At 38.2% G+C, this 72,089-nt stretch overlaps 1 pseudogene; it reads left to right on the top strand.

Moving 5' to 3' along the window:
• Positions 1–14,341: 14,341 nt before the first annotated feature.
• On the top strand, positions 14,342–58,989 carry LOC143671924 (protein FAM3C pseudogene; annotated as a pseudogene).
• Positions 58,990–72,089: the final 13,100 nt, after the last annotated feature.

Below are 72,089 nucleotides of genomic sequence, written 5' to 3'. Positions count from 1 at the left end.
TTGCCAAGGATGTGGTGCAATTGGGACAATAATGCACTGCTAGTGGGAATGTATGATGGTTCAGTAGCTATGGTAGACTATTTGATGGTTCCTTAGGAAACTAAATATCGAGTTGCTCTATGACCCGGCAATACCACTACTCAGTATTTACCCAGAAGAGCTGAAAGTAATGACCCAAACAGACATTTGCATACTGATGTTCATAGCAGCATTACTCACAATTGCCAAAAGATGGAAACAATCCAAATGACCATCAACAGATGAGTGGATTAACAAAATGTAGTATATATATACGATGGAATATTAAGCAGCAGTAAGATGAAATGCCATCCTGAAGCACATGACAAGAAGGATGAGTCTTGAGGACATAATGCTGAGTGATATAAGCCAAACACAATAGGATAGATACTGTATGACTCCACTTCTATGGCCATGGTAAAGGTAAAATTGTAGGTTTATAATACAGAATATAGGGGACCTAGGGATACAGAGAAGCTAGTGATGGGTGAACGGTTAACTAACGAAGTTGAACTCAAATGTAGGAGAACAGATAGAAGTGCAGACTGTTCACCAATGGTTCTATAAGTAATATTACCTTATTGAAGGTGAACATTATTGAAAGGGGTTGTATAGAACCATGTGTCCCACCAATTAACACTAAAAATATATATAAGTTCTTGCATGAATTACTTCAAATATATTAATCTTGTAGAGAAGGTATATAAGTTTGGGGCATGGGGGAATACTGTTATTACATACTATGGCCTGTTTAACAGGAAAACATCAACAGTACCACAACATCACCAGGGGTAAATAATTGTGGGAGGGACCAGACTTAAAGGGAGGTCTAGATTTTCTATATGGTGAAGGTGTGTTTATTGGCTATCTTTCTCTTGGGAACAATGAAGTGATTTAAAATTGAGAGTGTTGATGGGCTATTGATTTTGGACATTATACATGATGCCTAATGAATGGAGGTGGCTGAAGAATGCACTGACTGAGAAGTAGATTGGCAAACAATGGTGTATACATATGATGAAATATTGTGCTGCTACAAAATGGAATGAAGTTGTGAGTCATGCAACATTGTGAATAAACCTGAGGAACATTTGATGAGGCAAATAAGCTAGAAACAAAAGAGCAATTATTGTATCATCTCATTTAGAAAATGCTTATAAGAAAACAGGGGCCTAGGACTTCCTGGAAGATGGCGGCTTAGTAAGACGCGCGGATCTTAGTTTCTTCTCCAGGACACCTACTAGGGGAGTAGAAACGATACAGAAAGCGCCCAAAGCCACAACAGAGATAAAAAAGACAGCGTACCCCATCCTGGAACGGCTGGCTGGCTGAGAGAAGCAGCTCGGGTGAGATCACCGAGGCGCGCGGGCCTTACTGGGTGGGGTGGCAAACGGCCGGAGTTACTCCCTTCCCCCTTCCTGGGCCGGCTGGGAGAATTGGAGAGGCGGTCCCCTGAAACAAAGACGGCTGGCGCCCACACCACGCGCAGCCCCCGGACCAACTGAGAGAATTGGATCGGAAACCCCCAGGCCGCGAAGAACGGTGATGGGTGGGGGAGGCCCCTTCCAAACCCGTGACTCCCGGGGAACGTGCACTCTCTCGGGCAGGCTGCTGCCGCTGGCGCCCTCCCGCCACGCTTGTTGCCCAGGGCCGACTAGGAAATTCGGACGGGCTCTTTCCCTGGCTGCGGCGACCAGCAACCCTCCCTGCGTTCGGACCCCGGGCCGGCTCAAGCCGTTTCGGCTAGCGAACCCCCAGGACGGCGAGAGTTTTCCAAAGTTTAAGGTCCCACAGCACCTTTTACTGGTGGGACCCGCAGACAAACGTGTGCCACGAGCGCCACCTACTGGGCAGGATAAGAAAAACAGAACCCAGAGATTTCACAGAAAAATATTACAACCTTGCTGGGTCCAACACCAAGAGAAATCTGAATAAATGCCCAGACGCCAGCAGCAGAAGATAACTGTCCACGCTCAAAAGATTGAGAATATGGCTCAGTCAAAGGAACAAACCAATAGCTCAAATGAGACACAAGAGCTGAGACAACTAATGCTGAATATACGAACAGAAATGGAAAACCTCTTCAAAAATGAAATCGATAAATTGAGGGAGGACATGAAGAGGACATGGGCTGAACATAAAGAAGAAATAGAAAAACTGAAAAAACAAATCGCAGAACTTATGGAAGTGAAGGATAAAGTAGCAAACATAGAAAAAATAATGGATAGCTACAATGATAGATTTAAAGAGACAGAAGATAGAATTAGTGATTTGGAGGATGGAACATCTGAATTCCAAAAAGAAACAGAAACTATAGGGAAAAGAATGGAAAAATTTGAACAGGGTATCAGGGAACTCAAGGACAATATGAACCGCACAAATATACGTGTTGTGGGTGTCCCAGAAGGAGAAGAGAAGGGAAAAGGAGGAGAAAAACTAATGGAAGAAATTATCACTGAAAATTTTCCAACTCTTATGAAAGACCTAAAATTACAGATCCAAGAAGTGCAGCGCACCCCAAAGAGATTAGACCCAAATAGGCGTTCTCCAAGACACTTCCTAGTTAGAATGTCAGAGGTCAAAGAGAAAGAGAAGATCTTGAAAGCAGCAAGAGAAAAACAATCCATTACATACAAGGGAAACCCAATAAGATTTTGTGTAGATTTCTCAGCAGAAACCATGGAAGCTAGAAGACAGTGGGATGATATATTTAAAATACTAAAAGAGAAAAACTGCCAACCAAGACTCCTATATCCAGCAAAATTATCCTTCAAAAATGAGGGAGAAATTAAAACATTCTCAGACAAAAAGTCACTGAAAGAATTTGTGACCAAGAGACCAGCTCTGCAAGAAATACTAAAGGGAGCACTAGAGTCAGATACAAAAAGACAGAAGAGAGAGATATGGAAAAGAGTGTAGAAAGAAGGAAAATCAGATATGATATATATAATACAAAAGGCAAAATGTTAGAGGAAAATATTATCCAAACAGTAATAACACTAAATGTCAATGGACTGAATTCCCCAATCAAAAGACATAGATTGGCAGAATGGATTAAAAAACAGGATCCTTCGATATGCTGTCTACAGGAAACACATCTTAGACCCAAAGATAAACATAGGTTGAAAGTGAAAGGTTGGGAAAAGATATTTCATGCAAATAACAACCAGAAAAGAGCAGGAGTGGCTATACTAATATCCAACAAATTAGACTTCAAATGTAAAACAGTTAAAAGAGACAAAGAAGGACACTATATACTAATAAAAGGAACAATTAAACAAGAAGACATAACAATCATAAATATTTACGCACCGAATCAGAATGCCCCAAAATACGTGAGGAATATACTGCAAACATTGAAAAGGGAAATAGACTCATATACCATAATAGTTGGAGACTTCAACTCACCACTCTCATCAAGGGACAGAACATCTAGACAGAGGATCAACAAAGAAATAGAGAATCTGAATATTACTATAAATGAACTAGACTTAATAGACATTTATAGGACATTACATCCCACAACAGCAGGATACACCTTTTTCTCAAGTGCTCATGGATCATTCTCAAGATAGACCATATGCTGGGTCACAAAGCAAGTCTTAACAAATTTAAAAAGATTGAAATCTTACACAACACTTTCTCGGACCATAAAGGAATGATGTTGGAAATCAATAATAGGCAGAGTGCCAGAAAATTCACAAATACGTGGAGGCTCAACAACACACTCCTAAACAACGACTGGGTCAAAGAAGAAATTGCAAGGGAAATTAGCAAATACCTCGAGGCGAATGAAAATGAAAACACAACATATCAAAACTTATGGGACGCAGCAAAGGCAGTGCTAAGAGGGAAATTTATTGCTCTAAATGCCTATATCAGAAAAGAAGAAAAGGCAAAAATTCAGGAATTAACTATCCATTTGGAAGAACTGGAGAAAGAACAGCAAGCTAACCCCAAAGCAAGCAAAAGGAAAGAAATAACAAAGATTAGAGCACAAGTAAATGAAATTGAAAACATGAAAACAATAGAGAATATCAATAAGGCCAGAAGTTGGTTCTATGAGAAAATCAATAAGATTGATGGGCCCTTAGCAAGATTGACAAAAAGAAGAAGAGAGAGGATGCAAATAAATAAGATCAGAAATGGAAGAGGAGACATAACTACTGACCTCACAGAAATAAAGGAGGTAATAACAGGATACTATGAACAACTTTACGCTAATAAATACAACAATTTAGAGGAAATGGACGGGTTCCTGGAAAGACATGAACAACCAACTTTGACTCAAGAAGACATAGATGACCTCAACAAACCAATCACAAGTAAAGAAATTGAATTAGTCATTCAAAAGCTTCCTAAAAAGAAAAGTCCAGGACCAGATGGCTTCACATGTGAATTCTACCAAACGTTCCAGAAAGAATTAGTACCAATTCTCTTCAAACTCTTCAAAAAAATCGAAGTGGAGGGAAAACTACCTAATTCATTCTATGAAGCCAACATCACCCTCATACCAAAACCAGGCAAAGATATTACAAAAAAAGAAAACTACAGACCAATCTCTCTAATGAATACAGATGCAAAAATCCTCAATAAAATTCTAGCAAATCGTATCCAACAGCACATTAAAAGAATTATACATCATGACCAAGTAGGATTCATCCCAGGTATGCAAGGATGGTTCAACATAAGAAAATCAATTAATGTAATACACCATATCAACAAATCAAAGCAGAAAAATCACATGATCATCTCAATGGATGCAGAGAAGGCATTCGACAAGATTCAACATCCTTTCCTGTTGAAAACACTTCAAAAGATAGGAATACAAGGGAACTTCCTTAAAATGATAGAGGGAATATATGAAAAACCCACAGCTAATATCATCCTCAATGGGGAAAAATTGAAAACTTTCCCCCTAAGATCAGGAACAAGACAAGGATGTCCACTATCACCACTATTATTCAACATTGTGTTGGAGGTTCTAGCCAGAGCAATTAGACAAGAAAAAGAAATACAAGGCATCAAAATTGGAAAGGAAGAAGTAAAACTATCACTGTTTGCAGACGATATGATACTATACGTCGAAAACCCGGAAAAATCCACAACAAAACTACTAGAGCTAATAAATGAGTACAGCAAAGTAGCAGGTTACAAGATCAACATTCAAAATCTGTAGCATTTCTATACACTAGTAATGAACAAGCTGAGGGGGAAATCAAGAAACGAATCCCATTTACAATTGCAACTAAAAGAATAAAATACCTAGGAATAAATTTAACTAAAGAGACAAAAAACCTATATAAAGAAAACTACAAAAAACTGCTAAAAGAAATCACAGAAGACCTAAATAGATGGAAGGGCATACCGTGTTCATGGATTGGAAGACTAAATATAGTTAAGATGTCAATCCTACCTAAATTGATTTACAGATTCAATGCAATACCAATCAAAATCCCAACAACTTATTTTTCAGAAATAGAAAAACCAATAAGCAAATTTATCTGGAAGGGCAGGGTGCCCCGAATTGCTAAAAACCTCTTGAGGAAAAAAAACGAAGCTGGAGGTCTCGCGCTGCCTGACTTTAAGGCATATTATGTAGCCACAGTGGTCAAAACAGCATGGTATTGGCATAAAGATAGATATATCGACCAATGGAATCGAATAGAGTGCTCAGATATAGACCCTCTCATCTATGGACATTTGATCTTTGATAAGGCAGTCAAGCCAACTCACCTGGGACAGAGCAGTCTCTTCAATAAATGGTGCCTAGAGAACTGGATATCCATATGCAAAAGAATGAAAGAAGACCCATCTCTCACACCCTATACAAAAGTTAACTCAAAATGGATCAAAGATCTAAACATTAGGTCTAAGACCATAAAACAGTTAGAGGAAAATGTTGGGAGATATCTTATGGATCTTACAACTGGAGGCGGTTTTATGGACCTTAAACCTAAAGCAAGAGCACTGAAGAAGGAAATAAATAAATGGGAACTCCTCAAAATTAAACACTTTTGTGCATCAAAGAACTTCATCAAGAAAGTAGAAAGACAGCCTTCACAATGGGAGACAATATTTGGAAATGATATATCAGATAAAGGTCTAGTATCCAGAATTTATAAAGAGATTGTTCATCTCAACAACAAAAAGACAGCCAACCCAATTACAAAATGGGAAAAAGACTTGAACAGACACCTCTCAGAAGAGGAAATACGGATGGCCAAGAGGCACATGAAGAGATGCTCAATGTCCCTGGCCATTAGAGAAATGCAAATCAAAACCACAATGAGATATCATCTCACACCCACCAGAATGGCCATTATCAACAAAACAGAAAATGACAAGTGCTGGAGAGGATGCGGAGAAAGAGGCACACTTATCCACTGTTGGTGGGAATGTCAAAGGGTGCAACCACTGTGGAAGGCAGTTTGGCGGTTCCTCAAAAAGCTGAATATAGAACTGCCATACGACCCAGCAATACCATTGCTAGGTATCTACTCAAAGGACTTAAGGGCAAAGACACAAACGGACATTTGCACACCAATGTTTATAGCAGCATTATTTACAATTGCAAAGAGATGGAAACAGCCAAAATCTCCATCAACAGAAGAGTGGCTAAACAAACTGTGGTATATACATACGATGGAATATTATGCAGCTTTAAGACAAGATAAACTTATGAACCATGTAATAACATGGATGGACCTAGAGAATATTATGCTGAGTGAATCCAGCCAAAAACTAAAGGACAAATACTGTATGGTCCCACTGATGTGAACGGACATTCGAGAATAAACTTGAAATATGTCATTGGTAACAGAGTTCAGCAGGAGTTAGAAACAGGGTAAGACAATGGGTAATTGAAGCTGAAGGGATACAGACTGTGCAACAGGACTAGATACAAAAACTCAAAAATGGACAGCACAATAATGCCTAATTGTAAAGTAATCATGTTAAAACACTGAATGAAGCTGCATCTGAGCTATAGGTTTTTGTTTTGTTTTGTGTTGTTTTGTTTTGATTTTACTATTATTACTTTTATTTTTTTCTCTATATTAACATTCTATATCTTTTTCCGTTATGTTGCTAGTTCTTCTAAACCAATGCAAATGTACTAAGAAATGATGATCATGCATCTATGTGATGATGTTAAGAATTAATGATTGCATGTGTAGAATGGTATGATCTCTAAATGTTGGGTTAATTTCTTTTTTTCCGTTAATTAAAAAAAAAAAAAAAAGAGAAGGGATAATTGGAGATGAAGGGATACAGACTGTACAACGGGACTGGATATAAAAACTCAGAAATGGACAGCACAATACTACCCAATTGTAATGCAATTATGTTAAAACACTGAATGAAGCTGCATGTGAGGTATAGGTTTTTTGTTTTTGTTTTTTTTTGTTTTTTTTTCTTTCTATTATTGTTTTAATTCTTATTCTGTTGTCTTTTTATTTCTTTTTCTAAATCGATGCAAATGTACTAAGAAATGATGAATATGCAACTATGTGATGTTATTAAGAATTACTGATTGTACATGTAGATTGGAATGATTTCTAATTGTTTTGTTAATTCTTTTTTTAATTAATAATAAAAAAAAAAAAAGAAAACAGGGGCCTAGATTGTAAGCTCTTATAGCAGTCATTTAGTCCAGAGTGGTAATTATTATTTCTGGATTTTGTGAGGCTGTTTTATATGTGTATAACATGTATTTAGAGATAAAATGAAGCTCATCAGGTCAAGATTTAGGTAATTCAAAATATAAGGGTAAGGAAGACATTGTCTATTTTTAGAACCACACCTTTACTTTGAGACCAAAGGAAGAAAGGTTTATTTGCTCCAGAATCTAATTTTCTGTAGCACAAAATCTAACTCAACCCATCTTAAGAGATCATTTAAACAACCCAAAGGCAGAGAGCCCAAAATTACAGTGAGGGTCTTTAACCCTATATAGTTTGAAGTAATGCCTGGATACATCCCAGAGTATATGCAACAGATAATCAAAAAGTATTGACAAAGTCCCTTGAGGGATGAGATAAAATCTATGAAACATTAAACTTCACCACGGGTGAAACTCTAGATACTGTGTCAAATATTAGGGACACCCAAGTCAATAGTCAAAGCCTTTGATCTTGAGACTTGCTTTTCTTAAGCTTACGTATATAGTGGAGAAGCTTAGCCTACCTGTAGGTATGCCTAAGAGTTACTTCTGGAGGTCCTCTTTTGTTGCTCAAATGTGGCCTATGTCTGTCTAATCTGAACTCTAAAAGGGAAATCATTGCCACCTATGTGGGATATGACACCCATGGGTAAAAGTCTCAATTTCAGATTTTTCCTTCAAGTTACTTCAAAACCGGAGAGACTAGAAGAAATATTTCATTCTTTTTTTGTGAAAAATAACATATATACCAAAAAAGCCATAAATTTCAAAACACATTGCAATATTTAGTGGTATAACAGATTTCAGAATTTGGTATGGGTTACATATCAATGTATATATGTACACCTATGTGGGAAATGACACCCATGGGTGAAAGTCTTCCTGGCGGCATGTGAGATGACTCCCAGGGATGAGTCTGGTCCTGGTAGCATGGTATATCAGCAGTGCCATCCTGACAAAAAGGGGGAAAGAAGTGTAACACATAAGGTATCATTGGCTGAGAGTTCAAATAGAGTTGTGAGGCTACTTTTGAAGTCACTCTTATGCAAGTTTCAGTTAGCTATTGCTACCTACCATAAGTCACCAAGCCCCAACCCAAACCATTCCTGCCAATCCTAAAGAACACCTAGGGTGTTATATAAGATTCTACAAATGTTCCATGTACTAGGGTAACTTTCCAGAAATCTACAACCTATAGATGTGTCTCTGGACCAGATAAGTCCTGAAACCTAGAGGGACCAGCCTCTGCAGAACATAAACTAGTTCCTTCCTTATCCCTTATTATCAACAGCCCCTTCCAACATGAAAAATTCAGAATGGTCATAGTCCAAATATCCCGAAAGTGTTGGAGAAAGATCAAAGTGATTGTGGAGTTATACAGAGAAGGCAAGGTTTAAAGAACAAGTGTGATGGCTGAATCATATTGATATTTCTTATATCTCCAGTGTCTTAGAGAAGCTATGAGTAACAACCTAAAATTGTGGAATTGTAATGCATAGCCAACTCTGAAATCTGTTCTACAACTAATTGCTGCAATACGCTTTGAAATTTGCTTTTTTTTTGTTTATATGTTATTTTTCACAAAAGAAATAAATTTATTCTAGCCTCCAGTGCTTTGGAGCAATTAGTAGGAAAAATCTGAAATTGAGGACGTTCAACCCATAACGGACTCCGAAATCTGTTCTGTAACTACTTGTTGAAGTGTACTTTGAAAGTCATTGCTTTTTCTTTCCTTTCTTTTTAAATGTTATATTTAACAATAAAAAAAGCATTTTAAGATGTGACAATTCACTAAGAGGAAATAGCAATCAAATGTTTATGCACTGTGTGCCAGTTTTAAGTGATTATGTACCACAAAAATCATGTTCTTTAATCTTTATTCAATGTTGCTGGTGGGATCTTTTTACGGTTTCCATGGAGATGTGACCCACCTAATTGTGGGTGGTAACTTTTGATTCAATGGTGTGCTAGTTTGGAAATATTATGTACCTCAGAAAAGCCATGTTTTCGTCCTGATTCATCTTGTGGAGGCAGCCATTTCTTTTAACCCTAATTCAATAACATAGCTTGGAATTTTTTTATCAGATTATCTCCAAACTAAGACTCCATAAAAGTTTTATGTGTTAATTTTATTTTTTTCAGAAACTTAAAATGTCCAGATTGTTCCTATGCCAGATAAGCCCTGAAAACCAGAGGAACAAGTCTCTCCAGATATATTAACCAGGTGCATTATTTTTCCCCATAATGTCAACACCCATTTTCAGCATGAAGAAGTTAGAATGGTCATTGTCCAAATATCTCTGAGGATTGAGATAGCAAAATAGAAGGATAAGTTTTAACAAAAAAAAATAGGATTTAAGAAATGATTATCACTACTGAATCATTCAGCATATTTCTTTTTAGTTTTTAGTGTATTAGAACAACCAGAAGGGAATACCTAAAATTGTTGAACTGCAACCCAGTATTCTTGTTCTTTGATAATGATTGTACAATTATGTAGCTGTTATCTTGCGATCATGTGACTGTAAATACCTTGTGACTTATACCCCTCTTATCCAGTGTATAGTTAGATGAGCAATAAAATAAAGACATACATCAATAAAAACATAGACTATAGGGTACCTAGAGGTAAACAGGAGTTAGAGAAAGGACAGTGGCTACCTAATATGTGCAGAATTGTTAACGAGTTTGGACTTAAATATTTGGGAATGGATAGAGCTGATAGTAGCTCATTCTTAATATTTCAGGAAATATTAATCTACTGCAGGTGAATTTGATTGAAGTGACTGTTTAAAGTATAGATTTATATGAGTCTTTGCATGAACCACAAAAACTGGAAGAAAAACTAATAGAGGGATATATAGGAAAAACATAGCTATTGCAACCTATGGCATCTAGTTAACAGTAATATTTTAATATTCATCCATTAATATAACAAGTATACCATACCAACACTATGGGTCAGCAACACGGGGCATAAGCTGCATGGGAGCATTTGAGTTTTGGTTTTAATTTGTATTTTTCTGTTCTGGAATAATGGAAATATTCTGAAATGATCATGATGATCACTATGTGATACTGTGATCCAGTGATTGTATACGTCTGATGGTTTGTGTAGTGTGTGAATATATCTCAATGAAACTGAAAAAAAAATACATGGGACGGTCATGGGAGGGGAGAGAAAGAGATCCTAAAGGGAGGAATGCTAGACTTCCCACTAGCAGGGTAGTTGGTACTTGAGTAATTAATTGCAAAATTATGAAGATATGACCATATATGTATCAACTATTTTTGAGGGGGTTCATGGTCTGGGAATTGAACCCGAGTCTTCCACATGGAAGGCAAGCATTCTAACACTGAATCACATGCACCCCTAATATGTATCAACTTTTGAGGCAACACATTTAAAATTCTAGAAGTGGACGATTTAATAGTAATATATAAAATTACCAAAATTGAACCAAGAAGTGGAAAATATTAATAGAATGACTATCTTGAAAAGGCTGTAAAGGTAATGTAAAATCCACTATTTAAATATAAATAAGTAAATGGCATCAGGAGCAAATGATTTTACAGCTGAATTCAAGTTAATCACTAAAAGAAAATAATTTCAATATTACAATACACTAAATCATAGAAAAAATGGAGTGTTTTAATTTCCTGGCTGTACTTCACGCTCAGTATCAAATATGCTTTTGTTTCCTAGCTGCTCTAACGAATACCATAGAATCAGTTCATGCCCACAGGAATGGATCAAATTTTAGAAAATGTTTTTCTGGGGTACATAGCTCCAAATGACCACACTCAACCCTCTAGACTTCAAAAAGACATGCTCTTCCTACATACAAACTATATTCCTTACATCACAACATCCCAAATGTCATAAGCCATTTTAGGGCAATGCTAAGTCTAAAGTCTCATCAAAATCACTTATGAGGGCAAGTGATGGTGGTGCAGTGGGAGAGTTCTTGCCTGCCATGTCAGGAACCCAGGTTTGTTTCCCCGTTCCTGCCCATGCAAAAAATAAAAGTAAATAAAAATTTTTAAAACATAAAATAAAACACTTATGAGAATTATGCATCTTGGGGGAAAATTATTTTGTCTGTGGACATGTAAACGTTGACAAAAAGGTTTTACTCCTTATTCAAAATGTTCCACCTCCAACTTGCAGTTTGTGTATAAAAAAAAGTACTCTGGGAGGGCCCATCTATACCAACACTCATCAAAAAAAGGCTTAGTATATGCTTTCAATTCCATACTCAAGAAAGAGGAGAAGGGGATATCTATTCACCTTTGCAAAACCAGAAGAGTTCACTCAAGTGTCTACTCATAATAGTGGCAATCTTGCTGAAATTACATTTTTGTTAGCACACTATCTAATTTAACTTTTATGGCCAGCTTATTTGAACACCAGAATTACATGGAACCATGAATAGGAAGTGAGATCTTGTGGTTTGTACAGCTTAGTGTGATGACACAATACATACCAGAGTGAGCTGGGCAGAAGATGAAAAATATTTGCAAAGCCCTCCTGAGGCACTGAGGGCAAAGGTTGAAATATTTAACTTCACCATTGGGGAAGACCTGATGTTCCCACAAGCACTGGGACAAATTTGATGGGACAGGCCCTTGATCTTGGGGATTGTCCTTATGAAACTTATTCCTGCAAAGAAGAGGCTAAACCTACTTATGCTTAAGAGTCACCCCCCAAAAAACCCCTTCTTTTGCTGCTCAGATATGGCCTCTCTCTCTAAGCCAACTCCTCAGGTGATTCCAAGGCCCTCCCCCATATGTGTGCCATGAATTCCAAGGATGTCACTCTTCCAGACAATGTGGAACATGACTTCTGGGGGTGAGCCAAGCCCTGGCATTGTGGGAATGAGAAAGCCTTCTTTACCAAAAGGGGGAAGATAAATGAAATGATAAAAGCCTCAGTGGCTGAGAGATTTCAAATAGAGTCAAGAGGTCTTTCTGGAGGTTATTCTTATGCAGTATATAGATATCCCTTTCCAATTTTTGATCTATTGGAGTAGCTAGAGGGAAATACCTAAAACTGTTGAACTATAATCAAATAGCCTTGATTCTTGAAGATGATTAGGCATAGATCTTTTAAGATGTGACTGTGATTGTGAAACCCTTGTAACTGACAATCTCAATAAAAGGATCATTGAAGACAAAAAAAGAATTTTTGTACTATTTTACCACTGTGCACTTATTAGGTGAAATTTAATTAATTGATGGTTCATAGTTTGCACATGTGCCTTGTTTTTCCTTTAAAGCTCTTTCTGTTGAAGAAGTTCTGACTTATAGCTATAGCTGACAACCTGTACTCTTAGAGAAGCCTTAGAGTAAACTAGTATAACTGACAAGAAAATTTGATCATTCCCATAATCTGTAATTTTTATCATTACACTGATTAGTATTAAGATAGAACATTGTTAAGTTTTCAGGAATTTATATAATTTTTAAATATATGAATAACATTGCACCCATGCAAATTTAACTAATAGAAGAATAGAAAATCTTTTTTCATTACTGTAATACTTTTAACGCCTTTTTATGTAATATATTCAACAACTTATCAACACCTCATTTTTACAAGATGAGAGAATAAATCCTTTGAAGCAGTTTTTCCTTCAGGGTGAGAAGATGTGTCTTCTGAAATAAATGATGATAAAGTTAATATAAACATTAACAAAATAATATTATTTTGGTACAATATAAATTTTTATTTATTTAGACAGAGTACTCAGAAGGTTAAGAAAAACTTTATGACTTTTCATTGAGTGACTAACAATTTACATTATTATAACAAACACCACTAAATTTCAGTTTTGTATGCAAACACAGATTTACACAAAATTTTTAAAAGAATATTATAAAAAGACTAATTAAATTTGTTTAGCATTGACAATGATAGGCAGAACTTATTTTTACACATTAAAAAAAATTATAACCATCCAGGGCTTGAAGCCAACAATTGACTGAAAAATTTATTTGCTTAAATCTTCTTCTGCTTTTCATATCCATTCAGGACTGGTAGTCTGTAATGTCTAAAACAAACAAGATCTACTTTCATATTAGAAATATATTAGTTTATAACATTAAAATTTTGCAAGATCATGCTCTGAGGCAGTTGGAGGTCAGCAAGGTTTGCTGCTAAAGCATTTTTAAAGATATGAAGGTTGTATTGAAACCCTTGGGGCAACACTGTTTAAGTGAGCAGGGTGGGAATTTTATCTTTAAATTTCTGCCACTTAAATACAAATAGGTATTGAAAATTAGGTTGAAGAGGGATACAGAAGAATGTGTTTTTTAAAAATTAGCACTGAAAATTTGAATGCAGACATGGGCTATTTAGTGGGCTTACCCTGGTATGCCATTATTCCATAAGGATGGGTTTATTTGCATAAGGATATCTTTTGAGATGCCAAGGAGCCATGAATTGGAGGAGGGCCAGCGGTGTGCTGACTTCCTCTGGCCACTTTCAGGGGAGAGGGGCGGCCAGAGGATGTTTGGAGGAAGCAGAGGAGTGAGTGGGAGGCAGCAGTGGTGGGTCCCGTCATCCTCCAAGAGGACTGACTGACCGCTGGGGCTGGTGAGGCAGACGGGAGGCTGGAGTTTTTTAATAAGAAAATTTCATAAACTGAAAAGCCAAACATGAGGGTAGCAGATGCTGTAAAGTTGGTGGCAGCTATGGGAGTGTTTTTACTGACATTTTATGTTATATCTCAAATATTTGAAATAAAAATGGATGCAAGTTTAGGAAATCTGCTTGCAAGGTCTGTGTTGGACATAGCTGCATGTGTTACAAAGCCTCCCAGATGTAAAAGTGGGATATCAAAAGTTTGCCTTGAGAAACATTTTACATTTAAAATGACAAAGTGGAGTAGCCAATGTGGTGGGACCAAAAATTTGTCTAGAGGACAATGTTGTAACGAATGGTGCTAAGAATAATGTTGGAAAAGGGATCAATGTTGCCTTCACAAATGGAAAAACAGAAGAAATACTAGACACTAAATATTTTGACATGAGGGGAGGAGAAGTGGCAACATTTATTGAGTTTCTGGAGTCCAGACAAGATGGTATAATAGTCTTAATAGAAATGTATGATGATGGGGCGACAAGACCATGGCAGGCTGTGAAGCTGAGGGCTCTGATGAAGGGTCTGGATGGACTACACAGGAGAGGCTCACTGGCTGAAGAAACAGTGAAAGAGTCTCTCTTCTCCCTTAAAGACCTTCAGCAGATTGTTTTACCTCATTGTGGGAGATGCACTTAGTTGATCACAGATGTAATCAGCCACAGATGCAATCAACTGACTGATGACTTAAATATACAAGCCTCCCAGTTTAACAATCAGCCATGATATATCCTTGCAGCAATGGTCAGGCCAGTGCTTGCCTGACTAGAAAATTGGGCATAATCATTTGGCCAAGTTGATACTAGAACATAACCATCAAATTCCACCCCTTGTCAACTTGACAGCTATACATATGACCTTGAAATACACTTAATTTCCAAGTAAAACACATTAACAGACGTATGGTTCAAAAAACAATACTCAACTGTCCTGCATACAACTAGAAATGCACTACATCTCTCCAGAATAGGGTGCAAGTCCTTGTATAACATTCACTCTTAAACTTCATATCCTAAGACTTAAATACTATAGCATGAATGTATTAGTTAGGGCTCTCTAGAGAAACAGAATCAACAGGGAACACTTGCAAATATAAAATTTATAAAAGTGTCTCACATGACCGCAGGAACACAGAGTCCAAATCCACAGGGCAGGCTGTGAAGCCAACGACTCCGATGGAGGGTCTGGCTGAACTCCGCAGGAGAGGCTCACCAGCCGAAGCAGGATGGGGCCTGTCTCCTATGAGTCCTCCTTAAAAGTCTACCGGTGATTAGATTTAGCAACACTAATTGTAGAAGACACTCCCCTTTGGCTGATTACAAATGGAATCAGCTGTGGATGCAGCTGATGTGATCGTGACCTAATCTTATGAAATGTCCTCTTTGCAACAGACAGGCCAGTACTTGCCCAATCAGATAAACAATTACCACAACTTGGCCAAGTTGACACATGTCCCTAACCATGACAATGAACAATACAACTTACATCATAAATGATAAGAGGAAAACAAGATTATATGATAAGAGGAAAATAAGATATTTGCTTAAGTACAAATGCAAACATACTCATAACAAAACAGGGAGGAAATATACAACCACAGTCCTTGACTCTGTAACCAGCCATGTGGTCATGATTCATATTTATCACTACATTCTTCTACTATCCATTCCATGTTCACTTTACCCACAGCAAGCACTTCAGCTAGCCATGGTTCTTTGTCAAGTGGGGTGAACCAGACATTCATTCCTGAAGTTTCTAGGCCACTGGTCATTCTGTCTGGATTGGGTTATTGCAGTTTTCCATTCATTTATTCACAGGGAATGGTTGTACTAAGAGACACCCTAGGGGATGTCCTGTATTTCAGAAAAACTCCTTTACCTCCATTGTGTAGTTGCAGTCCTATTTCCTCTTGATAATCAGGACCAATCACCCCAGACAGAACAGAATCCCCTTTCATGTCTGCTGATTCAGTGGCATGAGAAGCCCAAAGCCGCCAGGTGGCAGTCTTAATTTTCAGCTCAAAGGAATCATTGTTGTGTCTCTTGGAAGGAGCACTCCTCCTTTTGGAAGTAAGGCCTGTAGACCAGCAGAGCTTAAAACTTTCAGGAACAGGAAGCAAAAATTTTCCTAGTGGATCACTAAGGGTGATAGTGAGTGATGCCACTCCTATTTCCACTCTTGATTTCTGGACCCATGAATCATGGCTTTGGAAGAAATAACACCATAGAGTGGATGTTGATTCAGAACACACAGAGCCTGCTAGAGAATGTTGTCCCAGTTCTGCAAGGTATTGCCACCTCGTTGTCATGATAATTGGGTCTTCAAAAGGTCCTTCAACCATTCTATCAACCCAGCTGCCTCTGGATGATTGCAAACATGGTAAGACTAGAGAATTCCATGAACATGTGCCCGTTCTTGCACTTCATATCCTGTGAAGTGGGTTCTTTGATCAGAAGCAATGTTGTGCTGAATACCGTGACTGTGGATAAGGCATTCTGTAAGTTGATTATGGTAGTTTTTGCAGAAATATTGCATGCAGGGAATGCAAACCCATATCCAGAGCATGTGTCTATTCCAGGCAGAAAAACCTGCTGTCCTTTCCATGATGGAAGTGGTCCAATATAATCAACCAGCCACGAGGTAGTAGGCTGATAACTTTGGGGATTGTTACATATTAGGAACTGAGTGTGAGTTTCTGCTTTTGGCAGATTGGGCACTCAGCAGTGGCCACAGACAGGTCAGTCATGGTGAGGGCAAGTCCATGTTGCTGTGCCCATGCATAACCTCCATTCCTATCACCATGTCCACTTTGCTCATGAGCCCATTGGGCAATGGTAGGAGTGCATGAGGAAAGAGGATGATGTGTACCCACAGGATAGATCATCTTATCCACTCCATTATTAAAATATTCCTCCGCTGAAGTCATCTTCTGGTGAACATTCACATGGAACACAAATATCTTCAAATTTTTTACCCACTCAGAAAGGTCTATCACATACCTCTGCCCCAGACTTCTTTGTCACCAATTTTCCAATCATGTTTCTTTCAAATCCCTGACCATCCAGCCAAGCCATTTACAACAGGTCATGAGTAAGTACACAAATGTACATATGAGCAGTTCTTCTTCCAAGCAAAATGAATAATTAGGTACATTGCTCACATTTCTGCCCACTGGGATGATTTCCCCTCACCACTGTCCTTTAAGGACATCCTAGAATGGGGCTGTAATACTGCAGCTGCTACTTCATTGTGGTCCCTACATATCAGGCAGAATCATCTATATAGCAGGCCTGAATTTTCTCTTCTTCATTCAATTAACTGTAAGGAACTCCTCAAGAGGCCATAACTTTTGTATGGGAAAGAGAAGGTAATGTAACAGGAGTGGATCCATGAGCATTTGGGCCACCATTTCCTCATGTAACATACTTATGAATTCAGAACCTGCTTGCACCCTATCTCTAATATATCATTTCCATTTTATGATGAATTGCTGCTGTGCACATCCAGATTTATGGCTTGGTGGGTCAGACAACATTCAACTTATGATAGACAACTCAAGTCTCATGGTAACTTGGTGGTCCATGGTTAAGCATTTATTATCTATTAAGGCTCAGCAGCAGGTTAAAAGCTGTTTCTCAAAAGGAAAGTAGTAACCTGCAGTGGATAGTAAGGCTTTGCTGCAAAATTCTAAAAGTTTGCACTGTGAATCTCCCACAGGGGCCTGAAACTTTCAGCACCATTGGATCATATGGCTCAAATGGCAGAGTAGCTTGAATGGCAGCCTGGGCATGTCACAGAGTGTCCTCTTTTTCTGGTCCCCACTCAAAACTAGCAGTTTTTCTGGTCATTCAGGAAATGGGCAGGGATTAGTATACCCAAATGATGAATATGCTGTCTACAAAATCTAAAGTGGGGTTGTGCCCCTTATTTGGCCGAAGCAGGGGACAAATGCAACAGCTTATCCTTCACCTTAGAAGAGTTATCTTGACATGCCCTACTTGACTGGGCACCTAGAAATTTCACTGAGGTGGAAGGGCCCTACATTTTTGTTGGATTCATCTCCCATCACCTGACCTGCAAATGCCTTACCAATAAGTCTAGAGTAGTTGCTGGGTCCAATAAGCATATCATCATTATAATGTACCAGTATGATATCTTGTGGGAGGGAGAAATGATCAAGATCCCCATGGACAAAATTGTGACATAGGGCTGGAGAGTTAATATACCCCTGAGGCAGGACAGTGAATGTATACTTCTGGCCTTAACAGCTTAATGCAAACTGTTTCTGGTAGTCCTTACTGATAGCTATTGAGAAAAAGTATTTGCTAGATTAATAGCAGCATACCAGGTACCAGACAATGTGTTGATATACTCAAGCAATGATACCACATCTGGAACAGCAGCTACAGTTGGAGTCACCATCTTGTTCAGTTTATGATGATCCACTGTCACTTTCCAAGACCCATCTGTTTTCTGCACAGGCCAAAGAGGAGAGTTGAGTGGGGATGTGGTGGGAATCACACCCTTGCATCCTTCAAGTCCTTAAGAATGGCACTAATCTCTAATACCACTCCAGGAGTATGGAATAGAACCAAACAGTCATACTCCCTTACTAAACAGAATATCAGATGTTGCCGCGGTCCAGCCGCAACAGAGGGAATGGGCTTGAAGGTGTGGAGGGTCGTCGGCGCGAGAAGAATACCAAGAGACAGCTTAGAGAATTTTCTTCTGGGAAGAGTTGCTTAGATTTATTTTTGCTTAACTGATTTTATACCCTTATTCTTGGCAAGAAAACAGGTATCACAGGATCATGGTTGTGTTATGGCTTACATTTTAGGTAAAGTTACAGGTTCAGGGAAGCAAAGCCAAAGTACACGCTCTGATTTTCTTAGGAACATTTACACAAGATTTCAATAGCAGCAAGATATTGGCTTAAACCGCAGACATTGTGCTTGCAGTTTTCTGAGTTTAGACTTTCTGTTTCTATTATTCTACAGGTGAGGCTATATGTCAAGACCTATTTTAATCTGGTTAAAGGTTAGCTTGTTTTGATTAAAAGGTTACATTGTTTACTTAGATTTTTTATTGTTTCATAGCAATGGACCGGTGCCGTGGTGGGGGAGATTGGGTAGTGATAGGTATCAGTTTTTCTAATTCTTTTATTTCCTCTTGAAGTTTTTGGACAGGTTCCCTGAACCAGGGGCAGCATGTTAAACTTCATTTTAACTGTGATTTTACTAACTGTTGTAAAAGATCTCGTTTCGTTTTAGGCCCCAAAGGACACCAAGGGGGGCTTGCTCTTCTAAGTTTTTCTATAAATGATAAAGAGTTAAATCTAACGTGCCTACCGTTGGCATTTACAATTCTATGGCTATCTTCATTGTAAACTCCTGTGTATGGTAATGGAGGGTCAGGGAATCTTTTCCCATTGACATTAGCTCCTTTAGGGGGTTCTCACCATTTGTCTCCAATTTTATATTTCGCATTAGGTGGTCCTTGTGTGGTGGGAAATAAATTTCTAGGATGGCTCAATGCAGGGTTTTTTTAATGTAATTGTTTACTCTCTATGGGGTACTTTTCTGTGACTTGTTTTAAAAGCACTTCTGCCTGCTGCATCTGCAGCATGATTTGCTTAATGGGGGTATCCCAACCTAATTTTTCCCAAACAGTCATTAATAAAGTTTTGCAATTTGTACAATTTGTATCATTTTTTCCAATTCTTTTGCTTTCTGATTCGTTTTGATATAATGCTTGGAGCACAACAAGCAACAAGAAACACACAATTAGTGTCATTAATCCCAGTATTTTTCTATTACACCATTTTATGCCTCGTCCTCTTTTGGGGCGTTGAAGGCCTTGCCACCGCCCTTCCTCCCAGGGAACCTTGTCAAACCGGGGAGGAAAAAGAGGACGTGGCAAGATTTCAAAGAGAAAGAGAGAAATTTTGAATGAAGCAAAAGAAAAGGAATCCATCACATACAAGTGAAGCTCAATAAGACTATGTGTAGATTTCTCACATGGAGACAGAGAAGATAGTAGTGTGATATATTTAGGGATACTAAATGAGAAAAACTGCCAACCAAGAATTCTATATCCAACAAAATTGTCCTTCAAAAATGAAGGGGAAATGAAAATATTTTCAGACAGAAGAATCACTGAAATAATTTGTGACCAAGAGACTGGCTCTGCAATAAATACTAAAGGGAGCACTAGAGACAGATAGGGAAAAAAAGGAGAGAGAGGTGTAGAGAAGAGTGTAGAAGTGAAGACTATCAGTAAAGGTAAAAAGAAAAAAAATTAGATATGACATATAAAATCCAAAAGGCAAAGTGGTAGAAGAAAGTACTGTCTGTACAGTAATAACACTAAATGTTAATGGATTAAGCTCCCCAATCAAAAGACATAGACTGGCAAAATGGATTAAAAACCAGGACCCATATATATGCTGGCTACAAGAAATGCATTTCAGACACAAGAATAAACACAGGTTGAAAGTGAAAGGTTGGGAAAAGATATTTCATGAAAACAACAATCAGAAAAGAGCAGTAATAGCTATACTAATATTCAACAAATTAGACTTCCAATGTAAAACAATTAAGAGAGACAAAGAAGGACAGTATGTGTTAACAAAAGGAACAATTCAACAAGAAGACATAACAATCTTAAATATTTATGCACCAAGCCAGAGTGCTCCAAAATACATGAGGCAAACACTGAAAAGAGAAATAGACACATCTACCATAATAGTTGGAGACTTCCTTTCCCCACTATCATCAATGGACAGAACATCTAGATAGAGGATCAATAAAGAAACAGAGAATTTGAATAATACAATAAACAAACTATACTTAACAGACATTTATAGAGCATTACACCCCACAACAGCAGGATACAACTTTTTCTCAAGTGCTCATGGATCATTCTGAAGGATAAACCATATGCTGGGTCACAAAGCAAGTCTCAATAAATTTTAAAAGATTGAAATCATACAAAACACTTTCTCAGATCATAAAGGAATGAGGTTGGAAATCAATAATAGGCAGAGGGAAGAAAAGCCACAAATATATGGAGGCTCAACAACACACTCTTAAACAACCAGTGGGTCAAGGAAAAAATTACAAGAGAAATCAGTAAAATATCTCAAAACAAATGAAAATGAAAACACAACATATCAAAATTTTTGGGATGCAGCAAAGACAGTTCTAAGAGAGAAATATATTGCCCTAAATGCCTATGTCTAAAAAGAAGAAAGACCAAAAATCAAGGAATTAACTGTTCACCTAGAAGAACTAGAGAAAGAACAGCAAACTAACCCAAAGCAAGCAAAAGGAAAGAAATGATGAAGATCAGAGCAGAAAGAAATGAAATTGAGAACATGAAAACAATCAAGAAAATCAAGAACACCAGAAGTTGGTTCCATGAGAACATCAATAAGATTGATGGACCCTTAGCAAGGTTCACAAAAAGAAGAAGAGAGAGGATGCAAATAAATAAAATCAAAAAAGGAAGAGGAGACATAACCACTGACCCCACAGAAATAAAGGAGGTAATGAGAAGATACTATGAACAACTTTATACTAATACACTAGAAAATGTAGACGAACATTGTAGACAACTTCCTAGAAAGGCATGAACAACCAACATTGACTCAAGAAGAAATAGACGACATCAACAAACCAATCACAAATAAAGAAACTGAATATGTCATTAAGAGGGTCTCAAAAAGAAATTTCCAGAACCAGACAGCTTCACATGTGAATTCTACCAAACACTCAAGAAAGAAAGAATCTGGACCAATCCTGTTCAAACTCTTCAAAAAATTTGAAGAGGAGGGAAAACTACCTAACTCATTCTATGAAGCCAACATCACCCTCATACCAAAGATACTAAAATAAAAGAAAATTACAGACTAATCCTCTAATGAATACAGATGCAAAAATCCTCAACAAATTCTTGCAAATTGAATCAGCAGCACATTAAAAGAATTATACACCATGACCAAGTAGGATTCATCCCAGGTATGCAAGGATAGTTCAACGTAAGTAAATCAATTAATGTAATACACCAAATCAACAAATCAAAGCAGAAAAACCACATGATCATCTCAATTGATGCAGAAAAGGCATTTGACAAAATTCAACATCCTTTCTTGTTGAAAATACTTCAATGGATGAGAATAGAAGGGAATTTCCTCAACATGATAAAGGCTATATATGAAAAGCTCACAGGTAATATCATCCTCAATGGGGAAAAATGGAAAACTTTCTCCTTAAGATCAGGAACAAGACAAGGATATCCACTGTCACCATTGTTATTCAACATTGTGTTGGAAGTTCTAGCCAGAGCCATTAGAGAAGAAAAAGAAACGCAAGGCATTAAAATTGGAAAAGAAGAAGTAAAACTATCACTGTTTGCAGATGATTTGATACTATATGTTGAAAACCCCAAAAATTCACTGCAAAACTACTAGAGTTAATAAATGAGTACAGCAAAGTGGCAGGTTGTAAGGTCAACACTCAAAAATCTGTAGTGTTTCCATACACTAGTAACAAGTAATCTGAAGAGGAAATCAAGAAAAAAATTATATTTACATTTGCAACCATAAGAATATAGTATTTAAGGAAACAAAAGACCTCTAGAAGGAAAATAAGAAATTGCTAAAAGAAATCACAGAAGAATTAAATGAATGGAAAGGCATACTGTTTTCATGGATTGTAAGACTAAATATAGTTAAGATTTCAATTATACCTAAATTGATTTATAGATTCAATTCAATACCAATTATAATCCCAAAAGCTTGCTTTGTAGAAACAGAAAAAGCAATAACCAAATTTATCTGGAAGGGCAGGGTGCCCTGAATACCTAAAAATATCCTGAGAAAGAAAAATGAAGTTGGAGGTCTCACATTACTTGACTTTAAGGCATAGTACAAAGCTACAGTGGTCAAAACAGCATGCTACTGGTATGAAGATTGATATACTGACCAATGGAATAAAATAGAGTGTTCAGATATAGACCCTCTCATCCATGGTCAATTGATCTTTGGCAGTCAAGACAACTCACCTGGGATAGAACAGGGGGATAAAGACATGAACAAACACTTCTCAGAAGAGGAAATGCAAATGGCTAAAAGGCACATGAAAGGATGCCCAACTTCCCTGGCTATTTTGGAAATGCAAATCAAAACCACAATGAGATATCATCTTACAAATCCCAGAATGGTCATTATCAATAAAACAGAAACGACAAGTGTTGGAGAGGATATAGAGAAATAGGCATGCTTGCCCACTGTTGGTGGGAATGTCAAATGGTATAACTGCTGTGGAAGGCAGCTTGGTGGTTCCTCAGGAAGCTGAGCACAGAATTGCCATATGATATGGCAATACCATTGCTAGGTATCTATTTAGAGGACATGAGGGCAAGAACACAAACGGACATTTGTGCACCAATGTTTATATCAGCATTATTTACAGTTGCCAAGAGATGGAAACAACCCCTATGTCCATCAACAGACAAATGGCTAAAAGAGCTGTGGTATAAACATACAATGGAATACTATGCAGCTGTAAGACAGAATAAAGTCATGAAGCATGAAAGAGCATGGATGGACTTTGAGGACATTATGCTGAGTGAAATTAGCTAGAAACAAAAGGACAATTACTCTATGGTCTCACTGATATGAACTAACATTAATGAATGAACTTGGAGAATTTCAATTACTCTAAAAACAGAGGCCATGAAGATATAGAAATAGGGGAGATTTTGGGTAACTGGAATTGAGGGGATACAGATTGTGCAACAGGACTGATTGCAAAAATCCAGAAATGGATAGCACAATACTGCCTAATTGTAGCACAATAATGCTAGTACACTGAATGAAACTGAATGTGAGAATTATAGAGGGAGGAGGGTTGGGGGCATAAATGAAATCAGGAGGAAAGATAGATAATAAAGACAGAGATGGTATAATCTAGGAATGCCTAGATTGTACAATGATAGTGAGCAAATGTAGAAATTAAAAAATGTTTTTGCATGAGGAAGAACAAAGGAATGTCAATATTACAGGGTTTCAAAAATAGATGCCCATTCATATTTAAAAACCTTAACTTATGTGTGAGACTAAAGCAAAAAAATGTTAACTTTGTACAACATTTACATTTTGACTAGTGTGTTTCCTAATATAACTTATATGGACAGTTTAATTGAACACCATTAAGTACATGGAACCTTGAATAGTGCACGAGATTTCGTAGGTTTACCAAGAGTGATTCCCTGATAAATCCCAGAGTGATTTGAACAGTGAAGAAAAAAATTTTGCAAATTCCCCTTGGGGGAATGGTGAGAAGGGGAAAATTCAACCTACCCATTTGGAGAATCCCTGATATTCTTGCAAGCAGTGGGGACAACCAAATCAATAGGTCGTGCCCTCAATCTTGGGGCTTATTCATATGAAACTTATCCCTGCAAAGGTTAGACTAAGCCTACTTAAAATTAGGCCTAAGAGTCACCCCCAGAGAACCCCTTTTTTTGCTCAGATGTGGCCTATCTCTCTCTCAGTCAGCACTTCAAGCAAACTCCATGCCCTCACCCTCTCTACATGGGTTATGATTCCCAGGGGTGAAATCCTCCCTGGCAACATGGGAGTGAAATCCTAGAATGAGCTGGGACTCAATCAAGGGATTGAGAAAACCTTCTTGACCAAAAGAGGGAAGAGACAAATGAGTAAAAAATATGGATTAAAAATATAAAATAGGGGGAACAAATGTTAAAATAAATTAAGTAGATTGAAATACTCATGAACAATGAAAGGGACATGTAAAGGGTATAGAAAAATATAGGGGGGACAAAGGTTAAAATCTATTGAGTAGATGGAAATATTAGAGGTCAATGAGAGAGAGTGGTAAGGGGTATGGAATGTGTGAATTTTTTTCTTTTTTCTTTTTATTTATTTTTCTTGAGTGATGCAAATATTCTAAAAAATGATCATGGTGATGAATATGCTACTATGTGATGATATTGTGAGCCATTGATTGTACACCATACAAAGAGTATTTGTATGTTAAGAATGCTCATGCTTGTATGTTGTTTCAGTTTGATAATATAAAATAAATTAATTTAAAACAAAGTTAAGTCTTTTTTTTAAGTTACCTGAAGTCACTATTGGATCCCAATTTTCTATGATCCAAATACGCATATTGCTTTCTGGCAATACTTAAATCCTCATATTTAGAAAGGGAAAACAATATTTAAAAGACTAATACTTAATCATTTTTGATAAGTGATTATAGGTACCATTGGGCTTATATGTCCACAGGATTCTATGGTTTAAAAATTGTCATATGCATTATCCAACCAAGATCCCAAAGTGAGTATTATTCAAAATTGGATATCAGGATGCTGGGGTTGTCAAAGTTAATAATGACAAGAAATCTATGTGTGTTTTGCGTGTATGAGTGTTGTGTGAGTGTGACAATGTCTATCAGTTATGATCAAATTTTAGGAAGCAAAAGAACAGATATGCAACCCTCCCCTCATTTGAGGGATTCTGGGTCTGTAAACTGTCTCAAATCTGGGAATTGATTAAGGGGTCATGCTTCACTGCTTCTGTAATTAAAGTTAGACTTCTGTTCACTTGACCTAGAATTTATGTGTATGCAGCTCAAACAAGAATTTAGTAAGCTGCCCATGTTATTTTACTTCTAGATACCAGATGATCAACTAGTCAATGCCACAAGACTCTGTGAGTCAGAGTATTTTGACTGCTGCTTTCAGTCTACTGTCTATTATGGTGGCCACGCCCCTCTTGTCTATGGTAATTAACTGTCACCACATGACTTCTGCCAACTCGGATCTGATCATCCCCATTATGTTAAAGGATTCCAGCTCAATGACAGCATTTCCCACAGTAATATCTGACCTACAAATAAAGGGCCACTACAGAGCTCTTCAGGGATGATGGGGCTAGCCTCACCAATTTATTTCTCAAGGTTCTGGTAAAAGTGTCCTCTGGACATTCCAGGGGTGTGTGAGCAGGTCTTCCATGATAAATCCACTCTAACTTTCCCGTCTCTCTGAGTCTCTGGATCCCATCATCTGCATGATACTAAGTCTGTTCTTGCATTTCAACCTCAGGTAATATTGGCCACCTATTGATCCATATTTCAGCCAACCATCCAAACTGTTAGTACCTTTTCTACCCCTCAGGTCACAACGTTGAACGCATAACCTCTACTTAGTGGGCCCATGTCAGTAAATTCAACTTGATCCAACTTTATATTCCTCCCACCATTACTCTGCACCCTCATATCCCTTCCCACACACTCCCCCTGATTTCTGTCTATACAGATTGGAAAACTCATGCAGTTCTTTTGGAGTATAGCATTCCTCCTTATGGGTCACACTTTGTCCCTCACCTTTTGGGGTCTGTTGGGACTTTAGACCTTTAGTCTAGAGGTGGTGAGGGTGGGTCATGAAAGGAATAAAAGTGTCTTTCAAGTCAATTACCTCAGGGAATTCCATTGCAGTTTCATCTGGCGAAATAGGATTAGTTGCTCCAGACAGAGAAGTAAGGGCTGTTTCCCCAGGGGAAGTGGTTACAGGGTTAGTAGGCACTGAAGAGTTAATCTCACTAGGTGGAAATTGGATGGCAGACTCCTCTGAGGAGGTTACAGGCTGGGAAATTATTTCCTTAAGGAAGGCTTGAGGTCAGGAAGTTCTTTCCTTTGAACAGTCCATTACAGATCTATCTAGCAAAGTCTCAGCAAATATCAGGGATGCTGTATCCCCATCAAAATCATCATCAAGCTATATGTCACCATCCCACATTTCGGGATCCCATTTTTTTCCAGTCAAAGACCTTACTTTAACAGCAGGCACCCTGCAAGGTTGAGATTTTAGTTGACATTGTAATCTGCTGATCACCCAATGAGGCTTTGTGTCTGGTTTTCAAGGATTTCAAGTCTGCAACCAGAGAAATAAGATTTTCTTTCGCGGCACACATGGAAATATTTGCGTTGTTCATATGGTGTCAAAGTTTCAAATGTGAAGCCTTCAGCTCATCTTTTTCCCTCATCACTGTATCCAGTGAATCTAACAACAACCAGCCAACACCATAACTCTTAATTCCAAAAGATTCTATAAAGGTGCCAAAAACATTATTACCAAGAGGCTTGCCTTGTATAAACATGCAATTAGCAAATCTAATGGTGATATTTTGAGTATCTCTTTTACCAACTCACCCCAGGGACGGTCAGTGCCATCTTGATCATTGGAAATAGAGTCATTAATGCCTCTGACAGTAGTCAGAGTAGAAAGCCAGTTGTAAAAACACATTTTTAAGATTCTGTTCCTCAAGAACCACTCCTGATACCAAGGTGTGTTCATCAGGGCTCTCTAGAGAAACAGCTAACAGGAGAGATCTGTAAATATGAGATTTATGAAGGTGTCTCATGCAACTATGGGAATGGGGGAATCCAAACTCCTTAGGGCAGTTTGTGAAGCTAGCAGCTCCAATGAAAGATGTGGATGAACTCCACATGCAAGGCTCACTGCCTGAAGAAGCAGTGAGAGAGTCTCACTTCCTTGAAAGCCTTTAACTGATTGGATTACCTCATTGTGGGAGACATGCCTCAGTTAATTACAGATGTAACCAGCCACAGATGCAATCAACTGACTCATGATTTAGTGCACCAGTTTTCTGGTTTATCAACCAGCCATGAAATATCCATGCAGCAATGATCAGGTCAGTGCTTGCCTGATCAGGAAACTGGGCAGAATCATTTGACCAAGTTGACACCAGGACCTACACATTACAGATGGCTTGTATAAAAAACTAAAAGCAGTATTTGTCACTTTGCTGTAACCCAAGTTAGAAGATATTTAGGCATTTCTTAAATATTAATGAGCTTTAAGGTATTTTCTTCCTTCAAACTAAATGTAATATGTATCTTACATTTTTAAACAATTATTGTGAGGTTTCCGGATTTTTGGTGCTTATGTGCTAAATCACATTCAGCATGTATATTCTGACATTTAAAATACTTTCCTTGGTTACGTGAATTAAAAGAAAAGCCATTGTACATTTCCAAGCCTTGTGAAATAAATGTTGCATTAAAAACAATCATGAAACCAAAAATAAAGAGGCCATAGTTATAGTATGGCCTTGGGACGACCCAAGGGTAAATACTAACTGGGCTTACTAGTCTTATGGTGACCCCCAAGGAATGAAGAAGATCTCTTCCTAGATAGGGTGGGGCATTCAGGGACAATGATAAATTAATGGGACACTAGAATGTCCTCGAGTCTACAAAGGAGAGGGGTTGTGAATATATTAGTTTTTAGTTTACCATCAAGTTTGATAACTAGGTTACTCTGAGTGAAGGTAGGCCCAGAGTGGCAGTTTATAACAGAGCACCTCCAGTGTTGATTAAGAAGTTAATAATCATAGCTGTCACATTGAGTGTCACCCCGGGCTCCCTTAAGTTGCTCAAATGTGAAGTCAGCAGAGCACAATGAGGCCTCAGCACCCTCAGTCTTCTTCACTTGCCATGAGAAGTCTCAAGGAACTGTCCTGCCTCACCTTCAGGAGAAGTGTAGTTCCTGGGCCCAAATCCCAAGTTAGATCCTGAGGTTGAGGGTTGTTTTGAGGTTTCTGACACCCTCTTTGCCAGTGGCCTTTTGACTCACAATTTAAGTAAGGCTCTTGAAGCTTGGAGCATGATTTCAGGGACCTTGAGAGGACAGCGTGCTGTTAAATATGACTGCAATAAGTTAAGCTTATTCTCTGGTCTTTTGCTTATGCTTCTTTGTCTTCTCCTCTTCCTCAGCCTTGTTTTAATTGTCAACATCAGAAAAGGCAGTTTCTAATAAGTCATCAGTTGGGGGTTATGAGCCCATGGACAGCTTTTGCAGCTTTCTCCAAATGTCAAGGGTGGACTGGCCGATGTAATGGGTGCCTAGCAAAATTTTACCTTCCTAGGAATCTGAGCTTACATTAGAATACTTTTTTGAGTTTCCACTAGCCTACCCTGGCACAAAGTTGGGGTTTTTTTCCTGAGTGATTTATCTTAGCTTACTACAATTAATTGGCTTGGTGGCACATTTTTCATGCCTTGCAACAAACAGATGCTTTTCCTTTAATGGAAATTGAGATATGAGCATAGTAGAAGCTAAAAGTCTTGGTCAGGTCCTTGTCTTGATAGACTACAAATTTTTTTTGCATAAGGAATATTTTATTACTTTCCCTGTCTTTTAAAGACTGGTGGATTGTATTGTAATTGAGAGTTCTATTGGCAGACCATGCTTCCCCATCATTTAGCTTATATTGACTGTTGGCATTTCCAATTTTCTCAGGAAAAGGAAAAAATAAGAGCCTTACTAGCACCAATGTGACCATAGCAGTATCACAAAGTGGACCAGAGCTGGATTATTTCCTCTCTTCTGGGCCAATCACTTGGGAACTGTGGGGACCCAGAAACATTGCTCATTATAAGCAGCCTGCTGAGATGACCTTCATAGGTTCTGGAGGAGCATGATACAGTATAGCTTAGGTGACTAATGATGTAATATACATGTATCTAATCATGTGTCCCATGAATACAGTCAATTTTTGGAAAAATGCCACTTTTGTGTAATTTAGTATATAAGGGACTACTGTTCTATAAGCATCAAAGTGGAGGGAATGATTAAAAATAACCACTCACCAGTGGGTCCTCATGTTTTCTTTCAATTTGCTACCAGACCAGAGTGGCTGTTACTTAAAGTGGGACCCGACATTTGGCACAGTGGGCAAAATATAGTGAGTTGCTCCTCCACCCCAGGGGAAGCCAAACAGGACAGGATGTGGCCCTCCACAAGCTTGTGGCACTCCATAGTGGCTGTTTTGTTGCAGTGGTCTGCTCCAGAGGCTTGGGATCATGCAAATCCCAACCCACAGGAGAGTGCCAAAGCTTTAAATTACTTTAAAGCTGACATCCATTTTCCCAGTGAAGTATAGTGGGGAAAGTGTCTTGTTTTTTCTTGACTATGCTACATCGACAGCATAAGGAAGCTTTAGCAGCACAAGTACAGGACCAGAGACTGAAGCAGAAGCGAGAATTGGAAACCTGAGTCTAAGCCCTGGAAGAGGATGCAGCAGCACTGGGGCCACTTGAAATTGATGAAATCAGGGTGTGCAACACCACCTATGGCAGTTATTCTTTGTCCACAAAGAATCAGTGCAAGAAGAAAAAATCTATGTCACAAAATCAGAAAGCAAGGAAGTCTTTGACCCAAGAGAGAGCCAGAGCCCTGAGTTTATTTTTTGTGAGCTATTTAACAGGTAAAGCAGTCATTTGGAGTTAAGCTATTCATTGAACACCAGGGGAATTCCTGTTTGCCTTGAGGAGCTACCTTTAATTTTAAGAACAAAGCAGGAATTTCCCCATGACTAAGAGAATATGTTCTAAATAAGCAAAGGCAAAGCAGACAGATATGCAAATAGAACAGGTAGACAAAGCAGACAAAAAGCTGTTTTCACTTTAACAAACAGGCAGACAAGTGCAGTGGTTTTCCACTGCTTAAGGACATGCAAAATAGCAAGCTTACAAATACTTTAACCATATTCTCCCCTCAAATTGGGGATGAGTCAGCACTACCCCAGGCAAATGCTCCCCCTTACTCCTTGCCCACATATTGTGAAGCAGCAGATGGAGTGCAACCAACCCTTGGCTCCAGGGGGTGGACCACCAAGTCCCCCAAAGGTCTGTCGACAATGCTATACATGGCATATACTCCAGAGGAACTCTGAGATCTCATGAAACAGGTATGGGAAAACATGGTGAGACACTCCATGTGTGGCTATTGTGTTTATGAGATAATGGGGCTGGCAGCGTGGAACTCTCAGAAAGCAAAATGGCACAGTTAAGGAATGTGGAGGTGCATGAACAGAAGAAGGGAGTGAACCCAATAAAGCAAGGGGTGGAGGTGCCATCCAAATGCAAGGTTCCCCTTGAGCAGAAAGGGTCTGGCAAGGCTGGCGGCCCCATCAAAGTATCTCAGTTGCAAATATGAGTTAATTTAATAGCTGCAGAGGTGAATCCAGAAACAATTGATCAGTAGCCCAATGAAGTATGAGTGACTTTGTGGAAAGAGTTGCCCTTAGAATAGCAATTCACTAAACTAAAGGGAAAGATTAGGCTGAGCCCCACCTCTTGTTCTTATGTGATGCTTTATGCTCAAGCATTAGGGATGACATGAACTTGATTGACTGATGTGCTGGCCATGCCTGGAGGGTGGGGGCACTGGGAGACCAAAAGCCACATGTAAAATTTTCAATATGCTAATACTCCCACAATGTACAGTGTGCCTTAACCCTAGTGGACACAGAGGCAAAAATTATTTTTGTTGTATGGAAACCCAGATCAGTTTGATGGACCTCTGACTCACATTGATGGGTATGGGGAGTGTATGGGTCTGTGTGAGACAAGCCATGGTAGTGCTTGGCATTGGTCACTTGCTACCCTGAGCCTATGCTGTATATATCTCTGCTGTCCCTAAATATATATTAGTCATGGATATTTTGCAAAAACTGACTTTAGGAAACACCCAAAGAGAATGTCAGTTATGGGTATGAGTAATAAAACCTGTGCTTAAAGGTCATCCTCACCTTTCCCCAGTGTGCCTGCCTGAGCCCCAAATAATTGTTAAGGTGAGGCAATATTGGTTGCCTGAATGGACTTGAGAAAGTTGGACAAATGATCCTACAATTGGAAATAGCTGGGATCATGAGCACAGCCCATAGTCCTTACAACTCCCCAGTTTAGCCTGTCCAAAAGCCAGACAACACATGGAGAATGACTGTTAATTATGATGAGCTCAATAAAGTCACTCCTTTCATGGATGCTGCTTTATCATCAATAACTGATATAATGAATCAAATAACTCTTTCCTTGGGACAGTACCACTGTGCAATGGACCTGGCAAATGCATTTTTCTCCATTGACCTGGCTCCAGAGAGCCAGGACCAATTTGCATTCACATGAAAAGAGTGGCAATGGACCTTTTTGGTGCTGCCACAAGCTATATACATAGTCCTACCATTTGCCATGGGTTGGTGGCACAAGACTTGACCACTTGGCAACATAAGACTGCAGTGTCTTTATATCATTATATAGATGATATTATACTAACTTCTGATTCTCTTACAGGTCTAGAGATGCTGTAGATGGCCTGCACAGTGCACTATATACTTGGGAATGAGCAATCCATGAGGCCAAGGTCCCAGGGCCTGGATTGTCTTAAAGTTCTTCGGAATTGTCTGATCAGGTAAGACCAAAGTGATGCCAGAAGCTGTGATAGATAAGGTCCAAGCATATTTGAGACTGACCATGATAAAGCAGCTACAATATTTTGTAGGCCTTTTGGAGTACTGGAGAGTGTTTGTCCCCCATTTGGCTCAAGTCTTGCATCCACTGTATGTCTTAATTTAAAAATGTGCCCCATGGTATTGGGGAGGAGATCAAGAGCAGACATTTGTCATAGCAGAAAAGGCAGTAGTGGGCAGTGCAATGGTGGCTCAGTGGCCGAATTCTTGACTGCCATGCCAGAGACCCAGGTTCAATTTCTAGTGCCTGTCCATGCAAAAAGAGAGAGAGAGAGAGAGAGAGAGAGAGAGAGAGAGAGAGAGAGAGAGAAGGCAGTAGTGCAGGCCCAAGTACTACAGGTGGTGGATAAGGCAGTTCCTTTCCACCTGAACATGACAGTCTATGAATTAGGTTTTGGTTGGGGACTTTGGCAGTATAAATGTAAATGCAAGGTTCCCATAGAATATTAGTCCCAGTTGTGGAAGGGAGCAGAGGTGAAATTCTTCCTTATTGAGCAGAAAGCAACTGTTCTCTATGCTGCCCTGAAAGAAAGTCCATTAAAGGCCTGTAATGAAAGACCAGAAGAAATTACAAGTGATAAGGGCAACTCTCCCTCTGGATGGTAGTGGATTTTTGGTCCAGTTTTGGGCCACAGGTATGGCCAGGATTGGGCCAAGGTCTGGTCAGAATTAGGCCAAAGGCCTGGATACACAGTGGACACAGCATTTCCCATATAGACCACAAGTTGTGGGAATAATTAAAAGTTACAATGGCCTACTAAAAGAGGATTTTCACATTTTAGCTCCAGGAGAGTGGACATCAAGGTGTAGGCTACCCAACTAGCTACTGTTGTTCACTTGCTGAATGAACAGTGTAGACATACTGGGTATTCTCCTTTGGACTTAATGATTAAAGAATGTGCAATGCCTTTGCACATTCAAACAGAAGACAGTGATATGTTACACAAACCTCAAGTGTGGAGATGAGAGCTATTATTGCCTGCTTCCTGTGCTTTACAACCGGGAACTTCAGATAAATGGAGACAGCCATGGAAAATATTGACCAAAACCTCTTCCTGGGGTGGTGTATCTTTTACCCGAGGGAGATGGTGTCACCTGAGGTTTTCAGGTACAAACTTGGATAGTACAGTGGCCAGGTCCTGTATGTGTTTTCCCTACCCAATGATGGGAAAGTGTCCTTGCTATGAGAAGTATATGTCCTACATTTTTGGCCCATACCTCTTATGCCTGTGGAGCTTCATCCTGCTCACTCCAGTATAGTGCAAGGGGACCTAGCTTACCTGGGGCAGAAATCCCTGGTCCACTATTCTCTTAAAGGATGAGCAAGTGGCTTGCACTCTCTCTGAGGGAAGGGATTTGCCTCTAATGGTTTCTAAACCTTTATTACCTCTCCAGCCAGGCTAATTTCCTATGGCTAACTGGTAGAATGGGCACACACCTATGCAAAGGTCCACAATGTCTGTTATTTGTTGGGTGTGTACTGAGCTTCCAGCAGATACAGCTGATGGGCTCCTATGGTAGAGGGCACCAGCCACTTAACAGAACTTGACATGGCTAGAATGAGATAATTGCAGTTCTCCAGCTGCAGATGAAGTACGGCAAGCAGTTGATGCTTTACTCATCCAGGACATGGACAACCCCCTCCCCCTTTTGGATATGCCATAAAGAATGTTTGGGCATGGCTTATGGCTGAACAAGTGGATTTAAGAGAAAAAGCACCATGGTGTATTGAACAACATCAGGGGGACACTCAGCATGTAGCAGGGTGACCTCCCAAGTCTTTTTGTAATAAGACCATAATATCTACTGTTCCCAAAAGGTGCTGGGATGGCCACCCATATGTAGGGACCAAGCCAACTGATCAGCTCCTTAAGAGCTATATATGAGTTTGTGGATGATATGGATGGTTCTGCTTACCTGCTATTTGGACAAGGTGGTGCACATGAGGATGATCCTATATAAAAGGGCAGATTCTCACCTCCCTCCCAGAAGCACCCCATAACTGGGGTATGGTATATTACCATTGGCACTATGGAAAATGAGCTGCCAGGTGGTTTTATCTTCTGGCCATATTTCTTCCAGGAGCTGGAGCCATTAAAGTAGAATAAGAAATTGAAGTTTTAGCTAAGCACACTGTCCATGCTCTTAATCAAACAAAACAGGCTTTAACTTTAATGATGGATGAAACTACCCAGATGAGAGGGGTTGTGTGTTAGTTAGATTCAGCTGTCAACTTGGCTAGGTGAATGTGCCTAGTTCTATTGCTGTGGACATGAGTCAGTGGCATGTGAATCTCATCTGTTCCTGATTGAGCTGCAGTTTGCTAACAGGTGTGCCTGCTGCAATGAATGATGTTTGATTTAATTGGCTGTTGCATAAATGAGAGAGCTCAATGTAACACAGCCCAAGCAGCTCAGTATATCTCATCTCAGCACTCACAGCTCAGCCCAGGCCTTTGGAGATGCAGAAAGAAATCACCTTGGGGAAAGTTGTTGGAACCTAGAGGCCTGGAGAGAAAGCCAGCAGAGATCACCCTGTGCTTTCCCATGTAAGTAAAAGCCTCAGTTGAAAGCTGCCTTTCCTCTGAAGAACTATATGTTAACTAAATAAATCCCTTTTATTGAAAGCCAATCTGTCCCTAGTGTGTTGTGTTCTGGCAGTTAGCAAACTAGAACAGGTTGTTTTGTAAAACAGAATGGCTTTACATCTCTTGATAGCTGTGAAACTGGGAACTTGTGAAATGTTGCATTTAAAATGTTGTGGGTATGTGCCTTATAATCAAGATTATGTTGAAGGTGCCTTGCCTGAAATGAATGAGGAAGTGCAAGCCATTCATTTCCTCTCACAGGATCCTTTATGGTCCTGGTGGAACTCCATGATGGAGAATTGGCATTGGGTAATAGTAACGTTAGCATGCATGCCTATATTTTTATTTATTTATTTTTTGATTCTTCCAGAAAACTGTTTTTTTATTAATTAACGGAAAAAAAGAAATTAACCCAACATTTAGAAATCATACCATTCTACATATGCAATCAGTAATTCTTAACATCATCACATAGATGCATGATCATCGTTTCTTAGTACATTTGCCTCAGTTTAGAAGAATTAGCAACACAACCGAAAAAGATATAGAATGTTAATATACAGAAAAAAATAAAAGTAATAGTAGTAAAAACAAAACAAAAACCTATAGCTCGGATGCAGCTTCATTCAGTGTTTTAACATGATTATTTTACAATTAGGTATTATTGTGCTGTCCATTTTTGAGTTTTTGTATCTAGTCCTGTTGCACAGTCTGTATCCCTTCAGCTCCAATTACCCATTATCTTACCCTGTTTCTAACTCCTGCTGGACTCTGTTACCAATGACATATTCCAAGTTTATTCTCGAATGTCAATTCACATCATTGGGACCATACAGTATTTGTCCTTTAGTTTTTGGCTGGACTCACTCAGCATAATGTTCTCTAGGTCCATCCATGTTATTACATGCTTCATAAGTTTATCCTGTCTTAAAGCTGCATAATACTCCATCGTATGTATATACCACAGTTTGTTTAGCCACTCGTCTGTTGATGGACATTTTGGCTGTTTCCATATCTTTGCAATTGTAAATAACACTGCTATAAACATTGGTGTGCAAATGTCCGTTTGAGTTTTTGTCCTTAATTCCTTTGAGTAGATTCCCAGCAATGGTATTGCTGGGTCGTATGGCAATTCTATATTCAGCTTTTGGGGAACCGCCAAACTGCCTTCCACAGTGGTTGCACCCTTTGACATTCCCACCAACAGTGGATAAGTGTGCCTCTTTCACCGCATCCTCTCCAGCACTTGTCATTTTCTGTTTTGTTGATAATGGCCATTCTGGTGGGTGTGAGATGATATCTCATTGTGGTTTTGATTTGCATTTCTCTAATGGCCAGGGACATTGAGCATCTCTTCATGTGCCTTTTGGCCATTTGTATTTCCTCTTCTGAGAGGTGTCTGTTCAAGTCTTTTTCCCATTTTGTAATTGGGTTGGCTGTCTTTTTGTTGTTGAGTTGAACAATCTCTTTATAAATTCTGGATACTACACCTTTATCTGATATGTCATTTCCAAATATTGTCTCCCATTGTGTAGGCTGTCTTTCTACTTTCTTGATGAAGGTCTTTGATGCACAAAAGTGTTTAATTTTGAGGAGTTCCCATTTATTTATTTCCTTCTTCAGTGCTCTTGCTTTAGGTTAAAGGTCCATAAAACCGCCTCCAATTGTAAGATTCATAAGATATCTCCCTACATTTCCCTCTAACTGTTTTATGGTCTTGGACCTAATGTATAGATCTTTGATCCATTTTGAGTTAATTTTGTATAGGGTGTGAGATACGGGTCCTCTTTCATTCTTTTGCATATGGATATCCAGTTCTCTAGGCACCATTTATTGAAGAGACTGTTCTGTCCCAGGTGACTTGGCTTGACTCCCTTATCAAAGATCAAATGTCCATAGATGAGAGGGTCTATATCTGAGCACTCTATTCCATTCCATTGGTCGATATATCTATCTTTATGCCAATACCATACTGTTTTGACCACTGTGACTTCATAATATGCCTTAAAGTCAGGCAGCGCGAGACCTCCAGGTTTGTTTTTTTCCTCAAGATGTTTTTAGCAATTTGGGGCACCCTGCCCTTCCAGATAAATTTGCTTATTGGTTTTTCTATTTCTGAAAAATAAGTTGTTGGGATTTTGATTGGTGTTGCATTGAATCTGTAAATCAATTTAGGTAGGATTGACATCTTAACTATATTTAGTCTTCCAATCCATGAACACGGTATGCCCTTCCATCTATTTAGGTCTTCTGTGATTTCTTTTAGCAGTTTTTTGTAGTTTTCTTTATATAGGTTTTTTGTCTCTTTAGTTAAATTTATTCCTAGGTATTTTATTCTTTTAGTTGCAATTGTAAATGGGATTCGTTTCTTGATTTCCCCCTCAGCTAGTTCATTACTAGTGTATAGAAATGCTACAGATTTTTGAATGTTGATCTTGTAACCTGCTACTTTGCTGTACTCATTTATTAGCTCTAGTAGTTTTGTTGTGGATTTTTCTGGGTTTTCAACGTATAGTATCATATCGTCTGCAAATAGTGATAGTTTTACTTCTTCCTTTCCAATTTTGATGCCTTGTATTTCTTTTTCTTGTCTAATTGCTCTGGCTAGAACCTCCAACACAATGTTGAATAATAGTGGTGATAGTGGACATCCTTGTCTTGTTCCTGATCTTAGGGGGAAAGATTTCAATTTTTCCCCATTGAGGATGATATTAGCTGTGGGTTTTTCATATATTCCCTCTATCATTTTAAGGAAGTTCCCTTGTATTCCTATCTTTTGAAGTGTTTTCAACAGGAAAGGATGTTGGATCTTGTCGAATCCCTTCTCTGCATCAATTGAGATGATCATGTGATTTTTCTGCTTTGATTTGTTGATATGGTGTATTACATTAATTGATTTTCTTATGTTGAACCATCCTTGCATACCTGGGATGAATCCTACTTGGTCATGATGTATAATTCTTTTAATGTGCTGTTGGATACGATTTGCTAGAATTTTATTGAGGACTTTTGCATCTGTATTCATTAGAGAGATTGGTCTGTAGTTTTCTTTTTTTTAATATCTTTGCCTGGTTTTGGTATGAGGGTGATGTTGGCTTCATAGAATGAATTAGGTAGTTTTCCCTCCACTTCGATTTTTTTGAAGAGTTTGAGCATGATTGGTACTAATTCTTTCTGGAATGTTTGATAGAATTCAGATGTGAAGCCGTCTGGTCCTGGACTTTTCTTTTTAGGAAGCTTTTGAATGACTAATTCAATTTCTTTACTTGTGATTGGTTTGTTGAGGTCATCTATGTCTTCTTGAGTCAAAGTTGGTTGTTCATGTCTTTCCAGGAACCCGTCCATTTCCTCTAAATTGTTGTATTTATTAGCGTAAAGTTGTTCATAGTATCCTGTTATTACCTCCTTTATTTCTGTGAGGTCAGTAGATATGTCTCCTCTTCCATTTCTGATCTTGTTTATTTGCATCCTCTCTCTTCTTCTTTTTGTCAATCTTGCTAAGGGCCCATCAATCTTATTGATTTTCTCATAGAACCAACTTCTGGTCTTATTGATTTTCTCTATTGTTTTCATGTTTTCAATTTCATTTATTCTGCTCTAATCTTTGTTATTTCTTTCCTTTTGCTTGCTTTGGGATTAGTTTGCTGTTCTTTCTCCAGTTCTTCCAAGTGGACAGTTAATTCCTGCATTTTTGCCTTTTCTTCTTTTCTGATATAGGCATTTAGGGCAATAAATTTCCCTCTTAGCACTGCTTTTGCTGCATCCCATAAGTTTTGATATGTTGTGTTTTCATTTTCATTCGCCTCGAGGTATTTGCTAATTTCTCTTGCAATTTCTTCTTTGACCCACTCGTTGTTTAAGAGTGTGTTGTTGAGTCTCCACGTATTTGTGAATTTTCTGGCACTCCGCCTCGCCTGTTATTGATTTCCAACTTCATTCCTTTATGATCCGAGAAAGTGTTGTGTATGATTTCAATCTTTTTAAATTTGTTAAGACTTGCTTTGTGACCCAGCATATGGTCTATCTTTGAGAATGATCCATGAGCACTTGAGAAAAAGGTGTATCCTGCTGTTGTGGGATGTAATGTCCTATAAATGTCTGTTAAGTCTAGCTCATTTATAGTAATATTCAGATTCTCTATGTCTTTATTGATCCTCTGTCTAGATATTCTGTCCATTGATGAGAGTGGTGAATTGAAGTCTCCAACTGTTATGGTATGTGAATCTATTTCCCTTTTCAGTGTTTTCAGTGTATTCCTCACGTATTTTGGGGCATTCTGGTTTGGTGCGTAAATATTTATGATTGTTATGTCTTCTTGTTTAATTGTTCCTTTTATTAGTATATAGTGTCCTTCTTTGTCTCTTTTAACTGTTTTACATTTGAAGTCTAATTTGTTGGATATTAGTATAGCCACTCCTGCTCTTTTCTGGTTGTTATTTGCATGAAATATCTTTTCCCAACCTTTCACTTTCAACCTATGTTTATCTTTGGGTCTAAGATGTGTTTCCTGTAGACAGCATATAGAAGGATCCTGTTTTTTAATCCATTCTGCCAATCTGTGTCTTTTGATTGGGGAATTCAGCCCATTAACATTTAGTGTTATTACTGTTTGGATAATATTTTCCTCTACCATTTTGCCTTTTGCATTATATATATCATATCTGATTTTCCTTCTTTCTACACTCTTCTCCATACCTCTCTCTTCTGTCTTTTGTATCTGACTCTAGTGCTCCCTTTAGTATTTCTTGCAGAGCTGGTCTCTTGGTCACAAATTCTCTCACTGACTTTTTGTCTGAGAATGTTTTAATTTCTCCCTCATTTTTGAAGGACAATTTTGCTGGATATAGGAGTCTTGGTTGGCAGTTTTTCTCTTTTAGTATTTTAAATATATCATCCCACTGTCTTCTAGCTTCCATGGTTTCTGCTGAGAAATCTACACGTAGTCTTATTGGGTTTCCCTTGTATGTGATGGATTGTTTTTCTCTTGCTGCTTTCAAGATCCTCTCTTTCTCTTTGACCTCTGTCATTCTAACTAGTAAGTGTCTTGGAGAACACCTATTTGGGTCTAATCTCTTTGGGGTGCGCTGCACTTCTTGGATCTGTAATTTTAGGTCTTTCATAAGGGTTGGGAAATTTTCAGTGATAATTTCTTCCATTAGTTTTTCTCCTCCTTTTCCCTTCTCTTCTCCTTCTGGGACACCCACAACACGTATATTTGTGCGCTTCATATTGTCCTTGAGTTCCCTGATACCCTGTTCAAATTTTTCCATTCTTTTCCCGGTAGTTTCTGTTTCTTTTTGGAATTCAGATGTTCCATCCTCCAAATCACTAATTCTATCTTCTGTCTCTTTAAATCTATCATTGTAGGTATCCATTGTTTTTTCCATCTTTTCTACTTTATCCTTCACTTCCATAAATTCTGTGATTTGTGTTTTCAGTTTTTCTATTTCTTCTTTTTGTTCAGCCCATGTCTTCTTCATGTCCTCCCTCAATTTATCGATTTCATTTTTGAAGAGGTTTTCCATTTCTGTTCGTATATTCAGCATTAGTTGTCTCAGCTCCTGTTTCTCATTTGAACTATTGGTTTGTTCCTTTCACTGGGCCATATTCTCAGTCTTCTGAGCATGGACCGTTATCTTCTGTCGGCGTCTGGGCATTTAGTCAGATTTCCCTGGGTGTCAGACCCAACAAGGTTGTAAGATTTTTCTGTGAAATCTCTGGGTTCTGTTTTTCTTATCCTGCCCAGTAGGTGGCGCTCGTGGCACACATTTGTCTCACGTGTTAGGAAGGGATCCCCCCAGTCACTGTTCTCCACGGCCTGAAGGATTTCCGATCCAATTCTCTCAGTTGGTCCGGGGGGCCATGTGTGGTGGGGGCGTCAGCTGCCACGACTTGAGGGGACCCTGTAGCTCCTTTATTAATTCCCCTATTGGTGTTTGGTTGGACCCAGTCCCTGCCACTGTCGGAAATTCCCTCCTCTCCCTGGAGGGGTGTTGGTCGCTGACCGCAGCTGCCCGGGAATTCGCCACCGGACCAGGAAGCCGCCCGCGGGGGAGGGATGTCGGTCACCGGCTGCCATGGCTTGGGTAGCCCTCTGATCCGAGACTCGTAGCCGGACCCGGAAGCTGCCTGCAAAAGAGGGGCACCGGGCGCCGTGGCTTGGGTAGCCCTCTGATCCGAGACTCGTAGCCGGTCCAGGAAGCCGCCCGCAAAAGAGGGGTACCGGCCACCGCAGCTTGGGAAACTTGCCTCTCCGAGACTCTCAGCCAGCCCAGAAAGGAGGGAGGGAGGAGCTCCGACTGCCACAGCTGCCACGGCTCGGGGGATCGCATGCCACTCGGGGATCTCACCGCAGCAAAGTCTCGCAGTCAGATTAGCCAGTCCAGACTGGGGTATGCTGTGTGTCTATTCCCTGCCGTGGCCCCGGGAGCTGTTCTGCACTGTTTCTGTTCACCTAGTAGTTGCTCTGGAGGAGGAGGAACTAAGATGCATGTACCTTACAAAGCCGCCATCTTGGCCCCCATGCCTATATTTTTAGTAATATTTTGTTGCTTACTTTATTGCTGTTGTGGCCTATGGCCCAAGGTGCATCCCTCTGGGATAAGGCATCCCCTAGAATGCAGGCCATTTAAGGGATGAAGTGTGAGGCCTGGAAACATTACTCATTATAAACAGCCTGCTAAGATGACCTTCATAAGTTCCAGGAGAGCATGATACAGCATAGCTTATGTAACCAATGATGTAACATACATGTAGCTAATCATGTATCCCACGACTGAAGTCATTTGTTGGAAAAATGCCACTTTTGTGTAATTTAGTACATGAAGGACTACTGCTCTGTAAGCATCAAAGAGGAGGGAATGATTAAAGATGTTTTTTTAACATTTGCTACCAGACCAGAGTGACCGCTCTTTGAACTGGAAACTGACAGGAACACAGGGAATAAAGTCACTGGGCATCCCTGGGACATTCCTCCCCAGGAGATGTTCGGACTTGTGTTCCTGAGGTGGGGGTGTTTGCTTCACCTGAGAGAGATGTAGGACAATACTCAAAGGAATATCTTTGTCCTCTATGTTTCCTGTTTCTTGAGGTCTAAAAAAGTGTATAATATAGAAGAGAACTTTATATTTGGTCACAATGGGTTTTATCAGAGACTAAATGAGGACTCTGGGTGTGGCTATTTAAAAGAGGATTATTTAAAATATTTGTCTCCTTTCATGAAGAAGAGTCATGTGGAAGAAATTCCTGACAGTTCTCTTGGGCATAGCATAATTTGCAAGTGCCCTTTTTAGGTGTGTCCTCATATAAGGCCTGAAAAGTTGCTCATGAGGAATTTCTTGCCACTTTCCAACCTTCTTGCAAAAGAGATGTAATTGTAAGATAAGTTATAGTTGGCTTTCCATTCATGGGTAGTGTTGGTTATCCTCCAGGTGATATTGTGGCCAAGCAGTTTTGCAGTAGAAAATAAACTTTGGCCTTTATAGCTCTGTGGTTGGAAGATCATTTCAATTTTGTAGTCAGCTGGAATGCTGGGAACACTACCTATTTTTAAGGAAAAGAGAGAAAAAAATCAGATTTCTATACTGGTGGCTGTCATCCTGGTTCACTGGCCTGCAATTCTGAGCACTCATCCTTTGGGCCCATGGGATTTGGCTCTCTATACTCAGGTGACCATGACAGAACTGCTGGCAAGAGATGCACACATTCAATACAGTTACTATTGGATAGATCAACTAAGTGCAAAACAGACATTTTTGAATTAACTTACCTTTCAAGATGGACCCCACTAGAGACCATGAAATGGGCTACCTTCTACAAGAAAGAAACAAGAGGCATACAAAGCCTCACATGAAAAAATGGGTAAGAGACCGAACCACTGTACAACAGGAAGGGTCATGGTACCGAAAAATGTAAGGAAAAGGAGCACTGAATGAGGGAGAGAATTTAAACAAGTTATTAGAGCTGGGGAGAAAAATCTTCACAAACACAAACAGAGCAGATCAAGATTCCAGGATAAGAAAGAGAGGGAAAAAAGCTCACTACTGGAAGTGAAATAATTGCACAAAAGTAATAGCTATACTACATATCCTGGGCAATAATCAGATGAGGAAGAACTGAGAAAATCTGGGCAGTTAAACATGGACTACTCTAAAGGTCCAGAATAAGTTGGACCAAGCATCAGAGAAGAGCCTTAACACACACCAATCAACAATAAAACTATGCAAAAAGGAAAAGTTGACCTTCAGAGTTCAATCAAGATAGTCAATTGTCCAGATATGAGCAAAAAATTACAAGCCATACTAACAGACAAGAATATATGGATGAGTAAAGGGAACAAATTAAAGCATCAGAAGAAACATAGAATTTGAAACAACTAATCAAATAAATTCAAACAAATCTCCAAAATCAATGAAAGCAAATGAAGGAAAATGTATAAAAGTAAAGGATATTAAGAAAATGTGTGACTGTAATGCAGAATTATAAATTTAAAAATAACATAACAAAAATTATGGGGATGAAAGGCAAAATTACGGAGATTAAAAATACACTAGATTTGTTTATTCTCCCAAGATGGCAGAATAGGGAATCATATGTTTCAGTTCATCCTCCAGGGAAGCAATTAAATAGCCAGAAACTGTCTGGAACAAATGTTTGGGGGGACTCCAGAGACCAGTAAAACAACATACAGGGAAGAGTGAAAAGGTAGAACGGAAGAAAAATACTAACAAATTGCAGTGAAGAACTGTGAGTAGATCTCTCCACGTTGTAGAGGTTGGTGCCCATCCCCCACTGGCATGGCAGAGTGCCTCAGGAGCCATTCCTTGACTGGAAATAGAAGCCCTTTCTCCCAGAAATGGAGAAGAGGCTCATCCAGGCACATATTGTGGCCTCTAATTAGTGAATTCAGATTTCTGGGTACCAGCGCTGAGCACAGCTAAATTTACAACACACCCAAGACAGGAAGCACCCAACAGGTTCTGTTTCAACCCTACTCCTGGCAGGGGAGGAAGAAGGAAGATTGAAAGGCACAGAAGTTTCTTGAGGCAGCAGAGATCAGTTTGCTGAAAGATGGCTCTTCCCCAAATAAAGGAAGCAATGGGGTCAGGCACCAATGGTGGCTTTTGATTAGCAAAGTAAAGGTGCTGGACTCCAGCTCCAGTTCCAGTTTAGAACAGCTATGTTTTTAACTAGCCCAAGATAGAAAGCAGCAGAACCCTCCATTTCAAACTTGCCCCTGTCAGGGGAGAAAGCAGAGCTCGCTGAGAGACACAGTAACTTTTTGTGGAAGCTTGGAGAAATATGCTGAAAGGCAATTCTTCCCTGGAAAAAGTGGGGTAGGGCTGGGTCTTGACTCTGGATTTTGATAAACAAATTTAGAATGCTGGATTCTAACTGTGTATTGGTTTGCTAAAACTGCTGGAATGTAATATACCAGAAATGGAACAACTTTTAAAAAGGGATTTAAAAAGTTGCAAGTTATAATTCTAAGGCTATGAAAATATCCAAATTAAGGCACCAACAAGAGGTCACCTTCTCTCAAGAAATACTGATGCCATCTGAAACACTTCTGTTAGCTGTGAAAACAAGTGGCTAGCATCTGCTCGTCACTTACTCCTGGGCTTCATTGTTTTCAGTCTCTGTTTCTTGTGGTCTCCTATCTAAGCATCTGTGGGCCATCATTTAGCTCCTTTGGGACACAACTCTGGGTTCTGGCTTGCTTATCACCTCATGGAAAAGCACATGGCAACATCTGCTAGGTTCTGCCCATGTCTAGGCATCTGCTCTCTCTGTTGGCACTCCAAGCATCTCCAAATCCATGTCTGTGACTACTCTGAAGCAATTGTTCTCCAAGCATCTTCATCTGAGGTTTCTCAAAAATGTTCCCCCATTTAAAGGAATCTAGTAAACTAATCAAAACCCACCTTGAATGGGTGGAGTCACATCTCCATCTAATCAAAAAGGCTACATCCACAGTTGTGTGTGCCACATGTCCTAGGAAATAATCTAATAAAATTTTCCACACTACAATACTGAATCAAGATTAAAAGAAATTGCTGCTCTAGAAGAAAGGATAAGGATTAAAATGTGGCTTTTCTGGGGTTTATGGTAGTTTCAAACTGACACAAGCTCCAAGAGAAGAGTTAAAGCTTTAACCTGCCCAGGGCAGAAAGCAGATGGCCACCTCTATTTCAACATTGTCACCAACAGGGGAGGAAGTGGGGCTGATTGAGAGACACAATAACTTCTCATAGCAGCAGGTAATAGATTGCTGAAAGATAGCATGTCCCTCAGAACAGGGGTGGGGGGCCCAGTGCAGTTTGTGGCTGTTTAGAAAATTCAGATACCAGGAACTGGGTTCTGAGCCATAGTTTGAACACAAGCCTGCCAATAGTAACTGGCAGTTTCTGTCTTAACTACACACTCTGCAGGCACAGAACTGGCTGAAAATTAAAAGCACAGTACACCTTGGGATGTGAGAAACAGTGAGCTGAAGAATGTCATCTGTTGGGCAAGATAGGTAATCACAGAACTAAGGAGAAGTCATAGAAAAAAATGACATCCTTTGGATTGCCTCCCCAGGGCACTTTGGAACTGATCTACACCCCACTAGTGGGTCCTGGGCCTGTTTTGACTGGCAGAAACTGACATAATAAGGTCTTTTCCAGGGAGAAATTCCTCCCAGAACTAGCCTTCCAGGAAAAAGTATCTAGAGATAATGAAAGGAGTTTATAGAGGTAAATTAAAAAGAAACATTACAGATCAAGAGGGAGAGGGCAAAAGAAGCTTTTTCCCAGGGATGAAGCAATTGCACATATAGTGAAACCTCCAAAATCACATCATATATTCAGGGCAAGAATCAGATTAATAATGGCAGAAAAATTCTGATCATTTAAACATGAGCTCCTTGAAAGATTTAGAATAAGTTGAAACCAAATGTCAAAGAAGAGTTATAACACAAATCCAATCAAATAGAATACCCTAAGCAAGAGACAGAAACTTACCTCCAGAATAAATTCTTCAAGAAAATCAGATGCCCACACACCAGCAACAAAATGACAAGCCATACTAAGAAACAGGAAGATATAGCCCAGTCAGAGGAACAAACTAAAACTTTAGATGAGATGCAGGAGTTGAAAAAATGAAATAATGATGTTTGAATAAACTGAAGTCAATGCAAATAGACAAAGGAAATTGCAGCAAGAGAGATAAAGGAAATAAAGAAGACAGCGAACATAAAGAAGAATTCAAAACATGCAAATATATAGCAGAACTTATGGAAATGAAAGGCACAATAGAAGAAATAAAATCAGAGTACTCCAAACAGAATAAATACGTGTAGGTCTTCTCCAAGACATTAAGCAGAATGTCAAATGGCTAAGATAGCGACAGAATTCTGAAAGCATAAAGAAAAGAGCAATTCAATACATAAAGGAAAGCTCTGTAAGATTAAATGCAAATTTGTAATAAAAATCCTTGGAGATGAAAAAGCATTGATACGATATATTTAAGATACTTAAAGAGAAAAACTGCCAGCTAAGATTTCTTTATCCACTAAAACTGTCCTTTAAAAAATGAGAGTTTAGGATGCATGGGTGCTTCCTTGGTATAATGTTCACCTTCCATGTAGGAAACCTGGGTGTGGTTCCCAGTCTATGCACTCACTCCCCCCAAATGAGTGAATTTAAAATATTCACATATAAGCAGAAACTGAGAGTTAGTAGACAAGAGACCAGCCCTACAAGAAATACTGAAGAGAGTGCTGCAGGTGAAAATGAAAGACAGAAGAGAGGTTTGGAGGAGGGTGTAGAAATTAAGACTATCAGTGACAGCAAATAAAGGATCAAAAAAAGGCAAAATAATATATGATATACAAAAGCCAAATGATAAGATGGTAGAATAAAGTACTGCATTTACATTAACCTTGAATGTTTATGGCTTCACCTTCCAAATCAAAAGATATACACAGGTAGAATGGATAAAAATATGGTCTAACTATATGCTGTCTGCAAAAGAGTCACTTTAGACCTACAGACACAAATAGGTTGAAAGAGAAAGATTGGAACAAAGATATTTCATGCAAACAGCAACCAGAAAAGAGTGGGGCTAGCCATGCTGTTATCACACAAAATAGGCTTTAAATGCAAAATGTTAAAAGGGACAAAGAGGGACACTATAAATTAATAAAAGGAGAAATCCAAAAAGAATAAATAACAATCAAAAGTATTTACGCACCTAACCAGGGTAACCCAAAATAAATGAGGCAAATATGGGCAAAACTGAAATCAACAATAGATATCTCTAAAATAATATTTTGAGACTTCAATAAAACACTCTAATCATAGACAGAACAACTAGATAGAAGAACAATAAGGAAACAGAGAACTTGAATAATATGAGAAATGAACTAGACCTAAAAGGCATTTACAGTGCATTGCAATCCAAGCAGCAGAATTCATATCCTTCTCAAGTGCTCCTAGGTCATTCCCCACGATAGACAACATGTTCAGTCACAAAACAGGTCTCAATAAATTTTAAAAGATTGTAATCATATGAAGAACTTTCTTTATCATAATGCATGAAATTGAAAGTATGTAACAGACAGAAAACTTGTAAATTCACAAATTTATGGAGGTTAAAGAAGAAACTATTAAACAATCAGTTGGTCAAGGAAGACATTATAAGATAAAATGGTAAATTTCTTGAGACAAATAAAAGAAGAACACAGCATATCAAAACTTATGAGATGCAGTGAAGGCAGTGCTGAGAAGGAAGTTTATAGACCTAAATGTCAACAATAAAAAAGAAGAAATAGCTAAAATCAAAGACCATGTTAACAAATAAAAGAGGAAAAATACATGCTTACTTCAGTTGATGCAGAACAGATATTTGATAAAAGCCAGGATCTTTCTTGATTTAAAAAAAAACTCAAAAAAAATGAGTAGAAGGAAACTTCCTCAACATGATGAAGTGCATGTATGAAAGCCCCACAGCTAACATCATATTCAATGGTGAAAGACTGAAAGCTTTCCCTGAAAGATCTGGAAAAAGATAAGGGTGCCTACTGTTACCATTGTTATTTAATATTGTGCTGGATGTTCTAGCAAGAAGAAAGGCATCCAAACTGAAAAGAAAGAAGTAAAATTTTCACTATTTGCAAGTGACATAATCCTGCATTTAGAAAGTCCTGAAAAATATAAAACAAACATACTAAAGCTAATAAATGAGTTCAATAAAATGATAGGACATAGGATCAAGAAGCAAAAATGCCTAGTGGTTCTATATGCTAGTAAGGAGAAATCTGAGGAGAAAATGAAAAAGGAAATTTATTTACAACAACAACCAACAGAATAAAATATCTTTGAATAAATTTACCCAAGATTGTAAAGTACTTATACACAGAAAACTCAAAACTTTGTGAAAAAAATAAAACAAGACCCAAATAAATAGAAGAACATTCTGTGTTCATGGTTTGGAAGACTAAATATTGTTAAGATGCCAATTCTCACCAAATTGATTTACAGATTCAATACAATATCCATCTAAATTCCAACAGCCTACCTTTCAGAAATGGAAAACCCAATCTCAAAATTTATTTGAAAGATCAAGGGAGCCTGAATAGCCAAAAACATATTGAGAAAGTAAAATAGAATTTCAGTAGTCAAAGTTCTTCACTTCAAAGCATATTACAAAGCTAGAGTGGTCAAAACAGCATGTACTGTGTAAGGACAGATATATTGACTAAGGATATTGAATTTAGCATTCAGAAATAAACCTTACATCTAGGATCATTTGATTTTTGACAGGGTGGCCAAGTCCATTCAACTAAGACAGAACAGTTTCTTCAACGAATGATGTTGAAAGCATTGGATACCCATATCCAAAAGAAAGAAAGGGGACTCATATCTCACACCTTATATGAAATATAACTCAAAATGTATCAAACACCTAAATATAACAGCCAGGACCATAAAACATTCAGAAGAAAATGTAGGGAAGCATTTTCAAAATCTTGTGGTAGGAAGTGGATTCAAATACCCAACATCCAAAGCACAAGCAATGAAAGAAGATATCGATAAACAGGACCTCCTCAAAATTGAATACTTTTGTGCTTCAAAGGACCTTTCAGAAAGTGGAAAGACATACTCAATGGGAGAAAATATTTGGGAACCACATATACTTTGAGAGCTGAATATCCAGAATATATAAAGAAATCCTACAACTCAACAATAAAAATAAACAATCCAAATTTTAAAATGGGCAAAATATTTGAATAAACACTATTCCAAACATGAAATAAAAATAGTGGAAAAGTGCATGAAAATATGGTCAACATCCCTATCTATTTAAGAAAATACAAATAAAAAACACAATGAGGTTACATTTCACACTTAATTGGATGGCTGTGACCAAAATTCAGAGAACCACAAGTGATGTGGAGAAATTGAAATGCTTATCAACTGCTGATTGGAATGCAGAATAGTATATCCACTGCGGAGGACAGTTTGACTGTTTCTCAGGAAGCTAAGTATAGAACTGCCATATGATCTGGCAATCCCATTAATAGGTATACACTCAGAAGTACTGAAAATAAGGATGTGAACAGACATTTACACACCAATGTTCACAGCAGCATTATTCCCAATTGCCAAAAGATAGAAACAGAACATGATCTATTGATGAATGGATAAACAAACTATGTTATATATATAATGGAATATTACTCAGCTCTAAGAAGGAAGGAAATCTTGATGCATGCAACAACGTGTATGAACCTTGAGGACATTATGTTGAGCTAAATAAGCCAGACACAATAAGACATATATTGTATGGTCTCACTAATACGAACTAACTATAATGAGCAAACTCTGGGAATTCAATTCTTGAGTATAGGTTTGCAGGAGATAGAATGATGGTAGAGAATTGACAAATGATACTTAAGGTATAAGCAATTTTTTTAATAAGGTCAATTGTAAATGTTTGGAAATGGATAGAGGTGATGGAAGCACATTACTATGAGTGTAATTAACTGTGCTCAGTGTGAGTATGGTTGAAAGGAGAAGTTTAGGGTAATATATATCATTAGAAGGAAAACTAGGGGCTAAAACGTGGGACTGTATAACACAGCAAAATAGTCATCATCAACTGTTGATAATGACTGTGGTTAACTCTACAACCATCAGAAAGTTCTTTACATGAACTAGAAGATGTATGTCAGTATTACAAGATGTTAATAATAGAGGGTGTATTAGAAAAATACAGTTAATGCACACTATGGACTATAATTAGCAATAACTTTGTAATTTTCTTTCAGCAACTTAAATAAAGTTATTGTACCAAATCTAAGCATCAATAATAGGGGGTAAAATAGGTTTTGACATTTTTTTTTTGGAACAATGAAAGTGTTCTCAAATTGATTGGGGTGATGAATGCATATTCTGTAATTATACTGAGAGTCATTGATTGTTCACTTTGGAATATATGGTGTGTGATTATGCTGTTAAAATACACTTGAGGCATATAATAGCAGATTTGAAAAGATAGATGAAAGAATCAGTGAACTAGAAGACAGGACATTCAAAAATACTTAATATGTTCAAAACAAAAATACTGGAGTTGAAGAATACAATAATCAAAATGGAAAATTAAATATCTATTACTTTTTATTGAGATTGCCATATTTTTTGTTCTTTGTTTTCCTGGTATCCTTTAGTTCTCTCAGTAGTTTCCTTTAATCTCCTTGAGCATACTGGGGATAATTTTTTTAAACGTCTTATCTAATACACAAAGATCTGGTCTTTTTTGTTGATTCTTTCTATATTTTTATATTTTTCCTTTTGAGAGAATTGCCAGCTTGAATCTGTGGTGGACCCCAGAAAAGCCACGTCCTTTAATCTTCATTCAATATTGCTGAGTGGGGGGTATTTTGATTGTTTCCATGGAGATTAGACACCCAATTGTGGGTGGTAACTTTTGATTAAATGATTTCCATGGAGGAATGTCTCCACCCATTGAAGGTGAAGTTGCTTACTGGCATCCTTTAAAAGAGGAAACATTTTGGAAGGAGTGCCTTTTGATAGAGCCAGGAGAAAGCCAGCAGATGCCGCCACATTCGCCATGTGCCCTTCCAGCTGAGAGAGAAACTTTGAACGTATTTGGCCTTTTTGAACCAAGCTGTCTGTCCCCAGATGCCTTAAGTTGGACATTTCTATAAACTTGTTTTAATTGGGATGTTTTCTCAGCCTTAGAACTGTAAACTAGTAACTTATTAAATTTCCCTTTTTAAAAGCCATTCTGTTTCTGGTATATTGCATTCCAGCAGGCAGCAAACTAGAACAGAGGACATAATTAATTTCCTTTCTTTGCTTGTTTTGTAAACTTTTGATGTGCAAGATATATTTTAACATTTTAAAGTTTTAACTTTGGGGTTTAATCACTAAGTTGTTCTTTCAATTTGTATCAATCTAGTGATATTACAGAGATTTCCTTTTATAATAGAAGCTACCAAATTCAAACAATACAATGGAAAAAACACACTTTTCACTGTCTTTGCAAATTGATTTGCATTGATTAGTCCTATCCTTGAGAGTTTATCCCTGCTTTGGAGAAGATCAGCCTGGAGCGAATGTGAAGTGTGTGGTCCTCTCCATTTTTTTCTACGCATGTGTCATTATTGACATCAGCTTTGGTATATTGCCTTTGTTACAATTAATGAAAGAATACTACCACTACAATGTTACTGTTAACCGTAGACTTAGTTTACATTAATTATTTTCCTATAATACCCCTTTCAACACCTTATGATGGTGACCTTCAATTGTTTTCCCTCAAGTAAAAACTTTCTCATACTTGTACAATTAATTACCACTATTGTCCACTTTAGATTCACTCTGTTATAAAGTCCTAGCTTTTATTCTATATTGTTTCTTCTGGTGTCATACATGCCCTTAGACTTCCTCTTCCAACAATAGCCACCTTAATCTTTGTTTAATATACTTACAATATTGTGTGACCACCACATAGTGTTGAGCTATCCACTTCTGGATCATTATAAACAATGTTGAAAATTCTGTCCTCCTTCAGCATCAAATGACCAAACTCTACCCTCTTCCTATCTCCTAATAACCTGTATTCTCAATTTTATTCCTCAGTATTTATTCATTATATTTGATTCATATTAGTATTTTTCATTCTGTTTCTCCTTATTTCACTCAAAATAATGTCTTCAAGGTACAGCCACGTTGTTGCAGCCTCCATGACATTATTCTGTCTTACTGGTACATAATAGTCCATCATATATGTCACAGTTTGTTTATCCACTCTTCCATTGATGGACAATTGGGGTGTTTCCATCTCTTAGTAATCATGAATAATGCTGCTATAAACATTGGTGTGAAAATGTCAGTTCATGTCCTTGCTTTCCTTTCCTCCGAATATATACCTGGTTATGAGATTGCTGGATAATGTGACAAATCTATATTTAGCTTCCAGAGGAGCCACCAAATTGCCTTCCAGAGTGGTTTCACCACCCTACATTCCCATCAACAGTGAATGAGTGCGCATATTTCTCCACTTCCTCCCCAGAACTTGTGTTTTTCTGGGTTTTTTCATACTGCCCATTCCAGTAGGTGTGAGATATCTCATTGTGGTTTTGATTTGCATTTCCCTAATTGCAAGTGAAGATGACCATCTTTTCATATGTTTTTGAGCCATTTGTATTTCCTGTTTGGGAAATTGTCCATGCCTTTGGCCCATTTTTAAATTGGGTCATTTGTCTTTTTGCTGTTGAATTGTAAAATCTCTTTTGATATACTGGAAAATAAATCCCGATTGATGCAGACAGGTCATTTGACATAATTCAGCATCCCTTCTTGATGAAAACATTTAAAAGGATAGGAATAGAATGGAGCTTCCTCAACATGATTAAGGGAATATATGAAAAACACACAGCTAATATCATACTGAATGGGGAACAATCAATATCTTTCCCTCTAAGATCAGGAAAAAGGATTTCCACTGCTACCATTATTATCCAACATTGTGCCATTTGATTTTTTGCAAAGGTGCCAAGTCCACTTAATTAGTAAAGAATAATCTCTTCAACGAATGAAGTGGAAAAACTGGATTTCCAGTTGCAAAATATATCACACTGTAAGCAAAACTTAATTGAAAATAGATCAGAGGCCCATATATAAAAACCAAGACCATAAAACTCTAAGAGAGAATGCTGCAATGGTATCTCAGTGGCAGAATTCTCACCTGTCAGGCCAGAGACCTGTGTTCAATTCCAGGTGCCTGTCCATGCAAAAAAAAAATCTCTAGGAGAAAACATGGGGAAGGATATTTTTGCTAGACAATGGTTTGTTAGACTGTATAGCAAAAGCAAGAGCAACAAAAGAAAAATAGGTAAATGGGACCTTATCAAAATTAAAAAGTTTTTGGTCATCAAAGAAATTCAACACGAAATTAAAGAGACAACAGAATGGGAGAAACTATTTGAAAACTGCCTATCTGATAAGGGTTTAGTATACAGAATTTATTAAAAAAAATGCCTACAACTCAACATCAAAAAGACAAACACCCCAATCATAAATTGGAGAAAAGATTTGAATAAATATTTCATCCAAGAAGATATTCAAATGGGCAAAATTACATGAAAAATGCTCAACATTATTAAACATTAGGGAAATGCAAATCAAATCACAGTAAGATACCATTTCACACCCATTAAAGTGGCTAATATTTTTTGACTTTTTAAATTGTGAAATATAACATATATACAAAAAGCAATAAATTTCCAAGTACATTTTAATAAGTAGTCATAGAACAAGTTTTAAAGTTGGTTATGGGTTACAGTTCCACGATTTGTTGTTTTTTCTTCTAGCTGCTCCAAGACAATGAAGACCAAAAGAAATATCAATATAATGATTCAGAAGTCACACTCATTTGTCAAATCCCCTCTCCCTGTTATGCTCCTCCTTCTCTTTATTTTCTTTTATGAAAAACAACACATATACAAAAATAAATAAACCTCAATGTTCATCACAACACATAGCAGCATAATAGACCCCAGAGTAAAATGGCTTATTTTTTTTTAAGTGAAAAATATCATATATTGGAGAGAATGTGGAGGAATAGAAATATTTGTTTATTTTTTCTTCAGAATTTAAAATGGTGCAGCCATTTGGAAAACAGTTTGACAGTTTCTCAGAAAGTTAAGTATAGAACTACCATGTAACCCATCAATTTCTCTTCCAGGTGTGTACCCAAAATTGAAAGCAGAAGCACAAAAAGGCACACTGCTATTCATAGTGGCATTTTCCACAATTGCCTAAAGATAGAAGTGACCCAAATGTACACCAGATGATCAATGGATAAACAAAATGTGATATATACATACAAGATAATATTACTCAGCCATAAAGAACTGAAGTTCTTGTATGTTACAATAGCAATGAACCTTGAAGATATGTTGAGTGAAATAAGCTAGACACAAAACGACAAATATTTTATGACCTCACTGATATGAAATAATAAGAATAAGCAAATTCATAGAGTCAGCACCTATAATACAGATTATCAGAAGCTGGAGAAAATAAGGACATGATGAGCTAATGTTTAATTGGTACAGACTTATTAGTAGAATGATGGAAAAGTTTTGATAATGGAGAACAGAGATGGTAGCAGAAAGCACGAATGCAGTTATCATTACTGCATTATATATCTGAATGGGATTAAACATGGATTAATATACATATATATAATAAATTTAAGTGAAAAAAATGACTCAGGCTGAGGAATAGGATGAAAAATGTGAACAGAACCAAAGAGACCTGTGTGACTGCATCAAGCACACCAACATACTTTATGGGAGTCCCAGAAGTAGAAGAAAGAGAAAGGTGCAAAATTAATAGTCAAAAAAAATAGTGGCCAAAAACTACCCAATTAATAAAAAACATGAATATACTCATCCAAGAACCCCTAAAAACCACAAATAGGATAAACTCTAGAGAACCATGCACAGACAGAGTAGTCATATTGTCAAATGCCAAGGACAAGGAGAGAGTTCTGAGAGCTGAGGAGAAAAGCAATTTTCAAGGGACAGTAGATTCCTGGTAAGATTAAGTTCAGATTTCACATGAGAAGACATGGAGGCAGGACAGCTAGGGAACAAAATATGCTGAAAGCAAAAAATTGGAAACCAATAATTTTATATCCAGCAAGTCTATCTTTCAAAAATGAGGGTGCAATAAAGTCATTCCCAGAGAAGCAAAAGATGAGGAATTCTTGCTGGTTTTAAACTGTTATGTATACCAGAAAAGCCAGGTTCTTCTAATTCAGTCTTGTGGGTGCAGACCAATTGTGGGTGGAACCTTTTGATTAAGTTGTTTCCATGGAGATATGACCCCACCCACTCAAAGTGTGTCTTAATTAGTTTATTGGAGTCATTTAATATGGGAAAAGTTTGGAGAAAGCTCAGTCACAGACATTCGGAGATGCAGAAGGAGGGTGGCCCAGGAGACACAGAAGCTGAGAGAGCCAATTGAAACCAGAAGCTGGGAGAGAAGGACAACAGACTCTGACATGTGCCTTCAGATGTGACAGAGAAACCCCAGACATGATCAGCCTTTTTTGAATGAAAGTACCCTCTTGATACCTTAATTTGGACACTTTCATGAACTTAACTATTGTAAATTTATAACCTAATAAATCCCCTTTATAAAAGCCATATTGCATTCTGGCAGATTTAGCAAGCTGAAACAAGTTAATCCCCACTAGACTGGCCTAAAGGAAATCCTAAAGAGTTTTCTGTAGGTTAATAGGAAAGGACCAGTTAAATTCATTTGGCATAAAGAAAAAAACATGAATCTATTAAAGGCATCCCTATGGATACTTACAAAGCCATTATTGAAATGTATTTTTTTTCTTTGTATGCTGTATGGCGGGAGTCACACTTCATTCTTTTTCCATGTGAGTATCCCCTTATTGCAGCACCATTTGTTGAATTTTTGTTTTGGTTTTTCATTTGTCTGTTTGCTTGTCTGGGAAGTGCATGGGCTGGGAATTGAACCCTGGTCTCCTGCATGGCTGGCAAGAATTCTACCACTGAACTACCCTTGTACTCCACTAAAATGTATTTTTGATATGTAAATCTACTTTTTACTTCTTGCAAGTTCTAATATACCAATGATAAAAGTAATGATAAATCCACAGTTTAGTGCATAATATTTATAAAGATATAATTTGTAACATCTAAAACAAAAACTGGGAGTACAGAGGGATATAGGAACCATGTACATATATGCTATTGTAGTTAAGTTGGTTTCAAGCATAACATGATGAAGTACAGATTTTAGATGTTAAATTGAAGTCCTATAGTATATAAAATTATACATATGAAATATATATGTATAGAAAGAAATGGAAGGGACTCAATTTTGTTCCCATGACTGCTCAAGCAAATATCAGTGCAATGGTATGACTTAAACAATGGGAATTTATTTGCTTGTGACTTTTTAAATGCTTTTAAATGTTTAAAATTTTTTGAACATTTTCCCAATAACATTTTTCCTTTTATTTGTTCATTTTCCTCTGTCTTCTCACCTATAAATATGCAATATATTTCTATTTTTTCATTCATATTCAACAAACATTTGCTCAGCATCTATTGCATGCTAAGCATTAAGAATAAAAATATAGGAGATAAATTTTCTCTGACTTCAAGGAGTTCAGATGATAGAATTCTGGTTGGCAAACTTTTCTCTAAAGAGAGAGACAATACATGTTATTGATTTTTTAGTCATATAATCTCCATTGCAAGTACTGTGCTGTTGTAGTAGAAAATCAGCTATAAACTCTAAGACCCATTCTGTCTGCATATCAATCAGCTACTCATCATTAAGGCTCCTTTAAAAGGAAACACTTTCTATGGAACCTTTCCTGACCATGACAAATAGAAAAAGTTACTGCCTCTTTGTGTCCCTCTACACTGTATGGCTTTTGTCAGGGCACCTCTAATACTTGACTGAACTATTTGTTTTCTATCTGTGAAAGGCAGTCCAGGCAGAGGGAACACTGTCAGAAAAAGCATAAAGGCATTGAATTTCCTGGCATGTTTACTAAACTGGCTGACTGCATCAGAAGGGGTGCAGAAAGATGTGAAGCTTGAGGTGCTAATGGAACAAAGAAAAGTGCTAGGCAGGGATATGATCGCATTGGCCTGGTACTTCTGTTAGGACATTTGTTCTTGATTTAGTGTAAAGGGCTTCCCAAAAAGGAGTTCCACCAGCTATGCTTCAGGAGAGGCAAAGTAAAGAGATAGGCCCTGTGTATTCCAGATATTTCTGTCTGAGAGAGGGAAGAAACCTCTACAGAATAACTAAACTATAAGCAAGTGTTTAATTCAGTGTTAAGAAAGATCACTCCAGGAACTCTGTTGAGTGGGTTAGGACTTGAAGCAAGGGAAACGGATGGATGCTAAATTGTTAGGATTATCGAACAAGGGAGGCAGAAAAGTCTTTTTGGTGCAGAGGTCTTGATTACCACTATGATGCAAGGTCAAGTCGCACAATAGAACCTTGGATGCAGTGCACCTTGCATTGAAAATCGGAAGTCATTCTACCATTGGGCCTCAGAAATTCTTAAATATAAAACTGAAGAAAAGCCATTTACCTTCTCTTGAGTTTATATCCTCAGATGGGAAATGAGAAGGTATGTTAGGCAATTTCTAAGTTATTTTCTAGTCTAAACATCATGCATTTATTGCTGAATTTCTAGTTATCATGCTTTGTAAATAACTTTCCACCCCTCCCCACTTTGTTCAATATTGGCAATGGGAATCTAATCCTATTATCTTCAAAAAGTATAGTTGAGTGCTTAATTTTATGCAAGTTATGTTGAAGAAATTTTTGTTATACCTTAAACTTTTCTATTTTGTTCTCCCCACTCCCTATTCCCAATTGATGTCCTCTGAGAGATTATCTCCTTATGATTTTGAGACCAAAATAAAGTCCAAATCAAAGCATCATTAAGCAAATGAATCCTTCCTGAACACTGGTGCTCTGGAGCTTGCTGTGAGAATGCTTGGTCCTTGATTCTTCCATCATATGCAAAGGCATATGGTGGCCTCTCATGGTCTTTCTGTTCTTTTCCAAGTTCCATTGAAATTCAGCTTCTTGTTTCCATGGCTTTTTCTCTCTTACTATGAATTTCATTCTGTTTATAAAGGACTCCAGTAATAGGATTTAGACCCATTCCTTTTTTTTTTTTGATTGTGTAGATGCATGTGTTGTTTTTTTTTTAATTTTAATTTTTATCATGGTAATTGTACAGTGGAACATTTTCCATATTAATTACTTTCAAGTATACAATTCAGTGGTGTCACTTAAATTCACAATGTTGTGTTACCATCACCACCATCCCCTACCAAAATTTTCCATCACATCAAACAGACTCTGCATCCATTAAGCCTTAACTCCCATTCCCCACCCCTACCCCACGTACCCTGTAAACTTCTTGCCCTTGGTTTTTCTATGACTTTTCCATTGAGGTTATCCTCCCTGATTATGTCTCTGCTCCCCAGGGTGGCTGAGGTCCTAGAAGGCAAAGGAGCGGGGAAAAAAGGCCGCTTTCAAGGCAAAGCCACCAAGATGAGCCGGCGAGCAGAGGTGCAGGCATTTCTTCAGGAGTATATCAGCACACAGAATGCTGAGGAGTGAGGACCCAGGGTGCCCTCCCTGGTGCTCCTGCCACTAAGAATGGGCCATCTTAGACCCATTCTTATTAACTGAAGCAGCCTCATCAAATTCTCATCAAAATGTCCTACAGACCATGGATTTACACTCAGAGGAATGGATCATATTCAAGAATACATTTTTTTCTGGGATATATAGAGCTTCAAACCACCACAGTTGTCAAAATTGTACAATACACATAATTTCAAATAAATATGGAAGATGGCATTAATTGAAGAAATTAGGGCACAGTATGTCAAAGTTACAAAAACTGAACAAAAGAACAGGAGAAGGAAGTCCTGAAAAAGTCATAATTTTACATAAGAATGTATTAAACTCTCAGTCAAAAGTAAGAGATTGGAAGAACGGATACAAAAGCAAGACCCAAATATTTGCAGGTTACAAGAGAGTCACCTTAAATTTAGATATAAGTAGGTTGAAAGTGATTTTTGTGCTGGTTTGAAACTGTTATGTAACCCAGAATAGCTATGTTCTTTTTATCCTAATTCAATCTTGTGGGGGCAACCATGTTTTTTAAATCCTGATCCAATATTGTAGGGTTTGATCCCTTGATTAGGTTGCTTCCAAGGAGATGTGACACACTTAATTGTGGGTGTGACCTTTTGATTAGATGGACATAGGACTCTGCCCATTCAAGGTGCTTCTTAATTAGTTTACTGGATTCTTTAAGAGAGATCATGGAGAGAGAAAGATTTCAGAACCAACAGAGATGCAGATGTTTGGAGGTGCTGGAGAAAATGCCAGAAGGACCCACAGGATCTGTGAAAGCCATTTAAACCAGAAGCTGTGAGAGGATACCAGCAGTCATTGACATGTGCCTTCCCATGAGATGATAAGCCAGTCAGAACCCAGAGTTTTTCCCCCAAAGAAACTAAGTGAGGGTCCACAGATGTGTATAGACAAAGCCAATGGAATCAGAAGCACAAAGCAATGAACCAGGAACAAGGATCTCAGATGCCAGCCATATGCCATCCCAGCTGACAGACAAATCCTGGATGCCATTCAGCTTTCCTTCAGAGTCAAGTTATCTTTCTCTAGATGCCATAATTTGAACATTTTTATGGCCTTAGAACCATAAACTTGTAACTTACATCCTCTTTATAAAAGCTGATTCATTACTGGTATATTGCATTTTGGCAGCTTTAGCCTACTAAAATAACAGGAAAATATATATTATGTAACCAATAGCCAAAAGAAGGTCAGGGTATCTATACTAATATCACACAAAGCAGACTTTAAGTCAAAAACTGCTACAAGGGACAAAGAGGGTCACTATACACTGGCAAATTTATCAACTCAACAAGAAATCATAGCAATTAAAAATATTTATGCATCTAACATCAGAGCACCAAAATATATACAGCTGGTATTGAGAGATATGAGGGTAGATATAGATGGTTCTAAGTTAATGGTAGAAGATTTCAATACAACACTTTCAATAATGGATAACACATCTAGACACAAGACCAATAAGAAAGTAGAAGACCAGAATGATATTATCAACCATTTAGACCTAATGGGCAATATATATAACAATTCACCCAATAGCGGCAGAGCATACATTCCTTCTAGTGTACATGAATCATTCTCCAGGATAGAACACATGTTAGGTCACCAAATGAGTTCCAATAAATTAAAAAATACTGAAATCCTGCAGTGTATTTTCTCTAACCACAATGGAAAGAAGATAAAAAGCAATAATGGAGGAAGAAATGGAAAATTCACAAATATTGGGTACTTAACACACTCTTAAACAATCGGTAAAAGGGGAAACCACAAGGAAAATTAGGAAATATCTTGAGACAAATGAAAACAGAAACACAACATACCAAAACTTATGAGATGCAGCAAAGGCAGTGCTGACAGGGAAATTTATAGCACCAAATATTTACATTATAAAAGAGAAAGATCTCATATCAAAGCGCTAGCCTCACAACTGCATGATCTAAGAAAAGTAGAACAAACTAAACACCAACGGACTAAGAAAAAGGAAATAAATATTAGAAAGGGGAAAAATTAAATTGGGAATTAAAATATGAGAGAATCAATGAATCTAGTAGTTGATTCTTTGATAACATGATAGATGAACGTTTAACTATGCTGACAAAGAAAAAAGGAGAGAATATGGAAATAACTAAATCAGAAATGAAAGGGGGACATTATTAGTGACCTCATGGAAATATAAAGGGGAATGGAGAAAAAGCTGTGAGTCAATATATTCTTTCTTCTAAATTTACTTTATTACAGAATTTGTGGGTTTTGAGAACAGCCATGCATAAAATTCAGGATTCCAATATGTGACTCTATTATTTAAACATTGCATTGATGTGGAACATTTGTTGCATCACAATTGATGAAAGAATATTTCCATAATTGCACTAACTGTAGTCCATAGTTAACTTAGGGCGCACTGTATGTGTAGTGCAGTTTCATAGAATTTTTATAAATTTTTATCATTTTATTTGATTACCATATGTACAACCTAATATTTCCCCATTTAACCATCTTCATATATATATTCAGTGTCATTACATTCACAATGTTGTAGGACTATCACCAACATCCATTAATAAATCATTTCCATCACTCCATATATGAACTCGGTACTTTTTAAGTCTTAACTCTACATTCTCTATCTACACACTGCCCCATGGTAACCTATATTCTAGATCCTGACTCCATGAATTTGCTTATTCAAATTATTTCAAATCAATGAAATCATTTGTCCTTTTGTGTTTGGCTTATTTCACTCAACATGATGTCTTTAGGACTTACCCATGCTGTCGCATGTATCAAGACTTCATTCATTTTACTAGCTGAATAATGTTCCATTGTATGTACGTATATACCATAATTTCTTTATCCATTCATCAGTTGGTGGACAATTGGGTTGCTTCCATCTTTTGGTAATTGTGAATAATGCTACTATGAACATCAGTGTGCAAATATCTGCTGGAATCCTTACTTTCAATTATTTTGGGGATTTACTGAGAGTGGGATTGTCAGGTCATATTGTTATTCTATTCTTAGCTTTCTGGGAGACTCCCAAACCATTTTCCACAGTGGATGCACAATTTTATATTACCAACAGCCATGAGTGAGTGTCCTTTTCCTCTGCATACTCTCAAAACCTTGTTGTTTCACATTCTTTTAATAGCAGCCATTCTAAAGGGTGGGAATGGTATCTCATTGTGGTTTGTTTTGCAATTTACTGATAGTTAATGATGTTGAGCATCTTTGCATTTGGTTTCTTATATCTCCTTTGTTCAAATTTTTTGCCCATTCTTAAGTTGGTTTGCTTGTCTTTTTGTTATAAAATTGTCCTCCAACTTTATATCTTTATATATTCTGGATATGAAGTCTTTATTGGATATGTGGCTAATGAATATTTTCTTCCATTGTGTAGGTTGTCATTGTACTCCCATGATAAAATCCTTTGAGGTTCAAATGTCTTTTATTTTGATTAGGTCACATTTATCTATTTTTTGTTGTTGTTGCTTGTGTTTTGGGTGTAAAATCTGAGAAAATATTCCCTAACACAAGGTCCATAAGATACAGCCCTATGTTTTCTTCTAGGAGTTTGATGTTTTGGCACTTAAGTCTTTTATCCATATCCATTTTGAGTTGAATTTTGTATAAGGTGTGAGGTAGGGGTCTTCCTTCATTATTTTGCAAATGGAGATTCAGTTTAAATTACACAATTTCTTGAAGATACTTTTTTTTCCAAATTCAGTGATATTTGCCCCTTGTCAAAATTATTCGGCCATAAATGTGAGTGTTGATTTCTGCACTTACAACTCAATTCCATTTGACGATATATCTGTCCTTGTGACAGTACTATGATGTTTTAATTGCTGTTCCATTGTAAAAAATGTTGAGATTTGAAAGTGTGAGTCATTCATTCTTCCTTTACAGAGTGTCTTTGCTATTCAGGACCTTTCATCTCCCATATAAATTTGGTGATTGTCTTTTCCATTTCGGTAAAGATGCCTGTTGGAGTTTTGATTGGGATCATGTTGAATCTGTAAATTATTTTGGGTAGAATTAACACTTTAATACTTAGTTTTCCAATCCATAAATGTAGAATATACTTCAGTCTATTTATGTATTCTTTGATGATTTTTAGTAATGTTTTGAAGTCATCTGCATTAAAGTCCTTTACATCTTTCGTTAGATTCATTCCCAGATATTTGCTTCTGCTAGATACTATTTTAATGAAATTTCCTTATTTTTTCTTCTAATAGTTCATTGCTTATGTATAGAAACATTAGTGATCATTGCTTGTTGATTTTTGTACACTACTATATTGCAAATTCATTCATTATCTCTTGGAGCTTTGTTGTGGATTTGTGGGGATATTCTGAATATAGATCATGTCATCTACAAATAAGGAAAGTTTTCCTTCTTCCTTTCAAATTTTATTTCTGTTTATTGCTTAATTGCTCCAGCAAGAACTTCAAGTACAATGGTGACAGTTATGACAGTGGGCACCCTTGTCTTGTTCCTTATCTTAGAGGGAAAATTTTCAGCTTTTCACCAATAAATAGGATGTTAGCTGTGGGTTTTCAATAAATATCCTTTATCACAATGAGAAAGTTTCTTTATTTTCCTAGTGTTCTAAGTGTTTATATAAAAAAAAATGCTGTATTTTACTGAATGCCTTTTCTACACCAATTGAGATGATCATGTAGGCTTAGTCCTTCATTCTTTAAAGCGGTTTATTACATTAATTTATTTTCTTTTGTTGAACCAACCTTGTCTACAATGGATTGTTCCAACTTGATCATGGTATATAATTATTTTAATGTGCTTTGGGAGTTGATATGCTAGTATTTTATTGAGTATATTTGCATCTATGTTCATGTGATATTGTAACATAAATTTGTATTCCTTTGGTATTGTCTGGCTTTCCTTGTAAGGATGAAATTGGCCTCCTAGAATGAACTACCGAGTGTTTTTTCCTCTTTGGTTTTTTGGAAGATGTTGAGAACAGGATTGTTGTTAATTCTTCTTGGAATATTTGGTAAAAATTATTTGTGAAAACATCTGGTCATGGACAATGCTTTGGTGGGAGGTTTGATTACTGAACAATCTCTTTACTAAATATTGGTTTGTTGAAATGTTCTGTTTCTTCTTTAGTCAACTCATGTAGGTAGTATGTGTTTTCTAAGAATTTGTCCCTTTCATTTATGCTATGTAATTTATTGATGTACAGTTGTAGATAGTATCCTCTTATAGTCCTTTTTTATTTCAACAGGACCAGTAGTAATGTACCCATTTTCATTTCTGATTTTCATTATTTGTGTCCTCTCTTTTATCTTTGTCAATCTAGCTAAAGATTTGTCCATTTTATTGGTCTATTCAAATAACCAACTTTTCTGTTTTTAAATTCTCCCTCGTTTTTTGTTCTTCTCTATTTCATTTATCTCCACTCCAATCTTTGCTTTTTCCTTCTTTTTGATTGCTTTGTGTTCTTCTTTTTCTACTTCTTCCAATTTTCAGGCTAGGCTTCTGAATTGAAATATTTTTTTACTTTTTAATGTAATCTTTTAGAGCTGTAAATTTCCTTATAGACACTGCATTTGCTGCAACCTATAAGTTTTAGTATGTTTTATTTTTGTATTAATTCACCTCAAGATATTTTCAAACTTCCCTTGTGATTTTCTCTTTAGTACATTGCTTGTTTAAGTGCATGTTGTTTAATTTCCACATATTTACTAGATTTCCACTTCTCTATCTGCAATTGATCTTTAACTTCATTTCATTTTGGTCAGAGAAAATGTACTGTTTGATTTCAATATTTTTTAATTTATGAAGATTTTTTCACTGATCTAAAATATGGTCCATTCTGGATGATGATCCATGTACACTCAAGAATAATGTATATCCTGTTCCCTCTAGGTAAAATGTTCTATGTATGTTTCTTAAGCCCAATTGGTTTAGAGTATTACTGAAGTCTTGAATTTCCTTCCTGATCTTCTGACAAAATGTTTTATCAATTATCATAAATGGTGTATTAAAATCTCCAACTGTTTCAGAAGAGCCATCAATTTCTCCCTTCTAATCTGTCAGTATTTACCTCATATATTTTGGGGCTCTACTTTTAGATCCATCTATGTTTATAATTGTTATACTTTCTTGTTAAATTGACTGCTTTATCACTATATAAACACCATCGTTATCCCTCATAACCTTTTTGAACTTAAAGTCTATTTTGTTTGATATTGGTATAGTTACCCCAGATCTCTTTTGGTTACTAGTTGCATGGTATATTTTTCCATGTGTTCTTTTTCAACCTGCTTGTATATTTTAATTGAAGTTGAGCCTTTTATAGACAACATATACTTGGATCAAGTCTTCATATCCATTCTCCAAAACTTTAGCTTTTGGCTAGAGAGTTTAATTCATTTACATTTAAAGTCACTACTGATAATGTAGGACCTTCTTCTTCCATTTTGTTATTTAATCTCTTTAAGTCATATACATTTCTGTCCCTTCTAAAAGGAAAGTGAAGGAGTGAAGAGGAGGAGAAAGTTCAAAAAGAAGAAATGTATAGACCTCAATGGATCAAAGTAGCCTTTATTAGAGAGCTTGAGAGGGGCGGCTGGAGGACCAGTCAAGCCAGGAGTACTGTGCTAAGGGGAGGGAGAGTGGCATGTTTATAGAGCAGGGGTTGTTGAAATTGAGAAAAATAAAAACCAAAAGAACAATGCCTTTGTGGTTACATGTCTGTGGTTAAACGTGTGGTATGCTTCATAAACTGTGTGGAATAGGCAAGTGGGGCTCTCTAGTTCACCAGCGTGGGTGAAGTTCAATCAGCCATGAAACTTTAGGTCAGTTTCGACAAATCAGGTCAGTTTTCTGTTTTCTGTTAATTCCATCATTCCAGACTCTGGAGGAGTATAAGAAGGGAGTGGGGCGACGTCGCTGTATCTGACTGCTTCCTGCAGATTGGGGGGGGGAGGGGGCCGTCAGACACGGGGAGGTCCTTGGTGACCCTGGAGGAGGAATGTTATTTTCACATGATCTTGAGTTGCAGCTCAGAAGATGGCAGTTATTCATTTGGTAAAAAACTTTTGTAGGAGATTAACAACGCAGGGGGTAGTTATAAGGGGTATGAGCCAAGAGGGGAGATTACCAAGGGCCCATAAGGAGTTAGGCAAGTCTTGATCCCTGATTCTAGTAGCTAGGTCTCGAAGGCATTGGGCTCCATCTCAGACTAAGTGAGATTGGTTAGTATAAAAACAGCACTGTTTTTGGAGTAAAGCATAGATACCTCCATGTGCAGCTGTCAAGAGTTCGAGCCCATATCTGTTTTGTAAGACTGCTGCAGCTAAGGAGTCTACTTGGTCCTGTAGAGCTATAAGCTGTTTTATGATTTCCTGGAGGCTTGAAGCCAGTTGTTGTGACAGGATGGTAAAGCTATGTAATGACACACCTAGTCCTGCTGTTCCCATACTTACCCCAGAGAGGACCCCAAGTGCGGCTAGTAGGGGGATTAACTGGAAGGCTTTTTTTAATTCTTGAAGGGGTGTTCTGGCCCAGGGTTGTGGGAATAGGGGTGTTGAGGAGAATTAGGTTTATTTGGGGTGATAGAAAGGCTTGTGTGCATGTTGGTGGGGAGACACAGGAAGGCATTTGAATCACATACCCAAGAGAGTCCAGATGTGTAGGCCAGTCAGGGGAACAAATTAATGCTGGAAACCAGGAAGAATTTATCTGCTCCTTGGCATTTCATGTTTTTCCTGGTGTTCCAGGAGGAGATGGGGTGTCCAAAGGCTATGGCTGTAAGGGAATGAAACTTTGTTAGGGCTGTAACATTTGGAGGGGGGTTTCTTGTTGCAAATTGATGTTTTGGAGCTTAATGTGGACAGGAGGATAATGAGAAGAAATTTGAGGATGACCTGTGTCCCAAATAGCAGGGTTGATGTGGGGATCAGATGGGTTGAGGGGGGTCATGGGGTCTAGAGGCTTGGGGAATGGGGAGTCAGTCTGGGATTGTTGTCCTAGCTCTGCCGTTTGGAGTAAAAGGATGGCAGTTTTGTGTAGGAGTGGGATGTGAAGGGAAGCTTCAAGCCTATGGAAGATACCTCTTCCTAGAAAGGGGACTGGGCAAGTGGGGATGATAATGAATAGTGAGTGAATGTGAGATTTCTGAAAGAGCAGAGGAGGGAAGGGGTTTTGTGGGGAGAGGTAGTAGTTCCTGTTACTCCTATTATGGGCTGGGTTCCTTTTATTGTGGACCCCTTCCACATATTCAGGAGAGAGAGAGTCGCCCCAGTGTCAACCATGAAGGAAATGATATGGCCGGCCACCATCCCTACTACCCTGGACTCCCCGTGGTTGTCATGCTCAGTGACAAGGGCAGTGAAGTCCAGGCTCCCTCATTCCAGTAACTGCAGAAAGGGGATTTTTGGTTCTGTAAGTGGGAGACCAAAGGGGCAGTTGTCCACCACTGAGGGCAATCCACTTTCCAGTGTCTCCATTGTTCACAACTGGCACATGGCTTGGAGGGAGTTTTAGGTTTTGGGCAAGCTTTGCCCAGTGCCCCTGCTTGCCACAGCAGAAGCAAGCCCCAAGTGGGTCTGCAGTTTTTTGTCCTGGGGAGATGGGAGGCTGGTGTGTGGGGCCATGTCGAGGGCCATATAAAGTCATGGCTAAGAGCTGGTATTTGATCTTGAGGTTTTTCTCTCTTTCCCTCCTAACCTCCTCATCCTAGTTGTTAAACACCTGGAAGGCTACATTGAGGAATTCCTGTTGTGGAGTCTGTGGGCCTTGTTCAACCTTCTGAAGCTCTCTTTGGATGTTCTTGCAGATTGGCTGATAAATTGTACATGTAAGAAGAGTGTGACTTCTGGTGTGTTGAGGTCCAGATTGGTTTATTTTGTTAAAGCCTCTGTTAGTCTGGCCATAAAGAGGGAGGGGTTTTCTTTGGGCTTTTGGGTAATTTCCTGGATTTTTTGTAATTTACCTGGGTATGGGTTTTCTTGAGCATCCCTTCGAGTAAACAGGCTGTCATGTGGTCCTTATTCCGAATTCCAGGGTCCCATGTTGGTGTGTCCAATACGGCTCACTGGTGGGGACTGCCAGATCTGCAGCTGGATTAAGGTTTCTATTTTCACCATGAAGGTGGTCTGTGTATTCTTCAGCAGATTGCCAAATGCAGCTCCATTCATCTTGGGTTAATGTGGACATGAGGATGTAATAAAGATCTGACCACTAAGGGAGGTAAGCCTGAGTAAGGCAGACGAGTTCTTTGCCATATTTGGTAGGATTCTTGGAGAAGTAGCCTAATTTTTCCCCAACTGGGGACATATCTGTCATTAAGAAGGGGACATGAACCCGAACTGGTCCTTCCACTCCCGCCACCTCTCAGAGGGGAAACATGTGGTGAGGTCAGTTTTGGTTGGAGTAGATTTGGAACGTGTGTAAGGAGGGGGGGCAAGGCTGTATGGGGTGTGGAAGCTGGGGGTTCATTGGGGGTATCCAGTGGGGGAATAGGAGGCGGCCGGTTAGGGTTTTGGGGAGGGGGTCAGTATGGAGAGTGGCCATCAGCAGGGTCTGGGTTGGTGAAGGTGGGAGTGTGGTTGGGGAGGCGTTTTCCGGAGGTATCAGCCAGCAGTAGTTGGAAAGGAGAGCATGACTTAGAAAGGGAAGGTATGGAGCAGAGATAGAAAAAGACCTGGAGATATGGTACCTCAGACCACTTGCCATTTCGATGGAGGAAGAAGTCTAGTTTGTTTTGAAAGACAGGGTCAAAAGTCCCAAATTCTGGCCATCATGTTGATTGTCTAAATTATATTGTGGCCAGGTCTGAGTTGAGGATCAGAGGAATTTAGTGACCTTTAAATCAGGCATTAAGTCAAACGATTTTAGATTTTTTATGAGACAGGCTAGAGGTGAGTCTGCCAGGATGGACGTCCTGGTCCCATTTCAAAGGAGAGATAGTGAGGAGGAAAGCTAATTCTGAGAGGCCAAAGGGGACATATTTATTGCTCTGTACAAAAGGGCCGGGCAGGGCATCCCCTATCTGGTAAGGGGCCGGAATGGAAACTTCATTGGGTGGGAAGGGTGTCCCCTGCTCTGGCCAGCTGAGGGGACCCCCAGGGTCCATGTAGGAAGAGCAAGAGCAAGAGCTAAAGCAAGTGAGAGCAAGCAACAGAGAGAGAGAGAGAGAGAGAGAGAGAGAGAGAGAGAGAGAGAGAGAGAGAGAGAGGAGCCCACAGGGTGCCTCTGTGGGGAAAGAGTGAAGGAGAAAGACTCAGTCACCAGTGATGTCTGAGGGGAATTTTAAACAGTCGGTGGTGGATGCAGTGGCTGAAATGGCAAGGGTACCCTGATCCAGAGGTCTTAATGAGAGAGCAGAGGGCTAAAGATTGCTCAGGCTTGGGGTGTGGTGAGGGGACAAATAAAGAACCACTGGGGTCCAAGAGAGCCTCTTCAGTTGCTCAGATGTGGCCTCTCTCTCCAGCCAACATGATGAGCAGTCTCACCACCCTCCCCCGCTCTTCATGGGACATGACTCCCAGGGGTGTGGACCTTCCTGGCAATGTGGGACAGAAATCCTGGAATGAGCTGAGACTCAGCATCAAGGGACTAAGAAAAACCCTAGAATGAGCTGAGAATTAACATCAAGGGATTGAGAGAACCTTCTCGACCAAAAGGGGAAGAGTGAAATGAGACTAAGTGTCAATGGCTGAGAGATTCCAAACAGAGTTGAGAGGTTATCCTGGAGGTTATTCTTATGCATTGAGTAAATATCACCTTGTTGTTCAAGATGTAGTGGAGAGGCTGGAGGGAACTGCCTGAAAATGTAGAGCTGTGTTCCAATAGCCATGTTTCCTGAAGATGATTGCATAATGATATAGCTTTCACAATGTGACTGTGTGATTATATGATTATGTCTGATGCTCCTTTTATCTACTGTATCAACAGATGAGTAAAACATATGACATAAAAATAAATAATAGGGGTAACAAATGTTAAAATAAATTTAGTTTGAAATGCTAGTGGTAAATGAAAGTGAGGGGTAAGGGATATGGCATGTATAATCTTTTTTTCTCTATTGTCATTTTATTTCTTTTTCTGTTGTCTTTTTATTTCTTTTTCTAAATCGATGCTAATGTTCTAAGAAATGATGAATATGCAACTATGTGATGATATTAAGAATTACTGATTTATATGTAGAATGGAATGATATCTTAATGTTTTGTTTGTTAATTTTTTTCATTAATTAAAAAAAGATAAAAAAAAAAAAAGAACCACTGCGGTCTTTGCACCACTCACGTGGCAAAGAAACCACAAGAGCAGTGCTCTCCTAAGAGAGGGTGGCTTTGGCTCACTTTCCAGCAGCCATTTAGCCTACATTGAGCTTGGAGGGTCACTCGGGTCCCATGGAGCCAGGCACGAAAATGAACTAAATGGAAGGGAAATTTTAAAGAGGAAGGATTCACATGGAGGGGGAAAGAGCCAGGGACTGGGGATCCCTGCCTTAACCCCCTCCCAGGTTTTGGCACAATTATGAAAGGAAAGTGAAGGAGTGTAGAAAAGTAGAATGCTTGAAAAGAAGGAATGGATAGACCTCAATGGATCAAGGCAAGCTTTATTAGCTAGCTTGAGAGGGACGGCTCAAGGAGCAGTCAAGCAAGGAGGACTGACTGAACCAAGGGTCGTGCTAAGGGGAGGGAGAGTGGCATGTTTATAGAGCAGGGTTTGTTAAAATCAAGAAATTAAAAGCAAAAGAACAATGTCTTTGTGGTTAAACATCTGTGGTTAAATGTTTGGTATGCTTTGGAAATTGTTTGGAATAGGCAGGTGGGGCTCTCTAGTTCACCAGAGTGGGTGAAGTTCAATCAGCTGTGAAAGGTTAGGTCAGTTTCGACAGGTCATGTCGGTTTTCTGTTAGTTCCATCATCTTCAATCTTCTAAGAATACCTGCTGTTATATTTACCTGATTTATTGCTGTGTACAAAATGGAGCGCCTTTTCATGTCTGTCTGGTTATAGTGTTCATATATTTTTTTCTTGTGATTACCAGGGGGTTAAAATTTAACTTCTCAAATTCATAATAATCATATTTGGTTTGATACCAACTCCAATAGCATACACATAAACTTTTCCTTACCCTCTGTCCCCCATGTTTTTGTCCTTTTTACTGATTATATATTTATACATCGTATGTTCAAAAACATAGATTTATCATCACTCTTTATGTATTTGCATTTTAGCACCTGTAGGAAGTAAGAAGTGGAGTTACATACCCCAAAATGCAATATAATAACTCTGGCATTTATAATTACCCAAATGGTTCCCTTTACCCCAGGTCTTTATTTCTTTATGTGGCGTTGAGCTAATATCTAGTATCCTATCTTTTCAATGTGAATAATTCCCTTCAGATTGCTTATGAGACTGGCATAGTGTAAATGAATTCCCTCAGCTTTTATCTGAGAATGTGGTAATCCTGCCTCCATTTTTTAAAGAAGGTCTCATTCCATATAAACTGATTGGCTGGCAGATATTTTTCATCACTTTAATATTTCAATCTATTGCTTTCTTGCTTCCATGGTTTCTGATGACAAATTGGCATTCAATCTAATTGGGACTTCCATGTACATAACCAGTTGTTTTTCACTTGCAGCTTTCAGAATTCTCTCTCTGTCCTTTGAAGGGTACAGTTTGATGAATGTTTGATGGGGTTTGTTTCTCTACGTGTTTATCCAGTCTGGTGTTCTCTGCAGTTCTTTCATGTGTATAACCATGTCTTTTTCTATGTTTGGGAAATTCTCTTTTCTTATTTCTGTGAAAAATCCTTCTGACCCTTTCTCACTTTCTTCTCCCTCTGTGACTCTGATAACAAATATATAAGCATACTTGAAGCTGTTGCAGAGGTGTTTTAGGCTATTTTCACTTTTTATAATTCTTTTATTTTTCTGCTTCTCAGTCTGACTCATTTCCATGGTCTCTTTTTTGATTCCCTATTCTTTGTTCTGATAGCATGAATCTGCTACTAAAAACCTCCTAGGAATCTTTCATTTCAGTTTGTGGTCTTCATCTCCAAGTAGATGA

The sequence above is a fragment of the Tamandua tetradactyla genome, chromosome X (genome assembly GCF_023851605.1).
Source record: "Tamandua tetradactyla isolate mTamTet1 chromosome X, mTamTet1.pri, whole genome shotgun sequence".
NCBI lineage: Eukaryota > Metazoa > Chordata > Mammalia > Pilosa > Myrmecophagidae > Tamandua > Tamandua tetradactyla.
The sequence above is the reverse complement of the archived record's forward strand: the minus strand, read 5'-3'. Positions and strand labels throughout refer to the sequence as shown.